The sequence below is a fragment of the Somniosus microcephalus genome, chromosome 12 (genome assembly GCF_052327205.1).
Source record: "Somniosus microcephalus isolate GS21.2 chromosome 12, FLI_Smic_1.0, whole genome shotgun sequence".
NCBI classification, from domain to species: domain Eukaryota; kingdom Metazoa; phylum Chordata; class Chondrichthyes; order Squaliformes; family Somniosidae; genus Somniosus; species Somniosus microcephalus.
The window spans coordinates 169,745,760-169,798,756 of NC_140998.1; the positions used below are offsets into that span (position 1 = coordinate 169,745,760).

General features: G+C 47.9%; 1 protein-coding gene across 4 annotated transcripts; it reads right to left on the reverse strand.

Moving 5' to 3' along the window:
* Nucleotides 1-20,676: 20,676 nt before the first annotated feature.
* oip5 (opa interacting protein 5) lies at nt 20,677-49,159 on the reverse strand. 4 transcript variants are annotated; one of them, XM_086003831.1, is made up of 7 exons: nt 48,982-49,007; nt 47,346-47,419; nt 44,644-44,779; nt 33,941-34,007; nt 31,778-31,900; nt 26,142-26,223; nt 20,677-23,220 (listed from the first exon to the last, which is right to left on the reverse strand). In XM_086003831.1, the coding sequence occupies exons 3-7, from the start codon at nt 44,777-44,779 to the stop codon at nt 23,065-23,067; spliced, it is 564 nt and encodes a 187-aa protein (XP_085859957.1). In that variant the 5' UTR covers nt 47,346-47,419; nt 48,982-49,007; the 3' UTR covers nt 20,677-23,064. The 4 variants fall into 4 exon arrangements, with proteins under 4 accessions (XP_085859957.1, XP_085859954.1, XP_085859958.1 ...); XM_086003828.1 differs by lacking the exons at nt 47,346-47,419; nt 48,982-49,007 and adding an exon at nt 49,055-49,159; XM_086003832.1 differs by lacking the exon at nt 47,346-47,419 and having other exon boundaries at nt 48,982-49,049.
* Nucleotides 49,160-52,997: the final 3,838 nt, after the last annotated feature.

Genomic DNA, 52,997 nt, shown 5'->3' on the forward strand with positions numbered 1-52,997 from the left:
CACGAGCCCCAACACCGCGCGTTCCCGCCCGCCTCTTACTGCGCATGTGCTACGGGCGGCGGTTCCGAGGCGCTGCGGGCCACGTGACTGAGCGGGCGGGGCGGCACCGTCATCGGCTGTTGTGCGCAACTGCGACCTGAGGTGGCGCCATTGCTCACTGACACGCCAAGTGCTCTGACAAAGACAGACTTGCATTTCTCTAGCGCCTTTCACAACCACCGGACGGCCCTAAGCGCTTCACAGACAATGCAGTAATTTTGAAGTGTAGTCACTTGTAATGTGGCACATATCAATGCTCACTATTGCACACCACTACACATTAACATGGATTAATGTATGAACCAGAGAGCTGTAGTCAAAGTGAATAATTCTTCTGTTCAGTTGTTTACTTTGTGTAATAATCACACATTGGTACCATATTACACTACATTAAACTGCCTTCATAGAATCATAGACATTTACAGCACAGAAGGAGGCCATTCGGCCCATCTTGTCCATGCCAGCCGACAAAGAGCTATCCCTCTAATCCCACTTTCCAGCTCTTGGTCCATAACCCTGTGGGTTACGGCACTTCAAGTGCATATCCAAATACTTTTTAAATATACCACTACCACCCTTTCAGGCAGTGAGTTCCAGACCCCTACCACCCTCTGAGTGAAAAAAATTCTCCTCAAATCCCCTCTAAACCTCCAACCATTTATTTTAAATCTCTGGTTATTGACCCCTCTGCTAAGGGAAATAGGTCCTTCCTATCCACTCTATCTAGGCCCCTCATAATTTTATACTCAATCAAGTCTCCCCTCAGCCTCCTCTGTTCCAAAAAAAACAACCCCAGCCTATCCAATCTTTCCTCATAGCTAAAATTCCCCAGCCCAGGCAACATCCTTGTAAATCTCCTCTGTACCCCCTCTAGTGCAATCTCATCCTTGTGGTTGCAACATCACTGTGTGAGTGCCTGAGCTGAACTCAAGGGGTATCGGGAGTGACAGCATGGGGCTGGTGTCCAGCCAGGACTGTAGTAAATATTACAAACTACACTCCAGGTTGTGGGCTACCATTGAGCCTTCACGGGAAATCTACTAATAAACAGATATAGTCAGACATTCCTCCTTTCCCGTTTAAATTTCCTGCCAAATGGGAGCACACCTCTTTGGTGAAAGGTTTCGATCCTGTATTAATTCTTGGCTGTTTTTTATGTGTGATTGTCTGTGACCGTCCCCTGATACTTGGTTTTAATTGCACCCTGTTGTTTACACTTTGTCCAGTCTCTACCCACCTATCGACATCCATTGGCTCTTCCAATACCCTCTGCTGCTTTAATGATTTCAAGTTCCCTGGTCTCAAATCGTTTCCTTTACAACATGGACACAGTTCATCTACATTTCCATCCTCACAAGGATGGTCTCTGGGCCCTTCGCTTCTCCCTTGAACAGTGGACAACCAGTTCTCAAACATCACCATGACCCCCACCCATACTCATCCCACCGCCATCACCCCAACCTGCTGTACTTACATAAGAACATAAGAAATAGGAGCAGGAGTAGGCCAATCGGCCCCTCGAGCCTGCTCCGCCATTCAATAAGATCATGGCTGATCTGATCTTAACTGCCAATCCACTATCACAGAACCATCTCCTGCAACTAACAGAATTAGACACACGAAATAGGAGCAGGATCAGGCTACACAGCCCCTGGGCCCGCTCCGCTACCCACAGGGCCATGACCGATCCGAACCTAGACTCATGTCCAAATTCCTGCCCGCTCCCCGTAACCCTTAATTCCCTTTACTTCTAGGAAACTGTCTATTTCTGTTTTAAATTTATGTAATGATGTAGCTTCTACAGTTTTTTGGGGCAGCATATTCCATGGACCTACCACCCTCTGAGTGAAGTAGTTCCTCCTCATCTCAGTTTTGAAAGAGCAGCCCCTTATTCTAAGACTATGCCCCCTAGTTCTAGTTTCACCCATCATCGGGAACATCTTCCCTGCATCCACCCGATCCAACCCCTCACAATCTTATATGTTTCAATAAGATCGCCTCTCATTCTTCTGAACTCCAATGAGTAGAGTCCCAATCTACTCAACCTCTCCTCATATGTCCATCCCCTCATCCCCGGGATTAACCGAGTGAACCTTCTTTGTACTGACTCGAGAGCAAGTATGTCCTTTCTTAAGTATGGACACCAAAACTGTACGCAGTATTCCAGGTGCGGTCTCACCAATACCTTGTACAACTGAAGCAATACCTCCCTATTTTTATATTCTATCCCCCTAGCAATGAAAGCCAACATTCCATTGGCCTTCTTAATCACTTGCTGCACCTGCATACTAACCTTTTGAGTTTTGTGCACCAGGACCCCCAGATCCCTTTGTACTTCAGTACTTTCAAGTTTCTTGCCATTAAGATAATAACTTGCTCTACGATTTTTCCTGCCAAAGTGCATAACCTCACACTTTCCAGTATTGTATTCCATCTGCCAAATCTCTGCCCACTTACTTAGCCTATCTATGTCCCCTTTGTTGTGTATGTAACCGTTTACCTTTAAGGGAACTATAGAATGTGACCGTTCGCCTTTAAGAGCACTACTTCAGGGTGGCACTATTTATTGGCTCATGTATACTGTAATACCGATAGTGACCACACCAGTATATAAGGGTTGTGATACGTTAACTAGGGCAGAAATCGCCCAGACCTCTGAATAGTAAAGACCTGTTTTGTTTGTACTCCTAAAGTCTCTGAAGTTATTTACTGCACAACTTACAGACTTTACAATGGCGACGAGGCCGATCGTACCCGGCGGCAACAGTAGTTCCTAAGCAACTAAGGAGCGTCGAAGTGAGGCACCCGCCCTCGTCGTTCTGCTGGGTGAAAACTCGAGGCTGCAGCGATAGCAAAGAGGAAGATTTTGGCATTGAAAACTTCCATCTGCAACAGGCACTGACGGTCCCTTCTGCCACAGTGAGGAGCGAGCCGATCGACAAGAGAGGCAAGGCTGCCACGGACTGTGAGTAAGGGAACAGTAAAAGAAAATAAGGAAGGAGTAAAACCAGAGGATAAGGGCGGTACACTCGACCACGGTCGAGGGGGAAAGGAGCCAGACAAAGTCGGGTCCAGAGGCGCTGAGACCGGGAGCAGGCCGGGTGAGACAGAGCCGAGAAATCGGGAATTGGCCGAGAGCCAGTTCAGAGGCTGTAACTGTCCGCCGTCATCGGGGGTACCCGGAGCCGGTTGCCTGCCGCGGGAAGGAGAGCGCTGAAGCCGACGCGCGGGCTGGGGATCTGAAAGCCAGCGGAGAGCGCTGAAGCCGACGCGCGGGCTGGGGATCTGAAAACCAGCGGAGAGCGCTGAAGCCGACGCGCGGGCTGGGGGTCTGAAAGCCAGCGGAGAGCGCTGAAGCCGACGCACAGGCTGGGGACCGGTAGCCAGCGGCCGTCGCCCGCGGGGGAAAGTGTACCCCTCCCGCCAGGGGAAGAAGCGGGAAACCGCCATTGCCGTGGGCGGGGAGAACAGAAAAGCGCGGGGAAAACCGCCATTAAAGTGGGCGGGGAGAGCCGAGAAGCGCGGGAAAGCCGCCATTTTTCGTGGGAAAACCGCCGAAGAAGAAGGAAGAAGCGGGAAACCGCCATCTTGGAAATTATTAAGAATTTCAGAAAAGTAATAAGATTTTTCAGAAAGGCTGGTGTGTTCTCAAGAAGAGAGAAGAAAATTAATAATAAGTAAAGTAATACTTGTACTGTTCTCAAAAAGAGAAGAAGATGCCTAAGCGAGGAAATATTAATGACTTTAATGCAGAAATAGAAGACTGGGCCACGTATGTGGAACGCATAGAAATATATTGCGTAGCCAACGAAATTGAGGATGACAACAAGGCAATAACTTTGTTAAATTCGATGGGAGCAAAAGCATACGGGCTTTTGAAACATCTAATAGCACCAGTTAAACCAGTGGACCAGACCTTCGAAGAGATCGTAACAGTGTTGAAGGATCACTTGAACCCCACACCGTTGATGCTGGCTGAACGATTTAAATTTTACGCCAGAACCCAGAGGCAAGATGAAAGCAATGCGGAATACTTAGTCGAACTGCGTAAGCTAGCGAAATACTGCCAGTTTGGAGGGAATTTGACAGAGGCGCTGCGGGACAAGTTCGTATGCGGCTTGGCCAAAGAAGGAACGCAGAAGCGACTTCTGGAAGAAAACGACCTCACACTGGACAGGGCTGTCCTCATAGCTTCATCGCACGAAGCCGCAGCGAAAGGGACGGCGGAAATGCAGCTAAAGGCGGCGGCACTCGGGGTGGACCAAATTACAACAAGCACTCCCAAATGCTACCGTTGTGGAAAGACAACGCACGACCAGAATCAGTGCTGGTTTAAGAACCAAGAGTGCAGGAAATGTGGCAAACTGGGTCACATCGCGAAGGTATGCAGGTCCGGAAAGAAGACCAACAAGCAAAGGAAGCCACCACCACAAGGAAAGTACAACAAGGTGCATCAGGTGGCTGAAAAGAGTTCAGACGAACAAAATTCAGACTCAGACCCAAACAGCCAGGAGCTGGATAGTCTGAGAATCCACCATGTGGGTAAAGTAACTGATCTACAGTTGATCTGGGTCACACTAAAAATAGCGGGAGTCCAAGTACGAATGGAGCTGGACACGGGATCAGCTGTATCCGTCATCAACCAAAAGGACTATCACCGGCTATTCTCTCACATACCCTTAAGAAATACAAAATTCGTATTACAGACATACACGGGGCATCATGTATACCCCCTGGGAAAAATACGAGTCAAGGTGAGAGATAGGGGTAAAGAACACCCACGAATGTATCTGTACGTACTACCTGAGGGAGGACCACCACTTCTGGGACGGGAGTGGATCAAGAAAATAGACATGGAATGGCACTACCGACAAGCAATGACGAGTGAGGACTCGGTGTAGACAAGCAGCTCAGACTCCGAGCCGGAAGACGATAAGTCCAGCTTATGTATGAAAAACAAGATTAACATGAACTCACGGACTAAGGTTGGGAAATCGATGGCGTGCATAAAGACAGAGAATTCTGAGTCTGTTCAAGCTACAGACAGATGCATTACGGAGGAACACCGGGCTAGAACTCAACGTTATGTCAAAGTACAACGACAATTAGAACAGTTGAGTGCCCGTCTCCTACAAGAGATGGAAAAGGTGAAAAAGTTCTGGGACACCGAATGGGAGTCCCTGGAAAGACAACAGAGACAGCCCGCTCAAGCAGAGAGCGACCATAGAGCCATCGTGGTCAAGTACCAATCACATCTCCCTGAGGCTGTTCAGGAACTAGAATATACACAGAACGATCCAAAGGAAGAGGAATCTTCAGGAAGTCAGGATGGTATTCCAGTTCACCTCTACGACTTGTTGCAAGCAGAGTGTAACGAGTTGAAAGAACAGTATGAACAGGCTCGGACTACAATCCTGGAAGGGGTTAACTGGGCAACTTCCGAAAAGCTCGTGTTAGTGAAAGAACATGAACGACTAAAGGTTGACCATAAGCAAGAATTACAAAGTCTGCAGGAAATGTTTGATGAGCTTCAGGCCAAGGCTGACTCATCGTTAGGGATTCAATCCATAGGAAAAAAATTAGTGGTGGAAGACATACCAGAACAGGGAATTCAGGATGTCCAAGAACTCGTTAAATTATTAAAGGAAACACAAAATAAATATGAAGCGGCAATGGCCGAGGTCCAACGACTTGAAGAACAGATGCAACTGGGAATCTTTTCAGTGGAAGAAAAGGGAACTGTAAGAAACACAGAGACCGTAAGAATGGGCCATGAACATGAGCTTAAATCGTCAGAGGAGAAGGGTTTGGAGCTCTCAAAAGTTATTGAAATAGCCGAGGTTGCAACACAGACGGAGAAGATGGCAGCAGAGCAACCCTTAGATACCAAAAGTACGCTGACTCATGTCAAGGTTGAACAACAGAACGCTGAAACAACTGCTCCGGTAGAGGGATTGAATAGTCCGATCAATCAATCTCCAAAGGAAGTTGAAGTATTAAAATCACAAATGAGGTCATTAGTAAACAACTTGCTGAAAGCCCAGAAAAAGTTAGAGGAAGCGGAACACGTGAAGAAGTCTCTTCAGGAAAGATGTCTGGATTTGGAACAAAAATTGGCTGACGTCCAGCTGGGTAGGGAGGATATAGAAGACCCTCTCGCTGGCCTAGCTCAGGACGACTCCGAATATTACTATGTCCTGTCCTGCCCAACTTGTAACTTCGACTCCCACCATACAGAAATCATGGAGGAGCACCGAAAGTCTACGGAACATCGGGAGAAGGTGGCTCTACTACGGAAAAAGGAGGAAGAGAAGGAGGAACTGCGCATACAGCTGGCAGCTGACAGTGGAGCCCAGAGAGTCTCCAAGAAGCAGAAAAGGAAAAGTCAAAACAGAAGATGACCCATCTGAACCATGATTACCTCTACCAGATCACACACGTGGTCCCTCCGAACGGAGCCAATTCAGTTCGGAAGTTCAAACTGTTAAACCCATGGAAGGACTATTGAATGAGTCACTCCAGCAATGTGAACCGACTACACCACAGAGACTGAATCTATGAACTGTTTTCCACAGAGACTGAATCTGTGATCTGTTTTGACATGAAGATATATATGTTATTATGTTATGTTAAACATGAAGTTATATGACGTTGACTCCATCGAGAGTATATCTGTAAATTGTTATATGACGTTGACTCCATCGAGAGTATATCTGCAACCTGGTTATATAAAATTGAAGATTGTATGTTTAACGGGATTCTGTAAGTAATAAGCTAGGAAGGGAGGAGTGTTGTGTATGTAACCGTTTACCTTTAAGGGAACTATAGAATGTGACCGTTCGCCTTTAAGAGCACTACTTCAGGGTGGCACTATTTATTGGCTCATGTATACTGTAATACCGATAGTGACCACACCAGTATATAAGGGTTGTGATACGTTAACTAGGGCAGAAATCGCCCAGACCTCTGAATAGTAAAGACCTGTTTTGTTTGTACTCCTAAAGTCTCTGAAGTTATTTACTGCACAACTTACAGACTTTACACCCTTGAAGGTTTTTTATGTCCTCCTCACTCACTACTTTCCCCCCCCATCTTAGTATCATCTGCAAACTTTGATATGTTACACTCGGTCCCCTCCTCCAAATCGTTAATATAGATTGTAAAGAGTTGGGGACCCAGCACTGACCCCTGCGGAACACCACTAGTTACTGATTGCCAGTCTGAGAATGAACCATTTATCCCAACTCTCTGCCTTCTGTTAGATAGCCAATCCTCTATCCATGCCAGAATATTACCCCCAATCCCATGATTTTTTATCTTAAGCAATAATCTTTTGTGTGGCACCTTGTCAAATGCCTTTTGGAAGTCTAAATACACTATGTCCACTGGTTCCCCTTTATCCACCCTATATGTTACTTCCTCAAAGAACTCCAGCAAATTTGTCAAACATGACTTCCCCTTCATAAAACCATGCTGACTTTGTCCTATTAAATTATGATTATCCAAATGTCCTGTTACTGTCTCCTTAATAATAGACTCCAAAATTTTACCTACCACAGATGTTAGGCTAGCCGGTCTATAGTTTCCAGCCTTCTGTCTACTGCCCTTTTTAAATAAGGGTGTTACATTAGCAGTTTTCCAGTCTGCCGGGACCATTGCCGAGTCCAGGGAGTTTTGGAAAATTATTACCAATGCATCCACAATCCCTACCGCCACTTCCCTCAAGACCCTAGGATGTAAGCCATCAGGTCCAGGTGATTTATCCACCTTGAGTCCCATTATTTTACCGAGTACCACTTCCTTAGTGATTTTGATCGTGTTTAGCTCCTCCCCCACTTTAGCCCCCTGTTTGTCCAGTGTTGGGATATTCTTAGTGTCTTCTACTGTAAAGACTGATGTAAAATATTCATTCAGTGTTTTTGCCATCTCCATATTTCCCACCATTAATTTCCCGGTCTCATCCTCTAAGGGACCAACATTTACTTTAGCCACCCTTTTTCTTTTTATATAACTATAAAAACTCTTACTATCTGTTTTTATATTATTTGCTAATTTACTTTCATAATCTATCTTCCCTTTCTTAATCAATCTTTTTGTTATTTTTTGCTGTCTTTTAAAGTTTTCCCAATCCTCTATCCTCCCACTAGATTTGGCTACCTTATATGCCCTTGTTTTTAGTCGAATACTATCCTTAATTTCTTTACTTAGCCACAGATGGCTGTCTTTTCTTTTACACCCTTATCTTCTCAGTGAAATATATATTTTTTGGAAGTTGTGAAATAACTCCTTAAATGTACACCACTGATCATGTATCGTCTTACCCTTTAATCTATTTTCCCAATCCACTCTACTCAATTCCGCTCTCATACCTTCATAGTCTCCTTTATTCAAGCTTAGCACGCTTGTTTGAGATCCAACCTTCTCACCCTCTAATTGAATATGGAATTCAACCATGTTATGGTCACTCATTCCAAGGGGATCCTTTACTAGGACATTTTTAATTAATCCTGTCTCGTTACACAGGACCAGATCTAAGGTTGCCTGCCCCCTGGTCAGTTCAGTTACATACTGCTCAAGAAACCCATCCCTAATACACTCAATGAACTCATCCTCAAGGCAGCCCTGCCCAATTTGATTTGTCCAATTAATATGATAGTTAAAATCCCCCATAATTATAGATGTTCCCTTATTACAAGCCTCAACTATTTCCTGATTGATACTCCGTCCAACAGAGTTGCCACAGTTCGGAGGCCTATAGACTACGCCCACTAGTGTTTTTTTCCCCTTATTATTCCTTACCTCCACCCAAACTGTTTCATTGTCCTGATCTTTTGACCCAATATCATTTCTCTGTATTACAGTGATTCCTTCCTTTATTAACATAGCCACCCCACCTCCCCTTCCTTCCTGCCTGTCCTTCCTGATCGTTAAATAACCTGGTATGTTTAATTCCCAGGCATTGCCACCCTGCAGCCATGTTTCTGTAATGGCCACAAGATCATACCCATATGTAGTTATTTGTGCCATTAACTCATCTATTTTGTTACGAATGCTACGTGCATTCAGATAGAGAACTTTCAAAGATGTTTTGTGACACATAGTTCCTGCTTTTGCCCTTTTTATTACTTTACCTTTTACTCCATACCTTCTGCCCCTTCCTGACATGCTCTGGTTTTTAATTTCCCCACTGCTACCTAAGTCTATGACCTTCTCTGTTGTCATTTGTATTATTTGCTCTCTAGGAACCTCCCCCCCACTAGTTAGTTTAAAGCCCTCTCTACAGCCCTAGTTATATGATCCGCCAGGACTCTAGTCCCAGCACTGGCCAAGTGAAGCCCGTCCCAACGGAACAGCTCCCTCCTGCCCCAGTACTGGTGCCAGTGTCCCAGGAAGCAAAACCCATTTCTCCCACACCAGTCTTTGAGCCACGCATTTAACTCTCTAATTTTATTTGTCCTAGCCAAATTCGCTCGTGGCTCAGGTAATAATCCAGAGATTATTACCCTTGTGGTTCTGCTTTTTAATTTGACCCCTAGCTGCTCAAACTCCCTCAGCAGAACCTCCTTCCTTGTCCTATCTATGTCGTTGGTACCAACATGGACCACGACAACTGGATCCTCCCCCTCCCACTCCAAGTTTCTCTCCAGTCCAGAGGAGATGTCCTTAACCCTGGCACCGGGCAGGCAACACAGCCTTCGGGACTCTCGCTCTCGGCTGCAGAGAGCTCTATCTATCCCCCTAACGATACTATCCCCTACCACTACAACATTTCTTTTAACTCCCCCCACTTGAATGGCCCCCCGCTCCACGGTGCTGTGGCCAGGTTGCTCATCCTCCCCGCAGTCCCTGTTCCCATCCTCACAGAGAGTAAGAGCCTCGAACCTGTTGGACAAGTGCAAGGGCTGCGGCTCCTCCAACACTACCTCCTGGATCCCCGTACCTGCCTCACTTCTAGTCACACCATCCTGACCCTGGCCACGGACTACATCTGAATTAATTAATCTAATTGGTGTGACTACCTCCTGATACACAGAGTCCAGGTAGCTCTCCCCCTCCCTGATGTGTCTCAGTGTTTGAAGCTCGGACTCCAGCTCTTCAACACGGAGCCGGAATTCCTCGAGCAGCCAACACTTACTGCAAATGTGATCACCGTGAGCATCAATGGTGTCCACCAGCTCCCACATATTGCAGCAGCAACACATCGCCTGATCTCCCATTCTATGTAATTAATTAAATTTATTAATATTATTCTTAAATACCCTCTGCCTCAATTCTAGATGGTGAATATCACACCTTAGAAATTATAAACCAAGGAGATTTAAGCTTAAAAAGGGAGAAATACTTACCAACCAATCACTTACCCGCTTTGTGGTAACGTCACACCTTGAATACTTTTTACCTCTCTCCTTCCCTGAGATTGGAGAGTGGTACGCCTACCTGAGCCTCTGGGGCCTCTTGTAGTCGCTCTGCCGCTCAGCTCCGCCTCCACCCGCTGCCGATGCCGCACTGGGGCCTACCTGAGCCTCTGGGGCCTCACATCTTAACAAGTGTCAGCTGTGGCTCAGTTGTGAGCACTGGCTTGCGTCTGAGTCCGAAGGTTGTGGGTTCAAGATGCATTCCTGAGACATGAGCTTAAAATCTAGGCTGACGCTGCAGTGCCAGTACTGAGGGAGTGCAGCACTGTCAGAGGTGTCCTTTTGGATGAGACATTAAACCAAAGCCCAGTCTGCCCTCTCAGATAGACATAAAAAATCCCATGACACTATTTAGAAGAGCAGGGGATTTCTCCTCGGTGTCCTGGCCAGTATTTATCCCTCAAACAACATCAATAAAATTGACTATCTGGTCATTATCACTTTGCTACTAGTGGGATCTTGCTGTGCACAAATGGCTAATCCGTTTCCTACATTACAATAGTGACGACACTCCAAAAGTACTTGATTGGATGTAAAGCACTTTGGGACATCCTGAGGTTGTGAAAGGCACTGTATAAATTCAAGTCTTTCTTTTCATGCTGAACAACTTCTATTTTAACTTTGCTCATCCCCCCTTGATAAAATGTGTTACTTTGGGAACCTGCATGGGTTCCAGCTCCATCTGTCTTTTGTAGGATGTATGGAATATTTTTTGTCCCAGTCCTACTTTATCTCCATTATACACTGATGACTGGTGGTGCTGCTTCCTGCTCTCACCAATCTGGACAATTCAATTCACTCTGCCTCACCCATCCCTCACCTTTACACAAATCCCTCCATAGCTTCAAGGCTGCGGAATTTTAGCTATGAGGAAAGATTGGATAGGCTGAGGTTGTTTTCTTTGGAACGGAGGAGGCTGAGGGGGACCTAATTGAGGTGGATAAAATTATGAGGGGCCAAGATAGAGTGGATAGGAAGGACCTATTTCCCTTAGCAGAGAGGTCAATAACCAGGGGGCATAGATTTAAAGTAATTGGTCGGAGGTTTAGAGGGGAGTTGAGCAGAAATGTTTCCACTCAGAGGGTGGTGGGGAACTCACTGCCTGAAAGGGTGGTAAAGGCAGAAACCCTCATCACATTTAAAAGTGCTTGGATATGCACTTGAAGTGCCGTAAACTGCGAAACTACGGGCCAATTGCTGGAAAGTGGGATTAGGCTGGATAGCTCTTTGTCGGCCGGCACAGACACGAGGGGCCGAATGGCCTCCTTCTGTGCTGTAAATTTCTATGATTCTATGTTACACAATTCATCTCAGCTTCTTCCCTTCCTGGACTCCTCACTCTCCGTCCTTGGCAATGGGCTTCTGTTAGTAGTCCAGACTCCGAGAACCACTTGAATTCTGCTCCTTTCTCCATGCCCTCTCCCTGTAAAGACCCTAGCCCTTTCTCCCAGTATCTATATTGTATCCACACACTCTTCCACTACGATTTCTGCGGCCTACACAATTCCAGCATTCGGCACATCTTCCCCTCCTTGCTTTCTGGAGGGATAATTCTTCCAGGCTACCCTTGTTCAGTCTTGCAGCACGATAGCAAAATACTGCAGATGTTGGAAATCCGAAATAACAACAGAAAATGCTGGAAAAACTCAGCAGGTCAGGCAACATCCGTGGAGAGAAATTTGAGTTGACGTTTCGGGTTGGACCCTTCTTCAAAACTGGAAAGGAAAGAAACTAGATCGAAGGCAGGGCTGCGATCAGACAAAAGAGTAAAAGAAACAAAAGAAGTAAAAGAGATTAGAAGCTGGACGAGATGGTAATAGGCTGGGATTAGGTGTAAAGTGTACTGGCAGGGCAAAAGATAGCTGCCGGGTGTGAGAGAGAAACAAAAGGAAAGGGGGGGGGGGGGGGGGGGAAGGAGTGGAACAATTACAAGAGAAAATGAAATGGGGGCCGAGCTTATGATCTGAAATTGTTGAACTCGATATTGAGTCCGGAAGGCTGCAGACTGCCTAATCGGAAGATGAGGTGCTGTTCCTCGAGTTTACGTTGAGCTTCCGTGGAACAATACAAGAGGCCAAGGACGGTGAGGTCCAAGTGGGAATGGAGCGGTGAATTAAAATGACAGGCGACCGGAAGCTCGGGGTCACCCTTACGGACTGAGCGGAGGTGTTCCGCAAAGCGGTCACCCAATCTGCGTTTGGTCTCCCCAATGTAGAGGAGACCGCATCGTGAGCAGCGAATACAGTGTACTAGATTGCAAGAAGTACAAGTAAATCGCTATTTCACCTGGAAGGGGTGTTTGGGGCCCTGGACAGTGGGAAGCGGGGAGGTATAAGGGCAGGTGTTGCATCTCCTGTGCTTGCACGGGAAGGTGCCAGGCGAAGAGGAAGGGCTGTTTGGGGTGATAGAGGAGTGGACTAGGGTGTCTCGGAGGGAGCGGTCCCTACGGAATGCTGAAAGGGGAGGGGAGGGGAAGATGCGTTTGGTGGTGGGATCATGTTGGAGATGGCGGAAATGGCGGAGGATGATCCGTTGAATGTGGAGGCTGGTGGAGTGAAAGGTGAGGACAAGGGGAACTCTATCGTGGTTCTGGGAGGGAGGGGCAGGGGTGAGGGCAGAAGTGCGGAAGATAGAACGGACACGGTCAAGGGCCGTGTCAACCACGGTAGAGGGGAATCCTCGGTTGAGGAAAAAGGAAGACATGTCGGAAGCACTGGTGTGGAAGGTGGCATCGTCGGAGCAGATGCGGCAGACGGGGAAACTGGGAGAATGGAATAGAGTCCTTACAGGAGGTGGGGTGGGAGGAAGTGTAGTCCAGGTAGCTGTGGGAGTCAGTGGGCTTGTAGTGAATGTTGGTCAATAACCTATCCCCAGAGATGGAGACGGAGAAGTCGAGGAAGGGAAGGGAAGAGTCGGAGATGGACCATGTGAAGGTGAGGGGTGTAAATTGGCGGCAAAGTGAATGAAATTATCTAGTTCAGGGCGAGAGCAGGAAACAGCACCGATACAGTCATCAATGTACCGGAAAAAGAGGTGAGGGAGGGGACCCGACTAGGACTGGAAGAGTGTTCCCCATATCCCATGAAAAGGCAGGTATAGCTAGGACCCATGCGGGTACCCATAGCAACACCTTTAATTTGGAGGAAATGAGTGGTGTCAAAGGAGAAGTTGTTCAATGTGAGAACAAGTTCAGCCAGGCGGAGGAGGGTAGCGGTGGATGGGGACTGGTCAGGCCTCTGTTCAAGGAAGAAGCGGAGCGGCCTCAGTCCATCCTGGTGGGCGATGGAGGTGTAGAGGGATTGTACATCCATGGTGAAAAGGAGGCGGTTGGGGCCAGGAAACTGGAAACTGTTAAAGTGGCGGAGGGCGTCCGAAGAGTCGCGGATGTAGGTGGGAAGAGACTGGACAAGGGGAGAAAAGATAGAGTCGAAATAGGAAGAGATAAGTTCCGTGGGGCAAGAACAGGCTGAAACGATGGATCTACCAGAGCAGTCCTGTTTATGGATCTTGGGAAGGAGGTAGAAGCGGGCTGTGCGGGGTTGGGGAACTATGAGGTTGGTGGCTGCGGGGGGGAAGATCTCCAGAGGAGATGAGGTCAGTGACAGTCTTGGAAACGGTGGTTTGATGTTCAGTAGTGGGGTCATGGTCCAGGTGGAGGTAGGAGGAGGTGTCGGAGAGTTGGCTTTCAGCTTCCGCTAAGTAGAGGTCGGTGCGCCAAACAACAACAGCACCACCCTTGTCAGCAGGTTTAATGACAATGTCAGGGTTGGATCTAAGAGAATGGAGTGCTGCAAGTTCAGAGGGAGGTAGGTTGGAGTGAGTGAGGGGAGCAGAGAAATGGAGATGGCCGATGTCATAGCGGCAGTTAGCGATGAAAAGATCTAGAGAGGGTAAGAGGCCAGGGGGAGGGGTCCAGGTAGAACGGGAATTCTGAAAGCGGGAGAAAGGGTCAGCCGTGCGGGAGGAAGACTCCTGGCCAGAGAAGTGGGCACGGAGACGAAGGCGGCGGAAAAAGAGCTCAACATCGTGCCGAGCTCGAAATTGAGGTAGAGCTGGGTATTGTTAGCATACATGTGGAACCTGACGTATTTTTGGAGGGACAGCATGTAGAGCATAGGAGGAGGCCAAGGATAGATCCTTGTGGGACTCCAGAGGTAACGGTGCGGGAGCGGGAAGAGAAGCCGTTGCAGGTAATTCTCTGGCTACGATTCGATAGATAATAATGGAACCAGGTGAGGGCAGTCCCACCCAGCTGGACGACGAAGGAGAGGTGTTGGAGGAGGATGTTGTGCTCGAGAAGGATGAGGAAAGATCGTTTACCACGGTCACAGTCACATAGGATGTCATTTGTGACTTTGATAAGGGCCGTTTCAGTGCTGTGGCAGGGGCGAAACCTGATTGGAGGGGTTTAAACATGGAGTAGCTGGACGGATGGACACCGATTTGGGAGACAACATGTTCAGGGATTTTGGAGAGCAAAGGGAGGTTGGAAATGGGGCGGTCGTTTGAGGGGTGAAGGGTGGGTTTTTTGCGAAGCGGGATGATGACAGCAGATTTGAAGGGGAGGAGAACAATGCCTGAGGAACGGGAACCGTTAACAATATCAGCTAACATGGGGGCCAGAAAGGGAAGTTTGGTGGGAATAGGGTCAAGGGAGCAGGAGGTGGGTCTTATGGACAAGATGAGTGCAGAGAGGGCATGAGAGGAGACAGGAGAGAAACTAGAGACAGATGCGAGTTCAGGGCCAGGGCAGGGGGGAGCCTTAAGGAAATTTTGGCTTGGTGGGCATGGGGGAGGGAAGCAGCAGAGGCAGCTGAAGGGATGGTCTCATAGCAGATATACTGCCTGGTCATTCATGTTCATCCTCCCAGACAATCATCCAGAGCCCCAGCCACTTCTTGCACCTGAGACAGCAATTCATAAGTACTGGAGTTTTTTCGGTCCACTCTTCATTCAAATTATTGGATAATTAAGAAGCATTTTTACTCTTAGATTCCCCTTTTGCTGTTTTTTTAATTTGCAAGGCCACATTTATTGACCAGCCCTAGTTGCTCTGAGGTGATGGTGGTCGTGGCCTTTCTCCTAGAACCGGAAGCAATATCCTCATGGGGAGGTTTGCTAGTGCTGTTGGCGATAGTTTAAACTAAGTTGACATGGGGATGGGCACTAGGATATAACATTAGAAAGGGGAAATAAAGTGCTCAAAGGATTGGGAGAGGCAGAGAGCACTAAAGTAAGATATAGTAAGGTATTAGGTGGGGTCAAACTAAGAGAGAATACAGGATGGTCTAAGATAGGTTTAGTGTATGTATGCGAACGCACAAAGCATAGTAAACAAGAACTTCTTCTTTGACTCCAATCACTTCTTCCAAATTAAAGGTGTTGCTATGGGTACCTGCATGGGCCCTAGCTATGCCTGCCTTTTCATGGGCTATGTGGAACATTCTTTGTTCCAGTCCTACTCAGATCCCCTCCCTCACCTCTTTTTCCAGTACATTGATGACTGTATCGGTGCAGTTTCCTGCTCTCGCCCTGAACTAGATAATTTCATTCACTTTGCTTCCAATTTCCACCCTTTCCTCGCCTTCACACGGTCCATCTCCGACTCTTCCCTTCCTCGACTTCTCCATCTCCATCTCTGGGGATAGACTATTGACAAACATCCACTATAAGCCCACTGACTCCCACAGCTACCTGGATAACACTTCCTCCCACCCCGCTACCTGTAAGGACTCTATTCCATTCTCCCAGTTTCTCCGTCTCCGCCGCATCTGTTCTGACGATGCCACCTTCCATACCAGTGCTTCCGGTATGTCTTCCTTTTTCCTCAACCGAGGATTCGCCTCTACTGTGGTTGGCACGGCCCTCGACCGTGTCCGTTCCATTTCCCGCACTTCTGCTCTCACCCCTTCCCCTCCCTCTCAGAACCATGATAGGGTTCCCCTTGTCCTCACCTTTCACCCCACCAGCCTCCGCATTCAACAGATCAGCCTCCGCCATTTCCGCCACTTCCAAAGTGATCCCACCACCACCAAACGCATCTTCCCCTCCCCCCCCCTTTCAGCATTCCATAGGAACTGCTCCCTCCGCGATACCCTGGTCCACTCCTCTATCACCCCTAACACCCCTTCCTCCTTCGCCCAGCACCTTCCCATGTAAGTGCAGGAGATGCAACACCTGCCCCTTTACCTCCTCCCTTCCCACCGTCCAGGGCCCCAAACACCCCTTCCAGGTGAAACAGCGATTTACTTGTACTTCTCGCAATCTAGTATACTGTATTCGCTGCTCGCGATGCGGTCTCCTCTACATTGGGGAGACCAAACGCAGATTGGGGACCGCTTTGCAGAACACCTCCGTTCAGTCTGCAAGCGTGACCCCGAGCTTCCAGTCACCTGTCACTTTAATTCTCCCCTCCACTCCCACTCTGATCTCTCTGTCCTTGGCCTCTTCCATTGTTCCAACGAAGCTCAATGTAAGCTCGAAGAACAGCACCTCATCTTTCTATTAGGCACTTTACAGCCTTCTGGACTTAACATCGAGTTCAACAATTTCAGACTATAAATTGGCCCCTGTATTTTCTTTTTTTTCGTTTCCTCACATGGTAACTGTTAATGTTGCAGACATCACCATCCACACATTATCTCGAGCCATCTTTTGTTTCTTAACTTGTCCCATTACCTCTCCTTTTGCCTTGCACTATCACTTGTCCCATTACCTCTCCTTTTGCCTTGCACTATCATCCCTTTTGTCATTCAATCTCTCCTGCCTTCCAGCCTATCACAGACCTTCCCTTTGTTCTTTCCTCCCCTCCTCCCTGCCCCTACTTAAAAATCTCTCCTCCCTAACCTTTTCAGTTCTGACGAAGGGTTCGACCCGAAACGTTGACTCTGTTTCTCTTTTCCTCAATGCTGCCTTACCTGCTGAGTGTTTCCAGCACTTTCTGTTGTTATTTCGTAGTAAACAGTGAGCTGCAGGCACAAATAGCCACGTGGGAATATGATGATGTGGCAATAACTGAAACCTGGCTCAAAAAAGGGCAGGATTGGGTATTAAATATTCCTGGTTATAAAGTGTTCAGGAAAGATAGGAGGTGGTGTGGCAGTATTGGTCAAGGAGAATGTTAGTGCTGGAGAGGGAGGATGTCCTAGAGGGGTCAATGACAATCTGTCTGGCTAGAGTTAAGAAATAAGAGGTGCCATTACACTACTAGGTGTATTCTATAGACCACCAAATAGTGGGAAAGATATGGAGGAGCAAATTTGCAGAAAAATTACAGAGAGGTGCAAGAACTATAGTGTAGTAATAATGGGGAACAGTGATCATAGTATCATAAGGTATAGATTAGCTATGGAAAAAGACAGGGTGCAATCTATAGTAAAAATGTTTAACTGGGGGAAGGCCAATTTCAGTGGGATGAGAACGGATCTGGCCCAGGTAAACTGGAATCAAAGATTGGCAGGAAAAACTGTAGTGGAACAATGGGCTGCCTTTAAAGAAGAAATAGTTCAGGTACAGTCGAGATACATTGCCACCAGGGGGAAAGACAGGACAAATAAAGTCAGAGCTCCCTGGATGACAAAAGAGATAGAGAATATGATGAAACAGAAAAAGAGCGTGCATGACAGATGTCAGGTTGCAAATACATCTGAGAATCGGGCTATATATAGGTCAGGGAGAAGTGAAAAAGAAAATAAGAGGGGCAAAGAGAGGGTATGAGAATAGAATGGAAGCCAATATAAAAGGTAATCCAAAAGTCTTCTATAGGCATATAAATATTAAAAGGGTAGTAAGAGGAGGGGTGGGGCCGATTAGGGACCAAAAAGGTGACCTATGCATGGAGGCAGAGGGTCTGGCTGAGGTACTAAACGAGTACTTTGCATCTGTCTTCACCAAGGAAGAGGATGCTGCCATAGACATAGTAAAAGGAGGTAGTGGAGATACTTGATATTGATAAAGGAGGTATTAGAAAGGCTGGCTGTACCATCACCAGGAGCGGATGGGATGCATCCTAGGATGCGGAGGGAATTGAGGGAGGAAATCACGGAGGTACTGGCCATAATATTCCAATCCTCCGTTAGATATGGGGGTGGTGCCAGAGGACTGGAAAATTGCAAATGTTACACCATTGTTCAAAAAAGGGTGTAAAGATAAACCCAGCAACTACAGGCCAGTCAGTTTGACCTCGATAGTGGGGAAGCTTTTAGAAACAGCAATCAGGGAAAAAATCAACAGTCACTTGGACAAGTGTGGATTAATTAAGGAAAGCCAGCACAGATTTGTTAAAGGCAAATCGCGTTTAACTAACTTGATTGATTTCTTTGATGAGATAACAGAGGGTTGATGAGGGCAATGTAGTTGATGTACTGTACATGGATTTCCAAAATGCATTCGACAAAGTGCCACATAATAGGTTTGCCAGCAAAGTTGAAGCCCATGGAACAAATTGGCTAAGTGACAGGAAACAGAGAGTAGTGGTGAACGGTTGTTTTTCAAACTGGAGGAAGGTGGACAGTGGTGTTCCCCAGGGGTCGGTTCTAGGACCACTGCTTTTCTTGATATATATTAATGACTTGGACGTGGGTGTACAGGGCACAATTTCAAAATTTGCAGATGACACAAAACTTGGAAGTATAGCGAACAGTGAGGAGAGTGATAGACTTCAGGAAGACATAGACAGGCTGGTGAAATAGGCAGACACGTGGCAGATGAAATTTTGAAAAGTTTGAAGTGATATTCTTTCTACCAAAATGTGAGGAGAGGACATATAAACTAAATGGTACAATCCTGAAGGGGGTGCACGAACAAAGGGACCTGGGGGCATGTGCACAAATCGTTGAAAGTGGCAGGATAGGATGAGAAAACAATTAAAAAGGCTTGCAGGATCCTGGGCTACATAAATAGAGGTATAGAGTACAAAAGTATGAAAATTATGATGAACCTGTATAAAACACTGGTTTAGCCCCAACTGGAGTAGTGTCTAAAATTCTGGGCACCGCACTTTAGGAAGGATGTGAAGGCCTTAGAGAGGGTGCAGAAAAGATTTATGAGAATGATTCCGGTAATGAGGGACTTCAGTTACATTGATAGACTGGAGAAGCTGGGGTTGTTCTCCTTGGAGCAGAGAAGAATGAGAGATTTGAGAGGTATTCAAAATCATGAGGGGTCTGGACAGAATAGGTAGAGGGAAACTGTTCCCATTGGCAGAAGGGTCGAGAACCAGAGGACACAGATTTAAGGCGATTGGCAAAAGAACCAAAGGAGACGTAAGAAAAAACTTTTTTACGCAGCGATTGGTTAAGATCTGGGATGCACTGCCTGAAAGAGTGGTGGAGGCAGATTCAATCATGGCTTTCAAAAGGGAGTTGGATAAGTATTTGAAGGAAAGAAATTTTCAGGGCTAAGGGGAAAGGGCAGGGGAGTGGGGCTAGCTGAAGTGCTCTTGCAGAGAGCTGGCACGGGCTTGAGGGGCCGAATGGCCGCCTTCCATGCTGTAACCATTCTATGATTCTATAACCACTGCAGCCATTGTAGCGATGGTGCTAGCTCAGAAATTCCAGGATATTGACCCAGCAATGACCAAAGAACAGTAATCTAGGGCCAAGGCAGGATGGCATCACTTGGATGGGAACATCATGGAGGTGACAGTATTCCTGTCACTAGCATTCATGGTCTTACTGCTCTTGTCCGTCACAGTACTGTAGTAGAATTTACAAGACAAATGCTTAATTTAAATTATTGGATAATTACATTTTTTTCCTTGCGGGAGAAAAGGACTTTGAATGATTAGGAAGAGACCAAAATTATACTCTTCTGGCTGTCGTGAAACCATTTTGTTTAAACCATGGCATCAGAAACTTCAGCCACCTTCTTGCCCTGACCTTCCTTCCAATTGGGTGCGTACGTGCACATAGTTGAGTCATTCCCTCAGACTTTTCACCACCATACATAGCTGTGTTCATGTCCTTTTGGTGCCTTTTCACTGCCTCACAGAGATTACTTTTGTATGTCCTGCACCACTTTTCACCATTCTAGCTCGTTAAAAATCCTGGTTGTAGCCATTAAACCCAGGACCTGCCCAATTAAGACAGCAAGCTGTATGCCAGACTCCATTTCTATCTGATCATTTCCCCGCCCTCCCATTCAATTCATTCTTATTAATTGGATCACTTATTGGCCAGTAACAGGCTCCTTCAGATGTTGATGGTCCAACCACACAGTTCCAGTATTTTAGATTTTTATTTCAGATTTCTAACAAGTGCAGTTTTTACTTTCATCACTTTATTTTCCAATCAGGGATTGGACAATGTTCTTCAGCTTATAACTTGCTTATCTTGTCAGCTATTTTGTAACTAAATTGTTCCATGAAAGTGTAAAAAGAATCCCAAGCAAATATACAAATAACAAAAAACTATACAACAGCACAAGATAATTACAGAACAACATAGATTACAAGGTGATTGAAAGGAGCATTTAATATTATGAAATTATGGGAGAGGGTAGATAGAAGCTGGGTCGGTTAAGGTAATTAAAACTATTTACTCGATTGCAGGGTAAACACCGACATGGACTAGTTGGGCCAAATGATCCGTTTCCACTGCAGATCTTAGACCTGCAGCAGTGTACAAATTCCCAGTTGGATTGTAGTCAGTGATATCCAGCCCCACTGTACCTTAGAAATATCCAAAAAATGGACTGAAGTTCCAGATTGCTAGCTGCCCTGTTACAGGTCCTCAAATCTGAAATTGCATCCAACATCCAGTTTGCATGGGCATTTTTCCTTCTGTGGGTTTGCTGGGTAGAATCCTTGGAAAATGACATGGGAGGTGTTGATATCACTCCTATGTCATTTACATAAGGCAAATGCTGCTGCCGACACAGAGGCTGCCCCAGGAAATGTACAATAACTGCACAGAGACAGGGACTTGGAGCCTAGGATCCCTACCATCAGGAAGGAGGAAAATCAGAGTTCTGGAGCCTCAAGTCTCCACCATCAGGGAATGCCTCATGCCAACTTGAGGAAAAATCAGCCCTGAGGAATTTACAAATCAGTTGCAGTTAAAATCCAAGGAACCCCAGCAACTTTGCTACCAAAGTTACACCAAGCCATGCAAGAGGCACCCTCTCTCCTCATGCAATATCCTGCAAGAAGCTGAGCTCTGTTAAAGGTCACTCTCATAGCCATAGCAAATTAACTCGACATCAGAGAGTGAGTGCTCACCACCTGGGGAGTCAGGGACACAGATTGAACCAATGGGGTGGTAGGACAACAGGCATTTAGTCCTATATTACAAATCCAAACCAGTTGAGGGACCAAATTGGAAGAATCACCCCAGTAATCTAAAAACACATGCCAAGAGTATCTGGAGCAAGAGACAGAAAAATACAACAGACACTGAACTTGCTCCATCCCATTTATTGCATGACTTGTTCATTATAATATATTGTAATTCCAACCAGAACAGGATCCTTAAAACAGTTAGTTCACTAATTTGGACAAAATTAAACAGAGTTCAAGACTCCACAGTTGGACTGTTAAGAGGTACAATGGAATCCCATTAGGTGATTGATTCAGACAGCAGTCCAGTCCAAGTGATAACCAAATGAGTGATGACTATCAGAAGATAGCAACGCCTGCTTTGTACTGCACGGCAGAACATTCACCAACACTTCAAACAGTGGTGCGGAAGGTTAATGCTATAAAATAAGTATTAGCACTTTCATTTTTTTCCTATCATTGTTCCAAGTGGATCACTGCCAGCTGTTTGAGGTGCTGGTGAGGAGCAAGAAGTACGGTTCGGCAGTGTTGGCACTGAGCCTTCCTCCAGATGCTTAAAGCTAACCAGTTTAAGGGTAATTAACAGCCCAGTAATAGTGCCTGTGCGGGTTAACAACTCGGGTAACTGTCTTTCAGCAATGGGGAATTAGCTCTAATCACTCACTGCACTGCTTCTTATAATGATTGCAACAATTCTACCAGGTGGGTTGTAGGTTTGGACAGTATGTTTTGATCATTGGAAGTGACTGATCACTACAAACAGCAATTGATATAGTGGGATTCCACTGTATATTGGTAATGTAATAGTGAAGCAGCTGGCCAACTTACTCTTTTAGCTCTGTGTTGAACATGATGTGGACACGAGCTGAGGTATGTTAGAGTTCTGAATACCAAATTACACTGACTGATGTGGACTTTATCTGGCATGGGGTTGTACTGTACAGGTGTATTACAGTCCTACATAGCAGGTTATATGGACTAATGTGGACTTGATTTAACCAGGTGTACTGCAGTTCTGAATATCAGATAGCAGGTTACCCTGACGTGGACTCAATCTGGCCAGGTGTTGGACTGTGCAGGTGTATTACAGTTCTGAATATCAGATAGCAGGTTACACAAACCAAATCTCACCACATGAGCATGACTGAAGGTCATGACTGAAGAAACAACTCCAAAATAGTGACACTTCCTCCACCAATTCAACCGTCAAACCTAACAATTTCAGAATTCCTTTGAAGAAAGTGAAGTTTCTTTTCCAAGACAGTCAAGTGCTTCAGCCGAGAGTGTGGGGTTAACTGTGGCCGTACCTCCGATGGCCCAAAGTGAAGCAAAACCCTAAACCCTGCAGTCAGGGTAGTTCTTCTCCGCTTTACGCCTGTGTTCCAAGTCAGGAACGCTGGTCCCTAGCTCACTCTCCTCTCCAACTAATGCATCCAACTTCTTCTCTGCTGCCATCAGTCGACAGTGTGCCACCACAATCTGCTTTTTCAACTGGAAGGTAGAAGGAAAGCAATCAGAAGGAAGTGCAATGCACAACAGGCAGAAACCAGCACATTCCCAGACACTGGCTAGTGCCAGGCAAGGTGGGAAAGACACACAACTGAATAGATATCCTAAAAGCAACACAAGACTACACAGTAAGCCACATTCACAGGAGGCCTTAGCTGCACACAGCAGTATACTGCATATTGCTGATAGTCATACAGTGAGGGGAGGAAAATAAGAGAAAACATTTAAAAAATACCAAAATTAATCATATTGGAAATATTAATCCAAGAACACTGCTTCGATGGTTAGTTGACTGAATGTTGATGCAATTAATTGATTTCATTAGTCCATTAATTTTTAACAGTTTTCCCTCTTGCTCGCCTCCCTTCACCCCCACCCCTGCAGTGCATCATGATCACCTCAAGTACATTTTAAAACTTGCAGAGGATACACAAGATCAGGATGCAAAAAAGCAAGGCATCGTTGAGGTGCCTACACACATACATCAGACTACACCAGGACAACCTGTGTCATGGCCTATTCAGCATAGGCCCTTCCTATCTGTTATGTCTGACATTGGTGATAGGTACTCGATTGCCTTGGCCTGAGCACATGGAGTTTGATAGTGCTGTTATCATTGTATTGTGTATAGGTATTCGATTGCTTTTGCCTGGGAGTGTGTGTGGAGCAGCCATTAAAAAGCAACATGAACTGAACTCTGCTTACGGCCTCTGGATTATCTTTGCAAACGCAACACTATCCATATCTAACAGTCCAGTGTTGCATCGAATGGTCCCATTGTGGGATGAAGGACTGTAGCTTAATGGCCTCTCCTAGCACCTGGTAGTCTTACTTAGATCACTGAGGTTCCCAATGATTAAGTTTGAATTATACTGCAACCACTTTGAAGCTCTTCATTTCTTACAAATGTAAGTGCAATTTTGCACATCTGTTGTCGTATTTTCTTAAGATTTAGAACATGGAGACATTGAACACAACATTACGTCGAGGGCATCCTGAAACCCATCGTACAGGGAACCCCCAGCTTCTGTCGCGACACTACAGACTTCTTACAGAAACTCAGCACCCACGGACCAGTTGAACCAGGAACACTCCTCGCCACGATTGACATCTTGGCACTCTACACCAGTATCCCCCACGATGACGGCATCACTGCAACAGCCTCAGTACTCAACACCAACAACAGCCAATCTCCAGACGCCATCCTACAACTCATCCACTTCATCCTTGACCACAATGTCTTCACCTTCGACAACCAGTTCTTTACCCAAACACACGGAACAGCCATGGGGACCAAATTCACACCCCAATACGCCAACATCTTCATGCACAAGTTCGAGCAAGACTTCTTCGCTGCACAGGACCACCAACCAACGCTATACACCAGACACATCGACGGCATTTTCTTCCTATGGACCCACGGCGAAGAATCACTGAAAAGACTACACGATAACATCAAGTTCCACCCCACCATCAAACTCACCATGGACTACTCCTCAGAATCGGTTTCATTCTTGGACACACAAATCTCCATCAAAGACGGACACCTCAGCACTTCACTCTACCGCAAGCCCACGGACAACCTCACCATGCTCCACTTCTCCAGCTTCCACCCTAACCACGTTAAAGAAGCCATCCCCTATGGACGAGCCTTGCGAATACACAGGATCTGCTCAGACGAGGAGGAACGCGATGGACACCTACAGACGCTGAAAGACGCCCTCGTAAGAACGGGATATGAGGCTCAACTCGTTGATCGACAGTTCCGCCGGGCCACAGCGAAAAATCGCATAGACCTCCTCAGAAGACAAACACGGGACACAACCAACAGAGTACTCTTCGTCGTCCAGTATTTCCCCGGAGCAGAGAAACTACGCCATGTTCTTCGCAGCCTTCAACATGTCATCGATGACGACGAACACCTCGCTAAGGCCATCCCCACGCCTCCATTACTCGCCTTCAAACAGCCGCCTAACCTCAAACAGACCATCGTCCGCAGCAAATTACCCAGCTTTCAGGAGAACAGCGACCTCGACACCACACAACCCTGCCACGGCAACCTCTGCAAGACATGCCAGATCATCAACACAGATACCATCATCACACGTGAGGACACCACCCACCAGGTACATGGTACATACTCATGTGACTCGGCCAACGTTGTCTACCTCATACGTTGCAGGAAAGGATGCCCCGGAGCATGGTACATCGGTGAGACCATGCAGACACTGCGACAACGGATGAACGTACATCACACAACAATCACCAGGCAGGAGTGTTCCCTCCCAGTCGGGGAACACTTCAGCAGTCAAGGACATTCAGCCGCCGATCTTCGGGTAAGCATTCTCCAAGGCGGCCTTCGAGACACACGACAACGCAAAATCGTCGAGCAGAAACTGATAGCCAAGTTCCGCACCCATGAGGACGGCCTCAACCGGGATCTTGGGTTCATGTCACGCTACATGTAACCCCACCTGACGTAGAGTCATCCAGACTCGAGTCGTCGTTGGCTTGTTCTCTCTACACAGATGCGGCCGGACCTGCTGTGATTTCCAGCAAAAAAAAATTGTTTGTTTTTTGTTTTTCATACAGACCCCAGCATCTGCAACATTTGACCCCTTGTGACCCCACCTCATTGTTCTTTGATGTAATGTTTTCCTGACTGACCTGTTTGGACACCATCCACACCTTTGATTGCTGTGATTATCTCTCTGCCGAGGTGTGATAAAGGGCAGTTAGAAAGATTACCTGTAATCATCTGGCAGTGCTCTCTGACTATATATGCTGTGTCTATATGCCTCTCTTCACTTCACCTGACGAAGGAGCAGCGCTCCGAAAGCTTGTGATTTCAAATAAAACTGTTGGACTATAACCTGGTGCTGTGCGACTTCTCACAACATTACCTCTCCTACATGCTGGGTTAAGCACAGTGGTTCAAGGTTCAGGGCTGAGGCTTCCACCAGAGAATTGCTCTGCAACATGTAGCTGAAAGATGAAATAGTTACACACAAGGATCAGTGGAATTTGCAGCCATGTTTCAAAGAACAAATGCACTTGAATTTATTCCTGGGGCATCCCAAATCATTACAACCAACAAGTTCCTTTTGAAATGTAGTCACTGTTACATAGGCAGTCAATTAAGTGCACAGCAAGGACCCGCAAAAAGCAAATTAGAGATCAGTTAGTGTGTTTTGTCATGATGTTGGTTGAGGAAAGAACACCAGAACTCCCCTTCTCTTTAAAAACTATGGGATCTTTTACACCCACATGAACAGGCCATATTTTTACATAGAATTTCACACCTCACTTGAAGGACGGCACTTCAGACAGTGCAGCACTCCCTCAGTACTGCACTGGTGTCAGCCTAGATTATGTGCTCAAGTCTCAAGTGGGGCTTGAACCCATAAACTTTGATTCAGACATGAATGCTACTATCGGAGCCAAGCTATTGCTTATTGCCAGCCCTTCATAAATTAGCCAGTACACATCACAACTGCTTACAACAATACAACAGATGTGCAAAATTGCACTGTTATATTTGTAAGAAATGATCAGCCATGATCTCATTGAATGGCGGAGCAGGCTCGAAGGGCCGAATGGCCTACTCCTGCTCCTATCTTCTATGAAGAGCTTCAAAATGGTTGCAATATAATTCAAACTTAATCACTGGGAACCTCAGTGATCTAAGTAAGACTACCAGGTGTTAGGGCAGGTGGTGTGTCGTAACTGCAGCACGGGGAGTTTGTGGAGAGCATCGCGATCCCGAACAACCACGTCTGCAGTAAATGTCTGCAACTCGAGGAACTTCGACTCAGGATTGTTGAGCTGGAGTATGAGCTGCAGATATTGCGATGCATCAAGGAGGGGGAGAGTTACCTGGACACTTTGTTCCAGGAGGCAGTCACACCCTTTAGGTTAAGTAGTACTTTAGGGTTCGTCAGTGGTCAGGGACAGGACGGTGTGACTGCGAGTCAGGAAGGTATGGGGACCCAGGATGTAGTGATGGAGGAGCCTCAGCCTGGATCTTGTCCAACAGGTACAAGGTACTTTCTACCTGTATGGATGAGGAAAAGGACTGCAGGGAGGATGGGCAAACTGACCACGGCACTGTAGTACAGGGGGCCATCCAAGTCAGGGGAGAAGGAAGGAATGTGGTAGTACTGTAGTAGGGGACAGTATAGTCAGGGGGATAGATACTGTTCTCTGCAGCCACGAAAGAGAGTCCCGAAGGCTGTGTTGCCTGCCCGGTGCCAGGGTTAAGGATATCTCCTCGCGGCTGGAGAAGAACTTGGAGTTGGAGGGGAAGGATCCAGTTGTCGTGGTCCACGTAGGAACCAACAACATAGGTAGAACTTAGAATGAGGTTCTGCCGAGGGAGTTTGAGGAGCTAGGGTCTAAATTAATAAGCAGAACCACAAGGGTAATAATCTCTGGATAACTACCTGAGCCACGAGCTAATTGGCATAAGGTCAAGCAGATCAGAGTTAAATGCATGGCTCAAAGAATGGTGTGGGAAAAAGGGGTTTCAATTCATGGGGCACTGGCACCAGCACTGGGGAAAGAGGCAGCTGTTCCGTCAGAACGGGCTCCATTTATACCGGGCTGGGACCAGCGTCCTGGCAAATCAAATAATATGGGCTGTAGATAGGGCTTTAAACTAAAAAGTGGGGGGGGGGGGGGGGGGTTGGTCAGGTGAGGGGAAATTTAGAAATCTAAAGAGAAAGGTCAAGGCAATAGAGCAGTGTAGAGATTTGGGTAAAAATATGCAGAGTGTAACAGGAAGGGACAGAGTTTAACGGTAGCAGTGCAGCAGAGAATAATGTCAAAGTAGGGAATAATGGTAAAAATTTTAAATTAAAGGCTCTTTATCTGAATGCACGAAGCATTCGTAACAAGATAGACAAACTAATGGCACAAATAGAGATAAGTTGGTTTGATCGAATAGCCATTACAGAGACGTGGCTGCAAGGTGGCAAGGTTGGGAACTAAATGTTCCAGGGTACTTGGCGTTTCAAAAAGACAGGCAGAATGGAAAAGGTGGGGGAGTAGCCCTGATAATAAAGGATGACATAGGGACAGTAGAGAGAAAGGATCTCGGCTCGGAAGATCAGGAAGTAGAATCAGTCTGGGTGGAGATAAGGAATAACAAGGGGCAGAAAACACTGGTAGGAGTAGTATATCGGCCCCCTAACAGTAGCTATACCGTTGGACAGAATATTAATCAAGAAATAGTAGGAGCTTGCAACAAAGGTAATGCAATAATCTTGGGGGACTTTAATCTTCATATAGACTGGACAAATCAAATTGGCAAAGGTAGTCTGGAGGACGAGTTCATGGAATAGAAACATAGAAGATAGGAGCAGGAGTAGGCCATTCGGCCCCTCGAGCCTGCTCGGCCATTCAGAGATCATGGCTGATCATCCAAATTCAGTACCCTGTCCCTGCCTTCTCCCCATATCCCTTGATCCCTTTAGCCTTAAGAAATATATCCAACTCCTTCTTGAATATATTTAACGACTGGCCTCCACCGCCCTCTGTGGCAGAGAATTCCACAGGTTCACCACTCTCTGGGTGAAGAAATTCCTTCTCATCTCAGTCCTAAATGGCTTACCCCTTATCCTTAGACTATGACCCCTGGTTCTGGACTCCCCAGCCATCAGAAACATCCTTCCTGCATCTAGTCTGTCCAGGCCTGACAGAATTTTATAGGTTTCAATGAGATCCCCTCTCAATCTTCTAAACTCCAGTGAGTATAAGCCCAATTGACACAATCTCTCCTCATACGTCATTCCTGCCATCCCAGGTATCAGCCTGGTGAATCTTCGCTGCACTCCTTCCATGGCAAGAACGTCCTTCCTCAGATAAGGATGCATTCAGGAGTTTCCTAGAACAATACATCATGGAACCAACCAGGGAACAGACTATTTTAGATCTTGTATTGTGTAATGAGACAGGGTTAATTAGCAATCTCATAGTAAAGGGATTGACAGGGTAGATGCTGAGAGGTTGTTTCCCCTGGCTGGAGTGTCTAGAACTAGGGGGCATAGTCTCAGGATAAGGCCATTTAAGACAGAGATGAGGAGGAATTTCTTCACTCAGAGGGTTGTGAATCTTTGGAATTCTCTGCCCCAGAGGGCTGTGAATGCTGAGTCTGAGTATATTCAAGGCTAAGATTGATAGATTTTTGGACTCTAGGGGAATCAAGGGATATGGAGATCGGGCGGGAAAGTGGACTTGAAGTTGATGATCAGCCACGATCTTATTGAATGGCCTACTCCTGCTCCTATTTCTTATATTATGTTCTTAAATGAAAGTAACTCAGGCCTCCTATGATCCTACAGCTAAAAACTAAGAAACTAACATTGAAGCAGGGAGTCACCAAAGACTGATACTCAGCAAAAGATACTGGACTCTAACGGAAGCTGCCTAACCTGGTAAAAAGGGACAATGATTGGCCGCTGGAATAACTACATTCGCCCACCCCTTGGAAACATTGACCAGATAAATTTCATGCGAGGAGTAATGGCAAAGAAAATTATCCTAGAGGTGTAAAAAGAGCAGCATTGGCAGAAGTAAATGCAAAATACAAGAGAAATCTAGGTCCAAGGGAAATAGTGGAGGTAATCTAAAATGAAAGGAGAGCACCCGAGATTATTGGAAGTTAAGAGGGAGCCACTCAAGTTGCACCAGAATTAGAAGAACTGGGACTTAAGCACATTAAATTCCAGTTTTTAATATGCATTATTATAGGCTTAAAGAAACTAGATGTACAAGAGAGGCAAACCCTCAGTTATTACGAACATAGGAACAGGGTTAGTCCATTCAGCCCCTTGAGCCTGTTTCGCCATTCAATGAGATTATGGCTGATCTGCATCCTAATTCCATTTTCTTGCCTTGGCTCCATATTCCTTCATACCCATGGCTAGCAAAAATCTATCGATCGCAGATTTAAAATTATTGATTGAGCTAGCATCTAGTGCTTTTTGTGGGAGAGAGTTCCACACTTCTACCACCCTTTGCGTGAAGAAGTGTTTCCTAACTTCTCTCCTGAATGGCCTGGCTCTGATTTTAAGGTTATGTCCCCTAGTCCTAGACTTCCCCATCAGCCGAAAAAGTTTCTATCGAACCTATCAATTCCTTTCAAAATCCTAAAAACCTCACTCAAATCATCCCTTAGCCTTCTATATTCCAGGGAATACGAGGTACCACATCCCAAGTTGATCAATGGGTTTTTAAACTCTTCAGAAAATGAAACACCAAAATTGACTGAGCTAGCCTGTCCCACACAAGAGAGTTCCTATCCAATGCTGGATTTGTCAAGGCAGAGATGGCCTGTCGCACAACCCTGTATTTGTATTAAATCCCTAGAACACGGTTTTCAACTTGGATCAAAAATTCTCACTGTTGAAAGCCTTAGTTAGGGAATTGAAGGGGAGGGAGAGCAATCTAACTGTTTTCAACCCTTTCTGGATGGATTCCAATTAAAGGAACAAATCTGTTAAACCCATTTTGACCATGGCATTCTAACCACTTAATAATGCAGATATAAACTCCATCTCTGGTACAAAAACAGGACCGTACTACACTGGAATAAACCATGAATTTCAGATCAGAATTATAGGAACTGGATTTACTGCTGTCCGGGAAGGCAAGTGCTGTGAGGAGCACCCCTAAAGGTATTTGATGTCTCATCAGTTCTGTGATATAATGGTCAATATCACCCCTTGCTCCAATTCACAAAGTATCCTTCACTAGCCCCCCTCATTTCAAATTCAGAATGGGGCATGGGGAGCAGGTAGAAGCTAGCAAGGGTTATGCAGTACAGTTGTGCGTGAGCTGAAATTTATGCAAGGTGGAGCTTCGGAGTCTGGAGAGGAGAAGTGACAATGCATGGTTAAGGGTTTTGGCAGTGGTCAGCTGAGGGTCAAACAGGACACCGCTCCGGAAGAGAAGGTCAATGAGTATTGGGCCAAGGAGAGCAAAAGGTTTTGATCTTTGAGATAATTGAAAGCTCCCCAGACGTGACGTTGAAGTTATGGATAAATAGGGAGTTCAAGTGATTGCGAGGGGGGAACTGCGAGGCAGATCGCACACCCGCCCCCCCAAAGTTGTCAGAAAAGATATGGCACGGTGCTACATAAATTTAAGTATCATTTATAATGAAGCAATTTCTGTTGGGTACCCATAACCGAACCAGGTTGACTCATTATACCAAGCTCTAGAATCTTCCAAAATCCTTCTGTCATGCCATCTTCATCCCACTATGAAACACCTTTTGGCTCCATCCCATCTCCTTCCTGCTCTCTATCTGCATTTTACCTCCACTCTATCAAGTGCTTTGAGATGTCTGTGCACGAGTGCTATTGGAAAGCAAATTTGTTAATGCTCCCTAAAGATTTCACGTAGGATCTTTATAGAGCCATTCTGGGCTGGATTTAAACCCAGGTCCCAAAGATTAAAGAATAGGTGCATTAGTGTGCATATATTGCTCTCTACTGTGCATGGACCTCAGTGCAACAGTGCCGCTGTCTCTACTTACCAGTGAAAGGCTCCCTTGTCCAAACAGTACAGTCCACGCAGGTGAGACAAAAACTCTGTTGTAGAGAAAGGAACAATCCCCACATTGGCTCTGCAGAAGCTGCAGTACAGTGACTTGTAAAGGCTATAAACAAAGAACATTACATAGGAGTGGAAACGACACCTTCAAACAACTTCACATTACTAACAAATTGCTGTCTCTAGTTGTAAAGTCTCATTCCAGTGCATTTCAACCTCAAGCCATAAATGTCTTATGCAGTTTTATTTCAAACAATGTTAAACATTAGAAAGTTGTGCAGATATTAAGACAGCAGAAACTGTAATTGGGATTTCCATTTCTCCCCCACCCCATTTTCTCCACAAGGCTTGTGCTACCTGTCCCGACTCCACATGCTCGTCATGACTGAACTCCTGAAAGTTTATTGCTTAAGATCACAGGATTGGGGGTAATATTCTGGCATGGATAGAGGATTGGCTATCTAACAGAAGGCAGAGAGTTGGGATAAATGGTTCATTCTCAGACTGGCAATCAGTAACTAGTGGTGTTCCGCAGGGGTCAGTGCTGGGTCCCCAACTCTTTACAATCTATATTAACGATTTGGAGGAGGGGACCGAGTGTAACATATCAAAGTTTGCAGATGATACTAAGATGGGAGGGAAAATAGTGAGTGAGGAGGACATAAAAAACCTGCAAGGGGACATAGACAGGCTAAGTAAGTGGGCAGAGATTTGGCAGATGCAATACAATACTGGAAAGTGTGAGGTTATGCACTTTGGCAGGAAAAATCGTAGAGCAAGTTATTATCTTAATGGCAAGAAACTGGAAAGTACTGAAGTACAAAGGGATCTGGGGGTCCTGGTGCACAAAACTCAAAAGGTTAGTATGCAGGTGCAGCAAGTGATTAAGAAGGCCAATGGAATGTTGGCTTTCATTGCTAGGGGGATAAAATATAAAAATAGGGAGGTATTGCTTCAGTTGTACAAGGTATTGGTGAGACCGCACCTGGAATACTGCATACAGTTTTGGTGTCCATACTTAAGAAAAGACATACTTGCTCTCGAGTCAGTACAAAGAAGGTTCACTCGGTTAATCCCGGGGATGAGGGGATGGACATATGAGGAGAGGTTGAGTAGATTGGGACTCTACTCATTGGAGTTCAGAAGAATGAGAGGCGATCTTATTGAAACATATAAGATTGTGAAGGGGTTGGATCGGGTGGATGCGGGGAGGATGTTCCCGATGATGGGTGAAACTAGAACTAGGGGGCATAGTCTTAGAATAAGGGGCTGCTCTTTCAAAACTGAGATGAGGAGGAACTACTTCACTCAGAGGGTGGTAGGTCCATGGAATATGCTGCCCCAAAAAGCTGTAGAAGCTACATCATTACATAAATTTAAAACAGAAATAGAGAGTTTCCTAGAAGTAAAGGGAATTAAGGGTTACGGGGAGCGGGCAGGAATTTGGACATGAGTCCAGGTTCGGATCGGACATGGCCCTGTGGGTAGCGGAGCGGGCCCAGGGGCCGTGTAGCCTGATCCTGCTGCTATTTCGTGTGTCTAATTCTGTTAGATTCAGGAGATGGTTCTGTGATAATAGATTGGCGGTTAGGATCAGATCAGCCATGATCTTATTGAATGGCGGAGCAGGCTCGAGGGGCCGATTGGCCTACTCCTGCTCCTATTTCTTATGTTCTCAGTTTCTCTCTCCACAGATGCTGCCTGACCCGAGTATTTCCAGTATTTTCTGTTTTTATTAATTCATTTTTTGGTAGTATTGATTGAGGGAATGTTAGCCACGCAAGAGAACCCTCTGCTTCTCTCAAATAGGGCAGTAGAACCTTTAAAAACCATCTGCTGTATTTTTCTGCATTGATGCTACTCACCCTAGTAATCTGAAACTATATGTAGTATTACATAATTTTGAACCTCAGCTATCAAATATGTACAACTGGAATTATAAAAACAGACATTGGCTCCCATTTATCCCAAAATCTAGGTAGACTACTGGAATTCTGATAAGCTACAATTTGAAATTTCAGCAAACCGGCTGCCTCTACCATTACACTGGAGAGATAGTAGAAGCATAGAGTTTGGAAAACCACCTGGACTGAATGTAGTCAGTCTAAAATGCCATTAAGTGTACAGAGAAGCCTTATGTACTCACCATTCAGACAGTGACCCTTCACACCCTATTAAGATGGTGGGATCCAGTTCCACATTCTCAGTCACCCCTGGAACCAAGAGAGCAGAAATGGGAGTTTTCTGTTAATGAGAGGAGATATTGGCAACTGGTGAGAAGGATTCAGTTGCCCGGTGGGATTGTGGAGCCATGTGTGCTCAGGAATGGCAAAGTGGGGTTCTCCACATTCTCATTATTTCAGAAATAATTCCCAGTAAAGAGGAGAAATGTTATTACCTTGTGCTTTACAAAGACCAAATGTCTAGCCAATGCTTACAGCCATAGAGACTAAGACACTGGAATGGGGGCAGACACCTAGGACCCGCCACATTTTAAATTTTCCATAGAACATCGGCTCGTGATCTCATTTCTACAGCCAGATCCTCTGCAGTAGTTTTTCCTAAACTTACTGCAATACATGGATCACTATATTGCAGGTAAGTTCTCATTATATTTCTAGCATCTTGCAGAAAAGCCATCATGTCTTTGTCGATAGTTATTCCAGAAGACCAAACCATGGATGAGGCTCATCAATGCCTAAAGCAGCCCAAGCACCAGAATACAGTCCTTCATTTCCAAACCAACCAGGAAATATTTATCACCTGGACCAGGCCTCACTAACTGCCCCGGCTCTTTGTAACATCTTCCACCCACAAAAGGTCAGCCGACTGCCTTTTCCTCTTCCCTCATCTGTAAGCCCCATTTCACTCCCTCCACTGCAGGTTTTTCCTCCTGCTCCCTCGCCCCAGTCCTCCATGAAGTTTACCATGTACTCGGAGTACCAATTTCCTTTTTCAGGGCCCACGCTTACAATTCATCCTCTAGCATTGTCCCTACCCATTTCAAAGCCAGCAATACAAGCCCTTCTACCTTCAACTATTGCCCTCTCTGACTTGCCCTTACTTTCCAACATCCTGAATGCTCTTATGCAACCCAACTGCGTGCCACCTTTTACCACTTCCTACACAGTCTGACCAACCCAAAGCATCACCACTGCCATCTTGTATGACTATAACCGTAGATCTGTCCCTCAATTCTCTGGTGATTTCAACGAGTGGTGTCTACTCCATTCTCTATGAACTTTCCACATTGCACCCCATGGAATCACTCTTGTACTTCCACCTCTGGCTTGGTTTAGGTGAATCCCGTCCCATGCATACAACTGTCTCCATCTCCAAATCCCGAAGTCCCAGGAAACCCTACCTTCAACACCTTCTCTCAAGTAACACTTGTATGTCTAAACAGCTTCTCCCCAATTGGCCCAGCACATAGCACCAGAAGTAATCCTGTGATTACAATCCTCAAGGTCGTACTCCTCAATCTAAAACCTATCTCAAGCTCTAAGATTTTGATTCCATTTTTACTTGTGGTTAATTCCCATATGAACCATGGCTTCTGACTCCTCTCCCTCTATTATTCCATTACATCCCTTACCGTGGCACTTGGAAGGCAACAAACCATTATGAACATTCAATCACAGTTGCAAGAGGCCTATCCCCAACTGTCACCCATAAACACGTGCCTGTTGTTATGGGCATCTTCATCTTTTCTGCTCCCGCCCCCAGCAATGGGCAACCATTTTCTCCAGTGCTGCTTGTGACCTTCCCTCTATTAATGCTCTTGTCCACATCACAGGCATCCAACACTATAGACAATTTTGGACTCAGGATCTCCGTACCTACTCTTCCTGCTTCCTCTTCTAGATGATCAGCCAACCTGCCCCCTCTGCTCTACCTGGGAGGAAGTAATGTACATTCCAGAACCTCTTCCTCATGTGTGCTCACAAACTGAACTAGAGCAAGTCCACCTGAAGACATTTCTTTTATTTGTGGTTGTCCTGGACACCCAGCTTCACACAGTACATCGCTGCCTTTCCAGTCTAGAGCACATAGGCCTAGTCTACTCAATCTGTCCTCAAAGGACAATCCCCCCTTCTCAGGAACCAGTCTGGTGAACCTTCGTTGTACTCCCTCTATGGCAAGTATATCCTTCCTTAGGTAAGGAGACCAAAATTTTACACAGTACACCAGGTGTGGTTTCACCAAGGCCCTATACAATTGCAGCAAGACATCTTCACTCTTAGCCTTCATTACAAGAGGATTTGAGTATAACATACCATGTGCTTTCCTAATTGCTTGCTGTACCTGCAGGTTTACTTTCAGTGGTTCGTGTACAAGGACACCCAGGTCCCTCTGAACACTAACATTGCCCAATCTCTCACCATTTAAAAAGTACTCCGCTTTTCTATTTTTCCTACCAAAGTGGATAACTTCACATTTCTCCACATTATATTCCATTTGCCATATTCTTGCCCAGTCACTTAGCCTGTCTATATCCCCTTGAAGCCTCCTTGCATCCTCCTCACAACTTACATTCCCACCCAGCTTTGTAACATCAGCAAACCTGGATATATTACATTTGGTCACCTCATCCAAATCATTGATGGAGATTGTGACTAGCTGAGGCCCAAGCACTGATCCTTGCGGTACCCCACTAGTTACAGTCTGCCAACCCAAAAATGACCCGTTTATTTCTACACTGTTTTCTGTCCTAACCAATCATCAATCCATGCTAGTATATTAACCCCAATCCCATGAGCCCTAATTTTGTTTAATAATCTCTTGTGTGTCACCTTATCAAATGCCTTCTGAAAATCCAAATACACATCCACTGGTTCCCCCTTATCTGTTTCTGCTAGCTACAACCTCAAAAAACCCTAACAGATTTGTCAAACAATGATTTCCCTTTCATAAATCCGTGTTGACTCTGCCCAATCCTATTATTATTTTCTAAGTGCCCTGTTACCACATCCTTAATAATAGATTCTAGCATTTTCCCTACTACTGATGTCAGGCTAACTGGTCTGTAGTTTCCCGTTTTGTCTCTCCCCCCTTTCTTAAATAGTGGGGTTACATTTGCTACCTTCCAATCTGCAGGAACCGTTCTAGAATCTATGGAATTTTGGAAAATGACAACAAATGCATCCACTATCTCTATAGTCAACTCTTTCAAAACCCTAGGATGTAGGCCATCAGGTCCAGGGGATTTATCAGCTTTCAGTCTCATTAATTTCTCCAGTACTACTTTTTTACAAATACTAATTGTTAAGTATGTGTGTTGTATTGAACAATTAACACAAAGACTTAAACGTATAACTCAAACAGGTCTTTACTGGTTGGAGGTAGGGACTATACATAGGTCTTTACTTCATGCCCACAGGCGGGAACTGAGGGGGATCAGTACCCACAGTACTATTTATACCCCTATGGCCAGGAGTGGTACTGCGTATCACTACGCCCAACAAGTAGTGCAGTCCTGTCCATAGGTTCAAAGTAGCACACATATTACATACACAACATTCCTCCCTTCCTAGCTTTACAGTCATCTCCCCATTTAACATAACGTAATAACATATATACATATATAACTTCAGGTTTACATAACAGAATAACATAGATACATAGATAACTTCATGTCAAAACAGATCACAGATTCAGTCTCTGCGGAAAACAGTTCACAGATTCAATCTCTGTGGTGGAGTCGGTTCACGTTGCTGGAGTGACTCATTCAATAGTCCTTCCATGGATTTAACAGTTTGAACTTCCGAACTGAATTGGCTCCGTTCGGAGGGACCACGTGTGTGATCTGGTAGAGGTAATAATGGTTCAGATGGGTCATCTTCTGTTTCGACTTTTCCTTTTCTGCTTCTTGGAGACTCTCTGGGCTCCACTGTCAGCTGCCAGCTGCATGCGCAGTTCCTCCTTCTCTCCCTCCTTTTTCCGTAGTAGAGCCACCTTCTCCCGATGTTCCGTAGACTTTCGGTGCTCCTCCATGATTTCTGTATGGTGGGAGTCGAAGTTACAAGTTGGGCAGGACAGGACATAGTAATATTCGGTGTCGTCCTGATCTAGGCCAGCGAGAGGGTCTTCTATTTCCTCCATACCCAGCTGGGCGTTAGCCAGCTTTTGTTCCAAGTCCAGACATCTTTCCTGAAGAGACTTCTTCATGCGTACCTCTTCATCCAGCTTTTTCTGGGCTTTCAGCAAGTCGTTTACTAATGACCTCATTTGAGATTTTACTACTTCAACTTCTTTTGGAGATTGATTGATCGGACTATTCAATCCCTCTACCGGAGCAGCTGTTTCAGCGGTCTGTTGTTCTACGTTGACGTGAGTCAGCGTACTTTTGGCATCCAAGGGCTGCTCTGTTGCAGTCATCTCAGTCTGTGTTGCCACCTCAGCTCTTCCAATAACCTTTGAGAGCTCCGAACCCCTTTCGTTTGAATATTGAAGTTCGTGTTCAAGTTTTTCCCATTTCAGAGTCCTGTCCTTCAGCATATGCAGGAGTTGGCTGACCGTTAACTCCTCTGACATCAGACGTTTTGTGTGCTCCTGCTCCATTTTCTCCATCAGCTGCTTCTGTTGTCTTTCCAGATTCTCCAACTCTATATCAAAGAACTCTTTCGTTGCATTCAACTCTTGCTCACAACGGCGAAGCATTTGTTCTAATTGCTGTTGTAGTTTGAAATGGAGTTGAGTTCGAGCCCGGTGTCCCTCAGAAATGGGCACATCAGTAGACTTGCCAGACTCAGAATCCACAGTTAAACTATGTTGTTGTTGCTCAGTGGAATTCTGTGCTGAAACTTTGTCTTTTGCACCTGAGTTGGGCTTACCATCATCCGTTCCAGAGTCTGGGCCGACTATCTTCACCGAGTTCTCACTCGTTATTGTTTGTAGGAAATGCCAGTCCATATTCATTTTCCTAATCCACTCCCGTCCTAGTAGTGGAGAACCTCCTTCAGATATCACATATAAGTCCATTATTTGACTGTCTTCGCCCTTGTGGACCACTGCAACCTCTATTTTCCTGATGGGGGACACTCTTTGCCCCGTGTATGTTTTCAATATAATCCCCGTATCCTGTAGGGGAATATGTTGGAATAACTTTCCGTAATCTTTCTTATTTATGACCGTCAATGCCGATCCAGTGTCCAATTCCAGTTTTACTTGGACTCCTTCTATCTGAAGAGTGACCCAAATTGTCTGGAGGTCTGCACCCTTACCAGCGTTGAGTACTCTTAAGCTAGCCAGTTCATTACAGCTTAAGCTAGCCAGTTCATTACTGCTAGCGTCTGAATCGGACTCCTGTTCGGTCACCTTGTGTACCTTTGCGTATTTTCCTTGCGGTGACTTCTTGTTGCTGGTCTTCTTCCCTGACCTGCATACTCTAGCTATATGTCCAAGCCTACCACAAGTTCTACATTCTTGGTTTTTAAACCAACACTGGTTCTGATCATGCGTTGTCTTTCCACAACGATAACATTTGCCAGAACTCACACCCAATTTGTGTGCACTGAGCTCCGGTGACCGTAGCTGCATTACTGCCGTGCCTCTCGCTGCGGCTTCGTGTGCTGCTGCCATAGTGACCGCCTTCTCAAGCGTCAGCTCATTCTCCTCTAGCAGTCGCTTTTGTGTATCCTGTTTAAATAAACCACACACAAATTTGTCTCGAAGTGCCTCTGTCAGTCCCGTTCCAAACTGGCAATATTTCGCTAATTTACGCAATTCCAGCAAATAATCAGCATTGCTTTCATGCTGTAGCTGCCTTCTGTCGTAAAATTTAAATCGTTCCGCTAGCATCAGCGGCGTGGGGTTTAGATGATCTTTCAGGACAGTAACAATCTCATCGAACGTCTTATCCGCCGGTTCATCTGGTGATAACAGGTGTTTCAATTGCCCGTATGTCTTCGCACCCATTAAATTTAATAATGTTAGAGCTTTATCTTGGTCACGAATTTTATTGGCCTTACAATAATTTTTTACTCTTTCAACATATATGGCCCAATCTTCGAGGTCACTATCAAAGGTGCTAATATTCCCGTGTTTAGGCATTGTAGATTTGCAATTTCTCAGATTTTATTTTCTTTACTTGTTATCAAAGATGGCGGCTTCCCGCTCTTGCCGTCGTCCTCCGCCCACAAAATGGCGGTTTTCCCGCGCTTGGCGGTCTTCACCCGTCCCCCGACGCCGTCTCCCTTCAGCCCCCGAGTGCGGCCCTTATCTTTGGTTCCGATCGCTGGCCCGCGCTGCGCCTCGCACTTGAAGCGGCTCCCGGCCTCTGGCTCACCCGCTCGCGCGTTTCACCGCGGCTCTTATCAGGGATTGCGATCGCCCTTATCTTCTCCAACTTCCCCAGCCCTGTCTTTGCAGCCAACACTGCACGGCTTACCCCACCACCTAGGTTGAACAAGGAAACTGCAGAAAGACTTCTGTCAGTCGCTGGAAGCTGTCAGGATGTTTGCTGCACTCCAGTGCTCAGTCGCTGATGGAGGCTTCAGAGTCCTAAAGCCTGTCGCTTCTAGTGGGGTGGTGATGTTTGAAACCTCTCTTCAACTGCCGCAGGGTAAGAACCTGACTCGTCGCCAGTGTTAAGTATGTGTATTATATTGAACAATTAACACAAAGACTTAAACGTATAACTCAAACAGGTCTTTACTGGTTGGAGGTGGGGACTATACATAGGTCTTTACTTCATGCCCACAGGCGGGAACTGAGGGGGATCAGTACCCACAGTACTATTTATACCCCTATGGCCAGGAGTGGTACTGCGTATCACTACGCCCAACAAGTAGTGCAGTCCTGTCCATAGGTTCAAAGTAGCACACATATTACATACACAACACTAATTTCTTTCAGTTCCTCATTCTCACTAGGCCCTTGGTTCTCCACTATTTCCAGGAAGTTTTTTGCGTCTTCTTCCATGAAGGCAGACACAAAGTATTTGTTTAATTTCTCTGCCATTTCCTTATTCCTCATTATAATTTCTCCTGGCTCAGCCTGTAAGGGACCCACATTTACTTGTGCAAATTTTTCCTTTTTACATACCTATAGAAGCTTATACAGTCTGTTTTTATGTCTCTCGCTATTTACTCTCATTCTATTTTCCCTTTCTTTGTCAATTTCTTGGTCCTCCTTTGCTGAATTCTAAAATCCTCCCAATCCTCAGGCTTACTACAGGAAACTTTGGTTTATCCGGAGGTTAAAAGTCCGGAAAGCTCTATCTACCGGCAAAATTCAGGAGCCGTTTCCTATAAGTTTTTTTTTACTTCTCGTTGCTTTTTTTTCCCCCCCCAGTCAGGCTCTGCAAGGTCTGTAGCTAAGCAACAGCTTCAGCTAGAGACGCTTTTAAGCTGCAGCCGACTGTTTTGAAGCTGTTGCTAAGCAACAGGGTTTGTTGATTCACACGGAGCTGAAAATCTCCGTATGTTTCAACATTAGCGCTGGTTTGTCCGGCAGATTTGATGGGACGGCAACAGCTCGGTCCTGTCGGTGCCGGATATCACAAAGTTTCCTGTACTCTTTTTGGCAGCATTATAAGCCTCTTCCTTTGATCTAATACTATCTGTACCTTCTCGTTAGCCACGGTTGGACCACTTTTCCTGTGGGGTTTTTGTACCTTAAAGGAATGTATATTTAAGAGCCTGCTCCGCCATTCAATAAGATCATGGCTGATCATCGATCTCAACTCCAATTTCCCGCCCGATCTCCATATCCCTTGATTCCCCTAGAGTCCAAAAATCTATCGATCTCAGCCTTGAATATACTCAAAGACTCAGCATTCACAGTCCACTGGGGCAGAGAATTCCAAAGATTCACGACCCTCTGAGTGAAGAAATTTCTCCTCATCTCAGTCTTAAATGGCTTATCCCTTATCCTGAGACTATGCCCCCTAGTTCTAGACACTCCAGCCAGGGGAAACAACATCTCAGCATCTACCCTGTTAATCCCCTTCAGAATCTTGTATGTTTCAATGAGATCACCTCTCATTCTTCTGAACTCCAGCGAGTATAGGCCCATTCTACACAATCTCTCATCATAGGACAGCCCTCTCATCCCAGGAATCAATCTAGTGAACCTTCGTTGCACCGCCTCCAAGGCAAGTATATCCTTCCTTAGATAAGGAGACCAAAACTGTGCAGTGCTCCAGGCCCTTACATGTTGTAAATTATGTATTAATTCTTTAAATGCTAGCCATTGCTCGTCCACTGTCATACCTTTTAATGTAGTTTCCTAATCTACCTTAGCCAACTCGCCCCTCACACCGACATAGTTTGCTTTGTTTAGATTTAAGACCCTAGTTTTGGATTTAACTAAGTCACTTTCAAACTCAATATAAAATTCTATCATATTATGGTCACTCTTCCCTAAAGGCCCTTTTACTACAAGGTTATTAATTAACCCTTTCTCATTGCACAATACTAGATTTAAAATAGCCTGTTCCCGAGTTGGTTCCTCAACATACTGATCTAGAAAACTATCTTGCATACATTCCATGAATTCGTTCTCTACACTATTACTGCAAATTTGGTTTGCCCAGTCTATATGTAGATTAAAGTCCCCCATGATTACTGTATTACCCTTGTTACATGCGCCTCTAATTTCCTGATTTATACTCTGCCCTACATTACAACTACTGTTTGGGGGCCTATAAACATCTCCACACCAATGTTTTCTGCCCCTTGCTGTTTCTTAGCTCCACCCAAACTGATTCTACTTCTTGATTTTCAGTGCCAAGATCCTTTCTCTCCACTGTCTTTACCCCATCCTTTATTATTAGGGCTACCCCTCCTCCTTTTCCATTTTGCCTATCTCTTCTAAAAGTTATGTATTCTGGAATATTTAGTCCCCAACCTTGGTCACTTTGCAACCACGTCTCCATTATGGCTATTAGATTAAACCTGTTAATTTCTATCTGTGCTGCGCATTCAGATATAGTGCCTTTAGCTTTGACTTATTTCTCTTTTTCCCTGATGTCACCGTAGTCACTGATGCCCTATTACCTTTGTTACTCTCTCTGTCCCTTCATAACCCACTCTGCTTATTTTGACCCAAAACTCTACTCTGCTCTAAAGCCTTGACATTTCTTTCGCTGCTTTTAAATTTACTCTTTCCTGAAACCTCCCGGCCCCCCCTTCATTAGTTTAAAGCTCTACTGCCCTAGTTATTCATTTCGCCAGGACACTGGTCCCAGCCCGGTTTAAGTGGAGCCCGTCCCAACAGAACAGCTCCCTCTTTTCCCAGTACTGGTGCCAGTGCCCCATGAACTGAAACCCCTTCCTCCCACACCACTCTTTGAACCATGGATTTAAACCTCTAATCTGTTTGTCCCAATGCCAATTTGCCCTTTGAGTGAAGAAATTTCTCATCTCAGTCCTAAAATGGTCAACTCCTTATTCTGAGACTGTGACCCCCTATTTCTAGACTCCGCAGCCAGAGGAAACATCCTCCCAGCATCTACCCTGACAAACCCCTTAAGAATTGTATACGTTTCAATGATATCACCTCTCCTTCTAAACTCTAGGGAATATTGGTCTAGTCTACTCAATCTCTCCTCATAGGACAATCCCCCTATCTCAGGAATCAGTCTAGTGAACCTTCATTGCAATCCCTCTAAGGCAAGTACAGGAGACTTTGGTTTATCCGGAGGTTGTATGTCCAGAAACCTTGATCTACCGGCAGAAATCAGGAGCCGTTTTGTTAGGTTTTTTTTCTTCTCGTGGCTTTTTTTCCCCCAACAGTCAGGCTCTGGAAAGTCTCTCTGAAGCTGTTGCTAAGCTAGAGAGACGCTTCCAAGGTACGGGCTGACTGTTTGAAGCTGTTGCTAAGCAACAGTGTTTGTTGTCAAATACGGAGATGAAAACCTCCGTATGCTTCAACATTAACGCTGGTATGTCCGGCAGTTTTGATGGGACGGCAACCGCGCGGTCCCGTCGGTGCCAGATATAACAACGTTTCCTGTATATCCTTCCTTAGGTAAGGAGACCAAAACTGTACACAGTACTCCAGGTGTGGTCTCACCAAGGCCCTATATATAATTGCAGTAAGACTTCTTTACTCTTGTACTCCAATCCTTTTGTAATAAAGGCTAACATACCATTTGCTTTCCGTACCTGCATGTTACCTTTCTGTGATTCGTGTACAAGGACACCCAGGTCCCTCTGAACACCAACATTTCCAATCTCTCACCATTTAAAAAATATTTCTGCTTTTCTATTTTTCCCACCAAAGTAGATAACTTCACATTTCCCCACATTATATTCCATCTGCCATGTTCTTGCCCACTCACTTAACCTGTCTATATCCCTTTGCAGCCTCTTTGCGTCTTCCACACAACTTACTTTCCCACATAGCTTTGTATCAGCAGCAAACTTGGATTCATTACACTCTGTTCCCCTCATCATCTGCACAGAAAGGACAAAAAAAGAAAATGACCATGGAGCAACAACTAGATGGTCAATGTGGAAAGAAAATGATGCTCCAGGAATATCTCTTCATACGCACAAGCCCTGGGTTGGGAACCAGGGTGGGGGGGTAGTAGAAAAGGAGTGGTGTTACTTTGGAAACATCTATCATCACCACCTCCCCCACCCGCCCCCCATTATAAATCCTCTAGAAGGAAGGTTGTCCATCATCCAATTATTTCCCAGGTAAATGGGGTCTGGTGCCCACCCGAGTTATGTGTGGAAGCTAGGATGAAGAACCAATATTTGAAAACATAATCAGTCCCCTGTGGGCCTAGCACAGTCTCCCCAACACCCACCCCCAGAGCAAAGAAAGTCTAAGATCTGCAGGTGAAGTTGCAATAATGCTGGAAATCACCATCTACTATACAGCTAACCCAAAACTTACTCAAGCACATCAGCACGTTGAGTGTTGCGTTGGTGCCGCAGCACTGCAGAGAATCTCCCAACACAGTGTGGCACACCTTGCACTGGAAGATCACACAGTCCTTCACCTTCAGGGACCCAAACACCACTTTATCCATCTAGACAGGGCATGTAGGAAGAAAGAGAGACTCATCAGACCAGCCATTGCAATTTTCTTAAAATATTCAGACTATAAACATTTAACACAATTGACTTAAATATACTTCTATGTATTACAAGGTTACACACAGGAGACTGCAGGCATACACAGGATGTGGTATGCTTCTAACAAGCTGAGGTGACAATTTGCTGCAAACTGATCAGTATTTAACTCGGATCTCTTTCTATTCTAATACCATATGTTGGGATCATCCAGATAAAAGGAAAATCACTCAAATTACTGTGGCAAGAGATTACCGTAGCCTTAATAAAGTTCCTTTCCTTGTAGAGCATGTACATGAAATTAATCATGATGTAGTCTGGCAGTCACATGTGGCCTCCTGCTCATATAGTTTATTCTGGCCTGAATCTAAACTAAAACTTGCACACTCACTAATCCCCTATAGGGCTTGAAGGGTAATGTGTGGATGATACATATTCAAAACAATGAAGATGACCCTACACAGTAGGTAAGCTATCGGTCTTCACTTGAGCGTTCCTTGAAACACTAGAAACATACTAAAGTTGTTTTTTACATTGGTCTTTGGCAGCTCCCATATCTGCTTCAGCTGGCAGCTAGATCAATGTAAAATTGCCATTGTTTTGCTGCTGGGATTTAATGCCTGCCGCCAGGCATAACTGTGCGGCACTGGTGGTAGTGCCATCTATGCTCCTTGATTTCTGAACATAGGAAGGAGGCGGCCATTCAGCCCCTTGAGCCTGTTCCAGTATTCAATTAGATCATGGCTGATCATCTTAACTCCATCTTCCTGCCTTGGCTCCGTAACTTTTAATAACCTCACCCAACAAAAATTTTCAATTGACCTAGTCTCAACAGCTTTTTGTGGGGGGTGTTTTCCAGATTTCCACTACCCTTTTTGTACAGAAGTACTTCCTGACAGCAGACTACAGTGCTATTGCCCATCCACACGTGTGCAGATTTCCCACTGAACATTCAGAAATGCAACTACACTGCCAGTCACTATTCCAACTGGACTGTTCAGTCACCTACGTGCCTAGAGTCCAGGCTCCGGGCATATCAGAACCCTGTTTTTGCCTGCTGTTGTAATATTGAGCTAGAGACCAGCTTTTCACTGAGCTGGAGTGGAGCTAATTTACAGAACGAGAAACTGTTCAACCTCCGTCGCCTCCAGTCCAGATCCAAGGTCGTCCCATCCTCTGTCGTCAAATTACAGTAAGCAGACGACGCTTGCGTCTGCGCTCACTCAGAGGTCGAACTCCAAACCATCGTCAACACCTTCACCGAAGCGTACGAGAGCCTTACACTAAACATCCGTAAGACAAAGGTCCTCTACCAACCTGCCCCCGCCACACAGTACTGCCCCCGATTATCAAAATCCACGACAAGGCCTTGGACAACGTGGACCACTTTCCATACCTCGGGAGCCTACTGTCAACAAGGGCAGACGTCGGCGACGAAGTCCAACACCGCCTTCAGTGGCCTAAGAGGAAGAGAGTGTTTGAAGACCAGGACCGCAAACCCGGCACCAAGCTCATGATCTACAGAGCAGCAGTGATACCCGCCCTGCTGTATGCCTCAGAGACATGGACCATATACAGCAGGCACCTCAAAGCACTGGAGAGGTACCACCAACACTGCCTCCGCAAGATCCTTCAAATCCATTGGCAGGATAGGCGCACCAACGTCAGTGTTCTTGCTCAGGCCAACATCCCCAGCATCGAAGTTTGACCACGCTCAATCAGTTCTGGTGGACGGGTCACATCGTCAGCATGCCCGATACGAGACTCCCAAAACAAGCGCTCTACTCGGAGCTCCGGCACAGCAAGAGAGCCCCAGGTGGGCAGAGGAAATGCTTTATGGACACCCTCAAAGCCTCCTTGAAAAAGTGTAACATCCCCACGACATCTGGGAATCCCTGGCCAAGACTGCACAGAGTGGAGGAGAAGCATCCGGGAAGGCGCCAAACACCTCGAGTCTCTTTGCTGGGAGCAAGCGGAAGCCAAGCGCAGGCAGCGCAAGGAGCGCACGTCAACCCAAGCACCCCACCCACCCGCCCCTTCAACCACCGTCTGCCCCACCTGTGACAGAGACTGTAGGTCCCGCATTGGACTCATCAGTCACCTGCGAACTCATTTTTAATGTGGAAGCAAGTCATCCTCGGTTCCGAGGGACTGCCTAAGAAGAAGAAACAGTTACAATATTCTTGTATTTTTCTGTGTGCATCTAAATAACTTCAATGTTCAATATAGAAGTTCTTCAGCCATTGTCAATCAGTGTGAAAATCTCAAATCCAAAACACTAAGGGAGGGGGAGGGGGAGGGGGTAAAAAGACAAGCCAGTACAGTACTGGCAAGTACAACAACTTGCATTTATAGCACAGAAAACCATAGTTCACATGTGCATAATAAGAGAAAAATTGACACTGAGCCAAATGAGGAGATGGGACAGGTGACTAAAAGCTTAGTTAATGAGGCAGGTTTAAGGAAGTCTTAAAGGAGTACAGAGAGGTGGAGACAAAAGGCAGAGTTTTAAAGACAGAATACCAGAGCTTATGGCCGAGACAGCTGATGGCACGGCCGCCGAAGGTGGGACGGGGTACAGTTAGGTCTGATGATTTCTAAAGGAGCAGAGATACAAGGCTTTAAGGATAGTGTACCAGAGGCAGCAGTGTAACCCACATACAATTCCCTTCACTGTAACATTCCACCCCAGGACATGGCCACACTCCAAGGACACCCCTCCCCTCAGGACAGCACCTCTCCTCCAAAACACATACTGTCTCTGGCAGTCCCTCCCACCACCCAGCTCAAGGACACGCCCCTCACTGTCGCACCACCCCGGACAAATCCCTCACTGTCACCACCCACCCCCCCACCCCAGACAAACCCCTCACTGTCACCCCCCCCAGACAAACCCCTCACTGTTTCCCCCCCCGGACAAACCCCTCACTGTTTCCCCCCCGGACAAACCCCTCACAGTCACCACCGCGCCCCCCCCCCCCAGGACAAACCCCTCACTGTCAACCCCCCCCACTAGACAAACCCCTCACTGTCACCCCCCCCACCCCCAGACAAACCCCTCACTGTCCCCCCCCCAGACAAACCCCTCACTGTCGTCCCCCCCCAGACAAACCCCTCACTGTCTCTCCCCCCCCCCAGACAAACCCCTCACTGTCATCCCCCCAGACAAACCCCTCACTGTCATCCCCCCAGACAAACCCCTCACTGTCATCCCCCCCAGACAAACCCCTCACTGTCATCCCCCCCAGACAAACCCCTCACTGTCATCCCCCCCAGACAAACCCCTCACTGTCATCCCCCCCAAACCCCTCACTGTCTCCCCAGACAAACCCCTCACTGTCTCCCCAGACAAACCCCTCACTGTCTCCCCCACAGACAAACCCCTCACTGTCTCCCCCCCCGACAAACCCCTCACTGTCTCCCCCCCGACAACCCCTCACTGTCTCCCTCCCCAGACAAACCCCTCACTGTCTCCCCCCCCAGACAAACCCCTCACTGTCCTCCCCCCCCAGACAAACCCCTCACTGTCTCCCCCCCCAGACAAACCCCTCACTGTCTCCCCCCCAGACAAACCCCTCAGTCTCCCCCCCCAGACAAACCCCTCACTGTCTCCCCCCCAGACAAACCCCTCACTGTCTCCCCCCCAGACAAATCCCTCACTGTCTCCCCCCAGACAAACCCCTCACTGTCTCCCCCCCCAGACAAACCCCTCACTGTCTCCCCCCAGACAAACCCCTCACTGTCTCCCCCCAGACAAACCCCTCACTGCCTCCCCCCAGACAAACCCCTCACTGTCTCCCCCCCCAGACAAACCCCTCACTGTCTCCCCCCCCCAGACAAACCCCTCACTGTCTCCCCCCCCCAGACAAACCCCTCACTGTCTCCCCCCCCAGACAACCCCCTCACTGTCTCTCCCCCCCCGACAAACCCCCTCACTGTCTCTCCCCCCCCCGACAAACCCCCTCACTGTCTCCCCCCCCAGACAAACCCCCTCACTGTCTCCCCCCCCAGACAAACCCCCTCACTGTCTCCCCCCCCAGACAAACCCCCTCACTGTCTCCCTCCAAGACAAGCCTCTCACTGTCTCCACCCCCCCTCCCCCAAGACAAACCCCTCACTGTCTCCACCCCCCCTCCCCCAAGACAAACCCCTCACTGACCTCCCCCCACTTCAGAGCAGAGCCGCCTCACTGATTCACCCCACCCCCGGACTAACCCCGGGCTCGCGCTCACCTTGCAGCAAACGGCCGTTACAGTTATCGCGCCACCGCCCCATTCAAACCGCGCGGCTTCCGAGAGCACGCATGCGCCGTAAACCGCTCTAACTGCGCATGCGCGGAGGGGGAGCGGTGGAGGGAGAAGAGAGGAGGAGGAGGAGGGGAGAGGGAGGTGGGAGGAGGAGAGGTGGTGGGAGGAGGAGAGGTGGAGAGAGGGAGGGGAGAGGGAGGTGGAGGGAGGTGGAGAGAGGGAGGGGAGAGGGAGGTGGAGGAGGAGGGGAGGTGGAGGGAGGAGGGAGGTGAGGGAGAGGGAGGAGGGGAGAGGGAGGGAGGAGGGAGGTGGAGGGGAGGGAGGGAGGAGGGGAGGTGGAGGGGGGGGAGAGGGAGGTGGAGGGGGGGGAGAGGGAGGTGGAGGGGGGGAGAGGGAGGTGGAGGGGGGAGAGGGAGGTGGAGGGAAGAGGGAGGTGGAGGGAGGAGGGGAGAGGGAGGAGGGGAGGTGGAGGGAGGAGGGGAGAGGGAGGAGGGGAGGTGGAGGGAGGAGGGAGAGGGAGGTGGAGGGAGGAGGGGAGAGGGAGGTGGAGGGAGGAGGGGAGAGGGAGGTGGAGGGAGGAGGGGAGAGGGAGGTGGAGAGAGGGAGGTGGAGGGAGGAGGGAGAGGGAGGTGGAGGGAGGAGGGGAGAGGGAGGTGGAGGGAGGAGGGGGAGAGGGAGGTGGAGGGAGGAGGGGAGGTGGAGGGAGGAGGGAGGAGGGGAGAGGGAGGAGGGGAGAGGAGGAGGGGAGGGGGAGAGGGAGGTGGAGGGGAGGAGGGGAGAGGGAGGTGGAGGGAGGAGGGGAGGTGGAGGGGAGAGGGAGGTGGAGGGAGGAGGGGAGAGGGAGGTGGAGGGAGGAGGGGAGAGGGAGGTGGAGGGAGGAGGGGAGAGGGAGGTGGAGGGAGGAGGGGAGAGGGAGGTAGAGGGAGGTGGAGGGAGGAGGGGAGAGAGGGAGGTGAGGGAGGAGGGGGAGAGGGAGAGGGAGGTGGAGGGAGGAGGGAGGTGGAGGGAGGAGGGGAGAGGGAGGGGAGAGGGAGGAAGGGAGGGGAGAGGGAGGTGGAGGGAGGAGGGGAGAGGGAGGTGGAGGGAGGAGGGGAGGTGGAGGGGAGAGGGAGGAGGAGAGGAGGTGGTGGGAGGAGAGGGTGGAGGGAGGAGAGGGGAGAGGGAGGGGAGGAGGGTGCGGGAGGGTAGGGGGGAGAAGGGGAGGGGGTGGGGGGGAGAAGGGGAGGGGGTGGGGGGGGAGGAGGGGAGGGGGTGGGGGGGGAGGAGGAGGGAGGAGGGGGTGGGGGAGGAGGGGGTGGGGGGGGAGAAGGGGAGGGGGTGGGGGGGAGGAGGAGGGAGGAGGGGGTGGGGGGGAGAAGGGAGGGGGTGGGGGGGGAGAAGGGGAGGGGGTGGGGGGGAGGAGGAGGGAGGAGGGGGTGGGGGGGAGAAGGGGAGGGGGTGGGGGGGAGAAGGGGAGGGGGTGGGGGGGAGGAGGAGGGAGGAGGGGGTGGGGGGGAGGAGGAGGGAGGAGGGGTGGGGGGGAGGAGGAGAGGGGTGGGGGAAGGGGGGGAGGAGGAGAGGGTGGGGGGAAGGGGGGGAGGAGGAGAGGGGTGGGGGGAAGCGGGGGGGAGGAGGAGGAAGGTGGGGGGGAAGGGGGGGAAGGAGGTGGGGGAAGGTGGGGGGAAGGGGGGGGAGGAAGGTGGGGGAAGGGGGGGGAGGAGGTGGGGGAAGGGGGGGAAGGAGGTGGGGGAAGGGGGGGGGAGGAGGTGGGGGGAAAGGGGGGGGAGGAGGTGGGGGAAGGGGGGGGAGGAGGTGGGGGAAGGGGGGGAGGAGGAGGGGGGGGGTGGAGGAGGAGGAAGGTGGGAGAGGGAGGAGGAGGGGGAGGGGGGGAGGAGGAAGGGGGGAGAGGAAGGAGGGAGGGAGGGGGAGGAGGAGGAGGGGGAGGGGGGGAGGAGGAGGAGGGGGGGAGGAGAAGAGAGGGGGGAGAGGAAGGAGGGGGGAGGGGGAGGAGGAGAAGGGGGGGAGGAGGTGGGGGAAGGGGGGGGAGGAGGAGGAGGAGGGGGGAGGAGGAAGGGGGGGGGAGAGGAAGGAGGGGGGAGGAGGAGGGGGAGAGGAAGGAGGGGGGGAGGAGGAGGAAGGGGGCGGAGAGGAAGGAGGGGGGGAGGAGGAGAGGAAGGAGGGGGGGAGGGGGAGGGAGGAGGGAAGGGGGGAGGAGGAGGGGGCGGGAGGGAGGGAAGGGGGAGGAGGATGGGGAGGGAAGGGGGGGAAGGAGGAGAGGGGGGGGAGAGGAGAGGGGGGGAGGAGGGGAAGGGGGGGGGGAGAAGGGGGAGGGAGGAGGGGGGGGGAGGAGGAAGAGGGGGGGGGGGAAGGAGGGGGGAAGGAAGGTGGGGAGGCAAAAAAAAACTCCCATTCCTACTGGAGAGGAGAGAAGCTGTTTAACACTGGCGGCACACTATGTTACAGCTTGCCCATGAACAGAGGGACAACCAGTAAACTAAGAAAAGAATATATATAAACAATGCGAATGTATATTTATACACTCAGGGTATACCTGTTATACACTGTATGAATGAACCTGCGTTTATGTGCTAAACCATAAATGTATTTTGATGCTTTGGCAACATAAGATGTAACTTATCATGCCAATAAAGCGATTAGAATTGTGAATTGTGGGAGGAGGAAGGGGGGGAAGGGGGAGGAGGAAGGGGGGGGAAGGGGGAGGAGGAAGGGGGGGGAAGGGGGAGGAGGAAGGGGGGGGAAGGGGGAGGAGGAAGGGGGGGGAAGGGGGAAGGGGGAGGAGGAAGAGGGGGGGAGGGGGAAGAGGAAGGGGAAGGGGGGAGGAGGAGGAGGGGAGGGGAGAGGAAGGGGGGAGAGGGAGGAGGGAGAGGGGGGGAGGAGGAAGGGGGGGAGGGGGAGGAGGAGGGAGAGGGGAAGGAGGGGGAGGAGGGGGAGGGGGGAGGAGGGAGAGGGGGAGGGGGGGGAGGAGGAAGAGGGGGTGGGGGGAAGAGGGGGGGGAGGAGGAGGAAGGGGGGGAGGAGGAGGTGGGGGGAAGGGGGGGAGGGGGGGGAGGCGGAGGGTGGGGGGAAGGGGGAGGAGGGTGGGGAGGAGGGAGGTGGGGGGAAGGGGGGGAGGAGGAGGGTGGGGGGAGGAGGAGGGTGGGGAAAGGGGGGAGGAGGAGGGTGGGGGGGAGGAGGAGGGTGGGGGAAAGGGGGGAGGAGGAGGGTGGGGGGGAGGGGGGGAGGAGTGAGGGTGGGGGGAAGGGGGAGGAGGTGAGGAGGGTGGGGGGAAGGGGGGGAGGAGGGGGTGGGGGGAAGGGGGGAGGAGGAGGGTGGGGGGGAGGAGGAGGAGGGGGTGGGGGGGAAGGGGGGAGGAGGAGGAGGGTGGGGAAAGGGGGGAGGAGGAGGGTGGGGGAAAGGGGGGAGGAGGAGGGGGGTGGGGGGGAGGAGGAGGGGTGGGGGAAGGGGGGAGGAGGAGGTGGGGAGGGGAGGGTGGGGGGAGGAGGTGAGGGGGGGTGGGAGGGGAGGAGGGTGAGGGGGGAGGAGGGAAGGGGGGGAGGAGGGAGGGGGGGGGAGAAGGGGGAGGGAGGAGGGGGGGGGAGGAGGAAGAGGGGGGGGGAAGGAGGGGGAGGGAAGGTGGGGAGGCAAAAACTCCCATTCCTACTGGAGAGGAGAGAAGCTGTATAACACTGGCGGCACACTATGTTACAGCTTGCCATGAACAGAGGGACAACCAGTAAACTAAGAAAAGAATATATATAAACAATGCGAATGTATATTTATACACTCAGGGATATACCTGTTTATACACTGTATGAATAGAACTGCGTTTATGTGCTAAACCATAAATGTATTTTGATGCTTTGGCAACATAAGATGTAACTTATCATCGCCAATAAAGCGATTTGAATTGTGAATTGTGGGAGGAGGAAGGGGGGGAAGGGGGAGGAGGA

Excerpts from the sequence above, each read along its gene's own strand:
- oip5 (XM_086003828.1), bottom strand. The coding sequence starts at position 44,779 with ATGGATAAAGTGGTGTTTGGGTCCCTGAAGGTGAAGGACTGTGTGATC. Across the intron at positions 31,901-33,940 it reads GAAGGGTCACTGTCTGAATG|CCTTTACAAGTCACTGTACT; the intron begins GTGAGTACATAA and ends CTTTGTTTATAG. Across the intron at positions 23,221-26,141 it reads TAACCCAGCATGTAGGAGAG|TTGAAAAAGCAGATTGTGGT; the intron begins GTAATGTTGTGA and ends TCTACCTTCCAG.